This window comes from Benincasa hispida, chromosome 10, assembly GCF_009727055.1.
Source record: "Benincasa hispida cultivar B227 chromosome 10, ASM972705v1, whole genome shotgun sequence".
NCBI classification, from domain to species: Eukaryota; Viridiplantae; Streptophyta; class Magnoliopsida; order Cucurbitales; family Cucurbitaceae; genus Benincasa; species Benincasa hispida.
The window spans coordinates 62,056,464-62,128,552 of record NC_052358.1 but is presented as its reverse complement, the minus strand read 5'-3'; the positions used below and the strand labels follow the sequence as shown (position 1 = coordinate 62,128,552).

Genomic DNA, 72,089 nt, shown 5'->3' with positions numbered 1-72,089 from the left:
TTGTCTATCTTTGTAGCTAAGGCAGGAAGCGGACGCATACGTGGAAGCCGGGCTATCGCAAAAGACGACCACATGCGGAGAATTTGTCCTGTCTCTTATACACATCTAGATGTGTATAAGAGACAGAGCCAGTATTGACCCCAAGGTAGAAGGGCAATCAGTCGCATGAGCTGAAGGTAGTTCTAAGCACATGGTGGCCAACATGTGCCCAACAATTGCCGGAAGTTCCAATGGTCAGGGCGAGCCCATTAACCTAAGCAGTTGAGAGAAATCTCCTACCTGGAAGACTCCTTGCGGTGACCACTCCAATTTCTCCAGGGATGTCTTTTACTCTATCTTTACTTTGCTTTTCTTAGTTTAGTTTATTTTCATTGTTATTTTGGATATGCAGCTACTTCCTTGGTTGTGGTGCGTTTGCTCCTTGTAGGTGCAGAAATAATTCTCCTCGGTTCGCTGTACAACGGAAGAATTCCCTCCATCCTTCAATGCATGGCTTCGATCGCATGAACTCCAAAGCATGGTCGCATGCGTTATTCTACTTAAGGTTCTTTTCTTGTTATCTTTTATGCATTATCCTTTTGAAATTCTCCTTGTCCGATTGTGTTCCTTTACGATGCATCTATGATGGTATGTATAATTCACCGCATTCGCGAACTAAGCATCGCAAGACTCACCTTACTTTTAATAGCTTCTTCAAATTTTGAAACTCTTAAGTTTTATGTGCAAACCTTCGTTCAAACATTTATTACCGCATTCCTGTTGATTTTGTTTTTAGTTTTGCGGTGAGAACCCTGCCAACCTCTAAGTTTGGGGATGGCAGTGATCCCAGAGAATTGCATTCATTACATTGCGATCATTTATCAAAAAAAAATTGAGAATAACAACTTCAATGTCAACGCAATAGGGAAACTCATGTTGATAAGAGTTAAGTTGTGAAAGGCACTTACTCGGGGATAAATTGATGCAATCACAAAAGTTGAGGATATAAATTGGTAGAATTATGAAAGTTTGGAGTTTAAATTGATACAATCCCAATAGTTCAACGGTAAAAATCATATTTTTCCCTAAATTTTATCTGTTTTTCTATAATGATTCATGTTTATTTTCATTAATTATCCAATCATATACAAACAAATTTTAATAGATAAAAAGGAAGAAATAATTCTTCAAAAAAACTAATAGTAAACATGGAATATTTTATTAGTTTTCTTTTTTGATAAAAAAAAAATTAAAACCCTACAAAAATTGAGGTCAAGTAATAGAGATTTACATATAAAATAATGATTAAAGGCCTGTTAATGAAAAATGGATAAAGAAACAGGAAGGAAAAGTAGATGAGTGAAAGAAACGAGAGACACGTATCAATAAATCACTTTTTAATTAATTTCAAAGTGCAAACGAGTGGTTCGCTTTCTTAAAAATCTGTCATCGTACCTAAAAATTTATAAATCTCAAATTTATCGTTTCATATTGATCCATTTTTTTTATAAAAATTATTCTTCTTAAATTTTTATCAAATAATTTAAATTAAAAAAAATTAGTTGCATTTTATATCACATAGAATTACAAATTAATTATCCATATAAAAATAATAGATATAATAACTCTACTTTGGCTCATATAATTAAATTACACTCATTCATTATTAATTTATCACACACTACCGTTTTTCTAATTTAAATTTGAAATTCTATTTTACATTCATTTCAATTTTAAAAAATACAAATGCCACCAAATATTTAAAAAGTTATATCAATCCCAAACTAAATTGAGAGATGCACAAATAAGAAGAAAGAGGAGAAAGAGGAGAAAGTAGGGTATCATGATGAAATAATCTATCAAACATATATATTTAAAAAATGAGAAATAAAAAAAAAAAAAAAAAAAAAAAAAAAAAAAAAAAACTTTATCAAATGAACATGCACACTTTTTTTTTTTTTTAATTTTACAATTAGTCAGAGGTTATCCAATGCTTAGTACCCAACCCTTTTAAAAAGTTAGGTACATTTTTCCCATTGTTTTTAAAACAAAGTATCAATAAGTATATAAAAAGATCCCAATGAAAAGTAGGTTAAATCATGAGTATAATCTCTCAATTTTGTAATTTATGTCTATTTCTTTCTAAACTTTTGAATATGTCGAATAGATCATGATATTTTTAATTACCTAATAAGTATCTATTCAAAATAACTATTAAAAATCAATATATCGATTCAATATAAATTTAAATGTCTAATATTGTCAAAAGCTTTCAATTTTGTGTTGAGCGGATCTGGAATTTTAAAAGTATCTGATAGATCGTTAAAGACCTATTGAATACAAAATTAAAACTTTAAAATTTAATATGACATAAAATTTAAAATTCATAAATCATTAAATACTTTCAAAAATTTATATCCAAATAAACACAAGTTGAAAGTTAAAGGGATTAATTTTGTAATTAATCCTAACAAAAAAATACCATTGACTTTGAGAAGGTGCTAATCAATTTTGTCAAGTGGGCCTATCAATTAAAGTTGCCATTTATGACCATACCATGTTAAACCTGTTTTTAATGTATGGATCACATGTATGGGTTAGTATTTTTTCATCATCTTTTTAATGATTTCTTATGAGTTTTTGGTACTCAAAAAATTGTGAAATTCACGAATCCATTCTATAAAGTAGATTATTTTATTACTTTGAATTCTATTATATTTAATTAAGATCTTAGATTTTTAATCGAGTATAAGCTTAATATATAAAAACATATTCCTAGTTAATTATGATTTAATAGAAATTCTAATTGAACTAGTATATAAACAAACCTTAAGGCTGTAATTTTCAATATACCAAAAAATACATATTCGGTCTCTCTATAATCTCATCTAAGGAGAGATCCCATTTAGGTTATGTCGAGGTTTGGTTAAAGAAGACAATAGCCACCTTGTAGTTACCATTAATCTTGCAATGAAATCCGGTATGTTATTTATTATTGACAATTTAGCATGAATAATCCTAAGAATTAATCTTTTTAATATAGATTAAAAGAAATTTTATCTAACATACCATACGTAGAGTACACAAAGTTCATTAATTGATAGAGATTAGGAAAGAAAGGAGCATAAATATTTATTAAAGTTTTAATTGATAAAGATAGGACCTAAACTTCATTAATTAATAGAGATTAGGAAGGAAGGGACTATAAATTTATCAAGGTTTTAGTTGATAGAGATTAGGATCTAAACTTGTATGGATTAGGGATGAAGTTTGGTTTAAGAGTAAATGTGAACTAATTAATTTATAAGTAATAGTTTAACAGTGATATAAATCATAGGTGGCGAATATTGACCATTGACTAAAAATATATACATAAATAAATCTAAAAATGTTGAGAGATAATGGCAATACCAATAGATTCCCACCGTAGTGATAGCAAACATAAGCAACACGATAACACTTGATCTAACGTTTGCAAATTAATTATATGACCCAAAAAATAAAGATTTTAAAAATCTAAGAAAATTAAAAAGAAAATGCATTGAAATTCACGTGCCACAATTCTGATCAAACTCATCCACAATTCTATCCTATTTATTCACAAGATTAGGCATTACAAACCTTACACAAAAGGAGAAAAGTAAACCCAAAAAAAAAAAAAAGAAAAGAAACGAAATGGCTCTTCTTCACCTCTCTCTTTTAGCTTCAAAGTTGTCTATCTTCTGCCCTATCACCAACAGAAATGTTGTTATCGGAAACGTTCCTAACAACTACGGCGTTCCACCATCTCAAAATTATTATCAACCTCCTATTATTAGGGTAATTTATATGTTTAACCATTTTTTCATTTTTTCATTGCCTAAATTTTATTTAAAGTAATGATTTCAAGGTATGAAACTCTCTTTCAAGGTCAGTTAATTTGATTATTCTGGAATTAATTTGGTCACATTTTTATATAGGCTACTATGTTTAGTAGTATCGAGGTTTGAAGTTGATATATCTATTTAGTCTCATAAGTTTCAAAATGACCATTTTTGTACTTATCTTTTGAAAAATGATTGTAAATGACGAATTAGCTAGCTCAATATATAATCTTCGATAATGATGTGGCTTCCCTCACCTTTCTTTCTTCTCTCCATCATTTTCTCAAACCCTTCTCAAGTAAATATTCCCATGTGTTTTTTTCTTTTTGTCATCCCCATTACCTAGTAAAGAATGAGGATCGTCTTTCAGTTTATATATTAATAAAAACTAGAATGAAAAATTCAATTTATACCGTTCGACCTTTAGATTATATCACTTGTGAACCTCAAACTTAGTAATTGTATCAATAAAAAGTTTAAACTTGAGTGGTTTTTCATCTTCTCACCTTAGTCTAATTTTTCGTGTTTTTGTTCCAACTTAGTTAGGAAAAACATATTTATAATCCCCTCTCATGCATTTCTAACATGTATTTTAAACTTGTGACATAATATTTTTCAGTTAAAATCTGTTGGAGTTGGAGGTAGGATGTGCTTAAAAGCATCAACACGATCTGATAATGTTATTGTGAGACAGTGTGCAAATTATCATCCCCCTATGTGGAAAGATGAATTTATTCAATCATTACATAATGATTACAGGGTATGTATTTAGAGAATTTTTCTAGTGCAACGGTAATGTTATACTCTGTTTATTCATATTATAAATTTAGCTTCATAAATATTCGTGGACCCCATTTAATGCGAGTCCCACCCTATTTTAAAAAGTACATTGACATGGTATACAATAAGTAGAGCTAATATGGAAAATTGTCCATACTACTATGTATAGGAAATTTTTCTTTTCGTAATATAAGAAATTTTTCTTTCTTTCTTTTTCCTTTACATTTTAATATAACTCTTCCAATAATAATAATGATAAAAAACCATGTAAACGAAAGGAACCAAATGTTTTTGAAAAATATGTTTAGCTTAAATTGCAAAAAATATATAATTATAAACTATGAGATTGGTTTCAATTATACTTCGAATTTTGAAAAGATTTATTTTAATCGTAAATTTTATTTCAAAACAATTATGGTGAGATTTTGTTGTTTAAATTATAAGTAAAAAAAAAGTCTTATCACAATTATAAATACATACATGAAAAAGAAAAAGATAAAGGCATGCAACATTTGTGAACAATATATGTTATCCCCTTTGTCTTTTAACCTCACACCCTTAAAATAAACATACATTTTCTATATTTCGAGTATTTATTAATTAAACAGTAATCACTAAAAAGTTTTTTTCTTTGGGAAGCACTTTAAAACACTTAATAGGGGTGTTTTTCTTTCACTTACAATCTAAAATGCTTTTCAAGTAGTGTCTTCAAAGTTTTCGAAACCATTTTCCACCGTGCCATCCAATGTAATATTAACATTAGAATTTTAAAACGATTTAATATTAGTTAAAATTATATGGATGGCATTAGTTCAAAATTCTTTTAATGTTAATGTCAGGGAGAAACATATCAAAGACGGCTCAACCAACTCAAAGGACAAGTTAAGACGTTGCTCCGAGAAAGAAGAGATTCTTTGGAGCAACTAGAGCTCATTGATACCTTACAAAATCTTGGAATATCATACCACTTTGAGAGTGAAATTAAAGATATCTTAGAAAGAATAAGCAACAAGTTCTACAAAGAGGACCAGAAGACGAAGGGTCTCTATGCAACTTCACTTGAATTTAGACTCCTAAGACAACATCAATTTTATATTTCCGAAGGTCTGTATTGGAGAATATATTATATAACCAATGAAAGTAGGTTTTCATCAATATCATACATCTATTACTTTGAATAATGATTTTTTTTAATTATGGACAGAGGTTTTCAATGCCTTCAAAGATGAGATGGGAAACTTCAAAACATGCTTTTATGAAGATATAAATGGAATGTTATCATTATATGAAGCTTCATTCTTATCAATCAAAGGGGAAACTATTTTAGAGATAGCAAAATGCTTTGCAATCAACTACTTAAAGGAATACATCAAATCAAGCAAAGATGACCTCAAAGTAGAGATCGTAAAGCATGCCTTGGAGCTTCCCTTACATTGGAGGATACAAAGATTAGAGGCAAGATGGTTTATTGATATATATGAGAGAAATAGAACCATAAACCCTATTCTTCTTGAAATTGCTAAGCTTGATTTCAACATTGTGCAATCTATCTACCAAGAAGATCTTAAATATGCATCAAGGTAATTATAATAAAAAACCATTTTTTTCCAAATATTTTATAAAAAGTGAGTTTAGCTCAACGGTATTTCACATCACCTTTCCCCCTATAGCTGGTTGAAGGTTCAATCTTCATCTCCACAATTATTGTGCTTAAATAAGAAATAATATTTCTACTAATTCCCTTATTCTAATGAGGCTTTTTACCTATAAAAAGTTGGTGGAAAAACACGGAGCTTGGACAAAAGCTGAGCTTTGCAAGGGACCAGTTGATGGAAAACTTCTATTGGACAATAGGCATTGGATTTGAAGCAGAGCTTACATATTTTAGAAGAATGGGTACAAAGATTGTGTCATTGATAACAATGATTGATGATGTTTATGATGTCTATGGCACATTGGAGGAACTCAAGCTCTTTACAAATGCTATAGAGAGGTAATTAATCAATAATCAATTTGAAAAATAAAATTACAGGAAAAAAATAATGCTATAAATAATCGACATGTAGGAATTTATATGATTCATTAACAATGTGTTAGTTACATCTATGAGAAAACTATTAAAGAGAATAACTCAAATCACAGATAAAAATCTGTGATATCATTCCTATGGTTAAAAAGTTTATATAGTTAGCACATTTCTCTAAGTTCTAGGGTCAAAATCATAAATATACGAATTAATTATATATATATATATATATATTATATAATATATAAAAGGTTTTAGGTTTTTCTCTTCACAAGCAGCAGTTAAATTGCCTATATATAAATGTTTAATTATTCTTAATTGTAATTTTAGGTGGGATATTGTTGCAATGGATCAACTTCCCGAGTATATGAAACAATGTTTGCTTACTCTCTATGATTCAATAAATGAGATAGCTTCTGAAGCACTGAGCAACCATGGAGTTGATGTCATGCAATACCTTAAGAAAGTGGTATGGTCTTATAATGAAAATTTCAAATTTTCAAATTTTACATCTCCTAAACATTTTAAGGTTAAAATATCATTTTGGTTTATGTATTATGAGAATTATTCATTTTTAGTCCCTTAGACTACCAAATATCTAATTTTAGTCCTTGTACTCTAAAAAAATCTTAAATTTGATCCATCAAAGTTAGTCTTTATCGAAATTGATTAAATAAAAACAATAATTTTCATACAAGAAAACTACACTATGTGAATATGTTTCCAAAATTTATGGTGAAGATGCTAACGGATAATAAATAGATTATTAAAAAAAAAAAAAAGTCAACAACAAGCTAGCAAAAGGGACTAATTTTATGATTTTTAAAATACGTGGACTAAAATTAGACATTTGAAAGTGCTAAGACTAAAATTGGACAAAAAGTATAGACACCAAAATAGCCTTAGGCCCCCGATTTCGAATCCTTATTCAAATCCTAGGTTTGGGGCATAACATAATTTTTATATTATTGTCTAACTCAGCATGCCTAATTTGATGGTGCAGTGGGTAGATTTGTGCAAATCTTATCTAATAGAGTCAAATTGGTATCATGGTGGTTATAAACCAACATTGGAAGAATATATGAACAATGCATGGATTTCAGTAGCAGGACCAATTATGTTAGTTCATTCATATATTTTTGTATCATCTCAAATAACTGAGGAGGAATTGGAGAGATTGACACAATATGCTAACACAATTCGTTGCTCATCAACAATTATGCGACTTGCAAATGACCTACTATCACCATTGGTAAGTGAACAACGACATTATTTGATCTAAAAAAATAAAATAAACTAAATTTGGATGGATATTTTTTTATTACATTTTGACACTGATTATAAAGTTTGACACTTTGTTATGATATTTTATCGTCTAGGATGAACAAAACGTTGGTGACGTTCCAAAATCAATTCAATGTTACATGAATGAGAAAGGTACATCTGAGAAGAATGCTCGTGAATATATAAGATATTTGGTAGATGAGTTATGGAAGAAGTTAAATGAATATGATGGTGAGAAACTGGTATCCTCTCAAACCTTCATCAAGATGTCCAAGAATCTTGCGCGGATATCTCAACATATGTATCATTATGGAGATGGACATACCATAGATCGTGACAAAGTAAAAGAAACTGTAGTGTCTCTTCTTGTAATGCCTATTACCATTCATTAATATAAAAAACAATAAGCTTATTGGAATAAAATATTACAATTACATAAGGCTATGATAAACTTTTTGATGGGATTGGAATTCCAAGCAGCGAAAGTAATTGGACGCATTAATCTCTAAATTTCGTTTTACAGAACGCAGAAAATTCAAAGTGACAGAAACTGTGGAAAACATAAACCTAGCATGCTCTCTACTAAGCAAATTAGAGAGAAAGGGATTAAGAAATCACTTACCCGTTGAAGACCAATTCTTCGCATTCCTCTCCAATTCACGTCGTCTTCTCCCAATCCCACAAATATTGTAACTGGACACCACCACGGGATATTTCCCATTATTCTCAAGGACGGGAACCGTGCAGAGTTGCGGGCTTGCACATAAGTTTGGCAGAAGGGAAGAAGAAGGGAATTGAGAGAAAAAACTTCTCTGTAAACAACACAGAGAGAAGAAGAATAACCAGAGAAAGAATGAGAGGGAGAGAACTTTCTCTCTCCTTATTTGTTAAGTGCGAGAAGGAGAAATTTTATTAAATTTGAAATAATTAAATTCAAATTCTAAATTTGAATTTAAAATATATATTAGCCACTTTAATATATATTTATACTCTATGTTATATCACATATAACATATAACCTATAGTTAATTATCACATATAACATAAACTATAGTTTATTGTTCTTTCAAATAACCTAAGGCATTAATATGAATCAAATTCATTTTAGTTTTAATCTATAGTTTTTATATGAATCACATTCATATAAATAATAATTGAATCATATTCAAATTATAACACCTCTCAATAAAATATATAAATTTAATATGAATCATATTCATATTAACTTTAACATATAGTTTTATATGAATCATATTCAAACAGTTATTTCTCTCATAAAACTATATTTATTTCTATCATAAAAATGTATCAACATACATTATATTATATAATGTATCAATATACACTAGTATATCATACAATTAATTTCCTTTAATTAATTTGAACAATTCAAATCATACTTAAATTAATTTGATTTCCATCAGGCCTTGTTGAGCTAACGATGGGACCTTATGAACCTATAGATTGAAGCTCCAATAATACGAGATTAATTGATTAAACTCTTTTAATCAAATTAATCAACATTCATTAACTATCAGTCACTCCACTAAAAACCAACAGCTGAACTCTTTATACTATAGATATATTTCTATGTTCGTTGGATATAACCAATCAATAGTACGTTGACCCTTCACAAATTGCTCATAAGTACAGCTGGGTCAAGTTACTGTTTTACCCTTGTAGATACATCCAACTCCTTAAGTACCACTGATCTCTCCAATGGACAATTAGTCATGATCTAACTATGACCAAACACCTCTCAGCCTAGGAGAGGGTGAGACACCTTATTTTTCAAGCCCCAGAATCAGCCCTTAAGAGAGAAATTTATCTTCTTACCCTAACTATAAGGAAATGTGAATTTCTTCTTGTGTAGCTGTGTTCCAACTCCCCAATCAGACGAATCCCCAAAATGGTCAGCTTATTGAGTCGGTGAATCTAGCCATTCTCATCCATACAAATCAAATGATCGCCCCCATAGATAGGAGTTCACAACTCACTCAGGATCAAGGTCAAGTCATCTATGGTCATCCTAGGAAAATGTAAGTCTCTTCTAAAAACGGTGTTATAAAGAGAGACTTTCGTGGTCCGGTCTTTATACAAACTCTTTTGTATAAGATACCCCTGCTCACATGTATCCACAAGAATGATCAGAATTAGATCATTTGTAGTACTATACAACAATTGTATCAATTACAAACTGGGTCGTATCAGTAGTGTTACCAGGATAAGGCACCCAACATTGTCCATATACTACAAATCATTTAGGTTATCACTTAAACATGATCTACTTGTATGTCTCCACAAACATGTTTAAGTTACATTAGATAACCTTGGATCTTAGGTTAATAGATTGTTGCATAAGTAATATAAAATTAATCAACCATTGATTCAACTAATATAAAACTAGGAGACTTTAGGGCATACACCCCAACAATCTCACTTGCACTAAAGCTAGGGAAATATGGGCTGGTGAAACATGTATTCTAGGGCATACAATATACCCTACATGCTCTCCCACTTGCCCTAGCGCACTAAAGACATGTCTCGTAGTTCTAGATGGTCTAGGAGATTCTCTCACACTTTAGCCTAGAGAATCCTTTTATATAATACAAACAGTTGTGTCAACAAGAACCATTTGTTCACTAATGAGATGTACTCACATTTCATGTTATTCCTTCCACTAGGTGCTTACATATGGTCTCCAACCTAATCCTTGAATCACATTATCATATAAAGTGAATAGATTAAATTATATCTGAAATAATTTCCAAATATCTCAAGACACCTTGAATAGGAAAATTATTGCTTCACAAGCAAAATACTGCCTTTTAGTCCAATACACACCATCTAGGATAAAACATGTATTTCTTTAAATCCAATATGAAACAATGTAACTCGTAAAAAATTAAATCTTAAACTATATACATTGAAGTTTCATTATTAGTAAGTTTTAATTTTCAGCACTCAATAGTCATACCATAGAATTCTCGGATTAAACCAACGAATTATATATTAAATGTTAATGAAGTCTAATGTAAAATTGATATCCCTTCAACATTTGAGGTATCTTAGGAAACATTTTCCTTAGACATATCAACGTTATTGTAGATTGGTACATTACCATTCCATCTTTAGCAACTGCATCGAATATTAAACAACTACTTTGTAAATGTAAGATGCATGAGACAAATTAAACAACATGTCCTAAACATCTGTATGTAGACTTTTAATATACAAAATTAGTTCAAATCAACTATTTGAAATTGGTTGTACAGTAAAAAATTGTATATTGATTTTTACTTCATTCATAATAAGCAAATATCAATATAAAACGGATAAATATCCATGTTTCATTTTCTCATCTGTACAAGACTATCGTCACCGCTTAAAGTCATTGATTATGATAATATATCAAAAAATTTCTTGAAATTATATAGACACTTTGAACTTCTTTTCATAAAAGAAGATATTCATTTTTACACATCTCATATGCAATAATGAATGCACTAAGACTCTGGTGTAAAGCTAGATCGAAAATTAACTCGTAGTCTATTTTCAACCAACAATTCTAACGTGTGTTTTCACCTGATGCCAAGAGTCTTATTTTGAAGATCTATATCTTCAAATACTACATTTTCAAACTTTCTCATAGACTCCTGCATATCCTATGAGGTAGCCCCATCAATGAAAGTCTATAAGAAGTTGATTAGATTAAATACAGTACTTCATCTCATAATTATGACTTTAATAAATTTTGTCAACCTCTTTCAATACTTTTCATCTAGTATGACAGCTTTGACTTCCAATAAGTCATAGTGTAGGTTGAGTCACCACATGGCTCTCCCGCTACTGAAAGATTCATAAGTTCTCTCCCAATACTTAAAGATTCATAAGTTTTCATTTTATCATCTTATATAACAATAAAGAGTTTAGATAAGCCTTGATATAGAGGTCAAGTTATCTCATAACTCTCCCACTACCATGAAAACTTATTTGTTTGACAGTTAGAAATTGACGTTCAAATGAAACAAAGGGTTAATAACACCTGTTAATTATTACATGGTGTTGCTTGAAATAAATTTATCAACAAAGTCTGCACTCTTCAACTTTACAAACAAATCAGTATTTGTCACACAAATACGTCATTTTACTTTGGAAAGTCCAAAGGAATACTAAGGTATCTTTTGAACATTACTTTTAGTAAGGGCTTGTTTTGACACAAATGTCTCAACTTACCCAAAACCTGAAATGTCATAAACAAGTTGTACAACACTTCCATGATACAACAATATTTCGCAAACATATTGACAGAAATAACATTCAAAACAATTCAATCAATAGTGCATTACCTTAATGAAGTCAGACATCAGTGCAATCTAAAAACATTTGGACTTAGTTCAACAGAGAACTTAAAATGTACTAAGTTGAATAAGGTCATATTTCTCCTGCAACAAAATGTCACACAAATTATACTAAATGCTCCAAGTGAGATCTCATCTCATCTTTGTCAATTAGGCTTAGTACACCAAATATCTGGTATTATTTATGATCAGATCATAATGTCACAATACGTTTGCCTAAGTGATTTAAATTTTAGTCTAATTTCTTTTGAACATTTCAAAGAAAATAAGACATGAGTTGAATTGGAACAGAATACATTTATTTATAAATACACATCAATCATATTAAGGAATTATCTATGAAATCAGACTTATGATTTCTAACATATGACCACTTAGGTCAAAAAAAGAAAATCGAACATTGGCTAGATAACCTTATCTTATAAGGTTTAATGATACACCTGCATGAGAAACAAGGCTTTTGACAGGTAATAATAATTTAATAATAATTTAACTCTAACTCTTAGAGAAATACCCATAATTGTCATTTCTAATAACAAAAGTCATGTATCCTTCAGGAGAATAAAATTTGTCTTTACTTCCGGATTCATTAATCCTTACACTCTCATTGTTGAGTAGTAAATTTGTTAACTTTTAACACACAAAAATGTATGTATTTAATTGTGAACATATTTTCAAAACAACTTTTGTAAATAAGTCTAATTACCAAAACTATTCATACATTATGAAATATTTTAGTGATTTTTCTTGGAGAAATTAAATGTCTCTCGTGGTGATAAAAGCACCATATTCACCATATGCATTATGAAAACATGTTTAATTTTTCTTTCCGTAATATAGAAAATTTTTCGTTCTTTCTTTCTCCTTTACATTTCAAAACTCTTCCAATAATAATAATAATAACTATGTAAATGAAAGGAACCAAAAGTTTTTTTTTTAAAAAAAATATTTAGCATAAATTACAAAAATATATATTTATAAACTATGAGATTAGTTTCAATTACACTTTGAATTTTGAAAAGATTTATTTTAATTGTTGAAGTTTGAATTTTCTTTCAAAACAATCATGATGGGATTTTGTTGCTTAAATTATAAGCAAAAAAGCCTTATCACAATTCTAAATACATACATGAAAAAGAAAAGGACAAAGGCATCCAACATTTGTGAACAATATATGCTATCGCCTTCCTCTTTCAACCTCACACCATTAAAATAAACGTATATTTTCTGTGTTTCGAGTATTTATTAACTAAACAGTAATCACTAAAAAAAAAGGCATATTTACTACTAATTTTAACTTTTAAAAAAATACTTTTGTTTATTTTGGAAGCACTTTAAAATACTTGGACTTCGTTTTAGGATTGTTATAACTTTTAAAATAATTACTAGTAGTTGTTCTTTAAAAAAAGAAAAAAAAAATCAGTCGTTACAAAAAGTATTTGGTAAGTTCAAACCAGATTTGCTATAGGTTAACTTTAACATTCAAATTATACATTATTTAATTATTATCTTTTAGTATATTAAATTGTTATGAGTTATTTATTTAGAATTTTTTAAGTCTAAATTACAAACTATATTTTACCCCCAAAAAGTAACTACATCATGTTATTTTATTAAATTATATTATAAAAACTTTAAAAAAATAATTGTTGTATAAATTAATTGTAATGTACAAATGCTATTTGAATTTAATTACAAACAAAATGTGACAAAAAAAGCTACGTTATCTATTTTGTTTGCATCAAACTTGTAACAATATTGTATCTTAGAGCTTTTAATTTTTGAATGTGGAAATAAGTATTTCTATTACTCACATCAGAAACATTGATATCGTCTTCCATTTCTTCATTTAAATCATCATTATGAACATCACTCTTTTTCAAAATGACGATCACTTCAATCATATTTTCTTATATAGTTGTATAGTACCATCGTTGCAATAATATCTTCACTTGTTTTTGAAGAGGATAACTAAACATATCTCTTAAGATTTTTCATGCACTTATATAGTTGTGTAGTGCCATAGTTGCAATAATTATTTTCACTTGCTTTTGAAGAGGATAACTAGACATATCTCTTAAGATTTTTCATGCACTTATATAGTTGTGTAGTACCATAGTTGCAATAATTATCTTCACTTGCTTTTGAAAAGGATAACTAGACATATCTCTTAAGATTTTTCATGCACTTATATAGTTATATAGTGCCATAGTTGCAATAATTATCTTCACTTACTTTTAAAGAGGATAATTAGGCATATCTCATAATATTTTCCATGCATGATCATAAAACATTCTTTCAATTTGTTTGCCAACTCTAGATCTATATCTTCCTTTTGAAACTTCAGTGCATTTGGAACTTTCTGCTTTTATACAAATGCATCTATTATTAAATATCCTTAAGGTTAAAATTATTAAAAGATACTAATAGGGACAACAAACCCTCATGGCTTTGCTTTTGGTTTCACCCCAAAAGGCCCCATCTACTAATGGAGATAGTCATTCTTACTTATATACCCATGATCCTCCTCTTATCTAATCAATGTGGGACTTTGGTCGTATTCCCAACAGATACCTACCTGCAATTTTGTTGTCACCGTTGCTTGGTTGCATCTATAGTTTTCTTTTGAGGGTTCCATCCAATGCCAATGTCTTTTCCATTTAGATCTTTCCAAAATTTCTAGTCACTTTTTAGTGCATCCCACTTACTTATTTTTTAATTGTTGCCTACAATATTCTTTGTCATTGCTCTACCAAAACTTGCTACTAAGCTCTTGATAACTTGTAGAAATAGAAGTTATTGTAACCTTTTACTTAGAATAATAAGGTTAGAAAAGTAGAATATGTATTAATCTTACTAGGAATTCATGCTTAAAATGATACTTGGGTTAAGTACATTCAAAATCCATGCGGATTAATTATCGTGAGTTAACATGCGCCAAAGTCTATATTTTGAAGTTATCACAGGAGTTGATCGCATATGCTGATCCTAATGAAGAAAAGTTGATCGCATGCCTTGGGATCTCTGATACTGGCCCATTGGATATTTTGCTTTAGCTTTACAAGGTTGACCATGATGATAGTGCTGACATTCTCACCTATCTTATCAATGATGGTGACTTTCCAAGAGCAGGATTACCAAAGCAATCAGCAGATGGCTCTATATATAGAGCCTTGATGCACGAGACAAAGAATTCGGATTTTGCCTGAGTTCTCCACTTAAGACAATTTTTTGTGATTACAAACGAAGAACAAAGAGAGATTATTTTATGAGAAACTTTCATATCCACCATTCTCTCCAAGTGACGACCGAAATCTCGTCGGAGTAAAGCTTGAGATAGCCTCTCCACTTCATTCTGCCATCACATACTAGTAGCCTTGACAATCACCTATTCGAAGCAAGTGATTGCTAAAAACAGCTTCTCATTCATTTTATTTCTCATCTTTATCAGTTGTATTACATTTCGAATTAAGAAATTATTTCATTTGTAATCGACACTTCTAGCTATATATATATATATATATATATATATATATATATTTCTACACATCATGACTACACCCATTGTTTTCTTTCTTTTTACTACCTTCTCCTTTATTGTCATGAGTAACTAATTCTCTACGGGGTAAAGAGGAAGTTTGATATCATGAGCTAAGTTGAGAGTTCAAAGAGTTAATCTTATTTGCTTAGTGTGAGGCTATGAAATGATCACTCATAGAGTCAAGTAGTTATAACCAACTGTCCGAGAGGGTAAGTAGTTGTGGAACTCACTAAGCAAAGTAAGAAGTGGTTCTAGAGATAGAAATAACCTTATGACTAATACAACATCATTCATGCGTCATAGAGATTATGACAAATGTGGCTGGCCACCGAGAGATGTGCGATGAATGTATGATGCGACCTTGGATTACTCTTGACGTCAACTTAGAGACTTGATATTAGCTTCCCCTAAACCCTGTCTTCTCCATTCATTTTCACATACGTCAAAAGCTACTGGTTATCGCAGCATTTTCAGATCTAGTTTCTATCTGCTTTTAGTTTGTTTAGATAGCCATAACGTAGTCTTTATCGCATGATTTCTCCCATTTTCGTATATTGTTAGTTTCCACCACATAACATATTATTGTGCAAACCTTTCAATTATAAATTCTTTGTGTTCGACCTTGGATCATTACGAGAAACTTGTGACCTTGTTATACTTGCCAAGTCACAAGAAAATTTGTGATAGGAGCACATATGTACATACATTAACACATATTTAATTAATGCATTGTCCATTGAACTTTAAGTGTACACTCGATTGCATCATCACAGCAAGTTCAACACAACAAGATTTTGAAAAGCAATAGCTCTCCCATCCAAGTTTAGTGAAATAAGTTCCAAGGCGATGTCCTGTCTCAATTTCTACTATACATAAATCACAAAAAAGGCCAATAATATGACGATTCCAAATAGCCTTATTTCGCAAAATAGGAGTTGCACTTTCAAAGTTGTAAGTTACATGACCATATTCTTTTCCATATCTACTGACGCAAACAAAATAAATTCTAAACTTGAGTTTGTGGTTTTTTTTACTTCCAAAATGTTGTTCCTTGAAAGTTAATTAATCAGTGACACAATCATTTGGTACTATAACTTAATTGAGTGTTTAAAAGCCTATACATTTTTATTAATTTTTTTATAAAAGAAATTAGTTAGTTTATTGAATAAATTACAAATTAATCTTCACATAACAAAAAAATAGATTAATGTGATAGAAGATTTTAACCATAAACATAATCTTTCAAAATTATTTATCATTATATAGGTACACAGATATCCTAGAGTGAGTCAATAGCACAAATAATTTCTAAAAGAATCTAGCAATTAACTATGAAATTTTAAATATATTTTATAAAATATCAAGATTTATGTAAAATTTAGTCAAAGCAAAAGAAAGAATACAAAGATTACAAAGATAAATTTCCCTCTCTCAATACTAATTATGCAAACAAAAGGGAAAATAAAATTTCTCAGAATTGTTATAGTATTTGGAAGCGGTTTGTTTTTTTTTTTTTTTTCTTTTTTCCTTTGTTTTATTTTCGTTTTTCCATAGATTCAATACTTTAAATTTGCAAAAACATAAATAATTAATAAAATAAAAATTAAATCTAATCTTTTTGAACAAAACCAATAGATTCATTTGTTGAAGGATTTATATTTTTTTTCTTCATTTTCTTATTTGATGAAATCACTCACACCTCTTCTTAAAAAAGAGAGAAATCATCCACACATATTGTGCTAACACATAAACTTTATAGGCACGGTTACAACATTGGCTAATAGAAGATATTCTAGACTTCTAGATGCACAAATAATAGTAGAAAATATAAGATGGCTCACATCCCTATGATTATTAGTTGATTTTTAATATTAATATAATCAACAAATACCATAGATCTATTAATTTGTAAATCAAGAAAAGAATAAGAGGCAAGATATAAAAAAGCACGAATGCAAGTAACACCAATCATCATTAATTTTCTTTTACCCCATCTAGAATTAATGAAATCAAAATTTAAATTATGGGTTAATAAAATAACAACATGGACAGTTAAGCTAGAGAAATTGGATTAAATGACTCCTAACGATGCATGATAAGAGTTGAAAGAAATTAGATATACACAGTCAGATGATACATAAATAAAATAGATTCTAAAGAAAGATTGGTTAGTCAAATGAGATTACACAATTGAAGATATTTTTGGTTCCCATTGATTTGGGGAAAAATCTTGATATCACTAAGAAAATTATAATAAAATATATTAGTTAATAAATACATGCAATTATAGTACACCAAAAAACATGTAGATGGCAAATGGGAGAACTTATTTGAGATAATTAAAAAAAGTACTACAACTATCAATTTACTTTTTTTTAAATGAACTTTTCATTTTTGTCAAACACAATTTCAAAACAACATTATTCTTCTAATTCATCCCATTTGAGATAATTCTAGAAAATATACAACTATACTTAACATAAAAATTTTAAAATTATACAGATGATATATCACACTGTTAGCATTATTATTTTATATCTATATTGAATAGATAAAAAGATAAACCCTAAGAGATTTCATGTCAAATTGTCAAGAATATATACGTACCAGATTGATGACTACAAATTGACTCTAAATTGATAATGGCGCTAAATGGTTATTGTCTTCCCCAACCAAAACTTTGAATGCCCTAAGTGGGATCTTTTTCTTTATGGGATTCAAGAAAGATTGATTGCTTATTGTTTTGGTATATCGAGGACAGTTGCCCTAAGGTCTCTTTATATACTAGTTCAATTAGGGTTCAATTAAACCCTAATTAACTAGAAATGGCTAAACCCACCATTAAGAATTTGTGGCCTTAATTAATTAGATCACATAATATGACCAAATCTAATAAAATAACCAATGTGATAAATTATTATCCACATATATAGCCCATACTTTAATTAAATATATTATTATTTGAATTATTTAATAATCTCCTACTTGGGCTAGATCTGTGTGCCTGATATAATTAAATCACATAAACCTTAAGTGCACATAAATAGGTTATTTCAATAATAGAATTCCCCTTTAGTTCAATCTGGTCCATCTCATGTATTAGCACAGAATCAAGGCGACTTTTGTCACTACCCTCATAACTAAGCCTTCCTTCATCACCAATTCCAATACATTCAATGACATAGATCAAGTATGGATGGATAGCATGGAAACTACATGCAAAGTGATCTAGATCATGCCTGTTTCCAACCAATCCAAATTCCTTAAGTGAGACCATTCATAAAACTTTATGCTAAACAGCATGCATGATAAACAAGTTCAGATAATAAAACTTAAACTATCAACTTTATTCTATATAGAAAATAAACAAATTAAGGTCAAAGAACATCCTTAATAGCAAACTTCTACTAAACCATGGAATCAAAATAGTGATGGACACCTATGCGAGCAACATGCTCATGAAAAACTTTAGGTGGTAAACCTTTTTGTCAATGGATCTACCACCATAGAGTTTATTCCTATACGTTCTATCGAAATTTAACCATTATGAACTCTTTCTTTAACAACTTGAAACTTTAAGTCTATATGCTTTGACTTTGTATTGCTTCTGTTGTTGTTGGAATACATTACTGCCAACTTATTGTCACAAAATAATTTTAGTGGTCTTTCTATACCAACCACTATACGCAGCTTAGTGACAAAATTTTGCAACCATATTCCATGATTGGATACCTCATAACATGCTATAAACTCCACAACCATGGTATAAGATGCCATAAGTGTTTGTTTAACACTTTTTCAAGATAAAGCTCCTCCAGCCAACATGAAGATATAGCCTGAAGTAGATCGCAAAATGTCTTGGCATCCTGCATAATTGAAATCAGAATACCCAATGATCTCCAAAACTTTTGATCTCCGATAAGTGAGCAAATAATCTTTTGTTCTTTGTAAATACCTCAAAACCCGTTTGGCTACTTTCCAGTGATCCATCCCCGGGTTGCTCAAATATCTGCCTAACATTCCAACTATGAACGCAATATCCGGACGCATACATACTTGAGCATACATTAGACTTCCAATAGCCGATGCATAGGAAACCTTCAGCATCTCCTTAGTCTCGAGTGTGGTCTTGGGGCATTGACCGAAATGAAATTTAACACCTTTAGCGACCGGGGTATCCTCTGGTGCACAATCTTTCATGCCAAATCTACTCAAAATCTTTTCGATGTAGTTCTTTTGTGACAATCTCAAAATACCTTGAGAAACAATCTCGCAGTATTTCGATTCCTAATACAAAAGAAGCAATAAACCTACACCATTACTTTCTATGAGTATGTTATAAAATATAACACTAGAAAGATTGATTTACTCCGACTGAACTTGTGATATATACAATCTTCCACTATATTCACCTCAAAGCCAAAGGAGGTATGACTTTATGGAATTTTTTATACCATTGACGAGAGGCTTGCTTGAGACCGTAGATTGATTTCTTAAATTTGCACACTATAGACTTTGAATTACTAGATACAAAGTTTTCTGGTTGTACTATATACATCATCTCATCAATGTTCCCATTGAGAAATGCAGTTTTTACATCCATCTGGTGTAGCTCTAAATCAAAATGAGCTACCAGTGCGATGATTACACTAAAAGAGTCTTTTGATGAAATCGGAGAGAAGATCTCTTTGTAATCAATGTCTTCCTTTTAAGTAAAACCATTTGCAACAAGACGAGCCTTATATCTTTCAATATTGCCATGTGAATCCCTTTTGGTTTTAAATATACATTTATAACCTAGGAGTTTCACTCCTGATGGCAATTCGACAAGTTCCCAACCGTCATTGTCTTTCATGGATTTTATTTCCTCTTCCATAGAATTTATCCACTTTTGAGAGTTAGAACTTTGTAGAGCTTGTTGGAAGTTGATTGAATTATCTTCTATTATGCCCACATCATCCTGATGTTCTTGAAGAAACACAATATAATCATCTGGAATTGCACTTATTCTCTCTCTAGTAGCTTTCCTTAGTGGCACTTTTTGAGGTTGTTGAGTTTGAATCTAGGATTCAACAATGGGGACTTCAATGTCGTCTTGATCTATAATTGGTTCAATAGTGATGTCAGGAATTGGAGCTTAAACGTCATCTATAACCACATTAGGAAAAGAAACTAATTCCTCTTCAAAGACAACTTTCCTTATGTTACCTTCCACCCCCCCTCCCCCATTAAACAAAATAGCAACTAATAGTTATTGAGTCCAATTTTATGTCATTAGATCTGCAAGGCCTAGCCTCAGTTAGACAACCCCATATGTGAAAATGCTTAATACTAAGCTTCTTTCGTGTCCACAGTTCGTAAGGGGTTTTAATTATTACTTTACTAGGTACCCTATTGAGGATATATGCTGCAGTCTTTAATGCCTCACCCTAGAGAGATTCTAATAAAGAAGAATGACTAATCATACTTCTTACCATATTCTTAAGTCTTCTGTTTCACCTTTCTGCCACACCATTCATGTTGGGTTTGCCTCCCATAGTGTATTATAGGACGATTTACATTTCCCTGGGCAAAGGATCTTGGACGTTGTTCACCTGGTCAGTCATATTTATCGTAGTATTCACCACCACAATCAGATTTGACAGCCTTAAATTTCTTTCCAAGTTAAAGTTCAACTTCAACTTTGAAAGATTTGAAAACGTCCAAAGATTGTTACCCATATTTTGAATAGTTGTCTATGAACGTAATATAATATTGTTATCCATTCCAAGAAATTGTAAGGAATGGACCACAAATGTCTGTATATATTAGTTTTAAGACGTATGTGCATCTATTGGCACATAAATTTATCTCGATATCAAATGCCTTTAATTTACCTACGAGATTGGACATTTCCATAATATATTCCTTTATGTTCTTATTGCCCTTATACCTCATGGATGTTAAAGAAGTAAAAACACTACTTGCTTCCCCTTTTTTTTTCATTTTTAGCAAAATATTTCTCAATTTGAGTTAGGAACTTGTCAGCATTTTCACTTTCCGTGATAAAACCCCGAAAAGACTCCAGAATGGAGTGCTTAATGATCATCAGACACATGTGATTTGATCTAATTAATTAAGGCCCTAGGTTCCTAATTGAGTATGGACTTAATGGGTAGAAGCTCATTCCTAGTTAATTAAGATTTAATGGGAACCCTAGTTGAACTAGTATATAAAAAGACCTTAGACTATGGTCCCCAATATACCAAAACAATAAACAATCAATCTTTCTTAAATCCCATCTAGAGAAAGATCCCACTTAGGGCATTCAAAATTTTGGTTGAGGAAGACAATAGTCATTTAGAGCCATTATCAATTCAGAGTCAGTTTGGAGTCATTATCAATTTGTCAATGGAATCTGGTACGTATATATTCTTGACAATTTGGCATGAATGATCCTAAGGTTTATCTATTCAATATAGATATAAAGTAACTATGCCAACAAGTGGTATCAGAGCATGAATTTCATGTTGGATTGTTAGTTTTATGCATCTGTTCATGAGTATGTGGTAGTTATAAGAATTGCTCATGTGAAAAATAGTCGGTCCAAAGAAAGACTATTTTTTTACAGAGTTTATTGTCAGTACTTTGATTACTACGTTGAGAGTACCATTTGCAGTTGGTGTTTTGGCCCAAAAGCTGGACATTAATGTTGTGTTAGGTATCTTGTTAAAGGGACCCACCACATATGTAAAATTATTTTGTTATATTTTAATTGTGAGCATATGTTTTGTTGTTTATTGTTTCAGTTGGTCTTAGTCAAATATCTGGAAATCTGAGTTCAATCCCTAAGTTGAATGGATCGAACTTCAAGATTTGGAAGGAAAGCCTAGAGATACTTCTCGGGTGTATGGATTTAGACCTTGCATTAAGGACCAATAAACCTACTTCTACTGAGGAACAATTGAATATGACTCATATAGAAGAAGGTCAAATCACATGTGTCTAATGATCATTAGGCACTCCATTCCGAAGTCTTTTTGGGGCTCTATCACGGAAAGTGAAAATGCTAATAACTTCCTAGCTCAAATTGAGAGATATTTTGCTAAAAATGAAAAAGGGGAAGCAAGTAGTGTTTTTACTTCTTTAACTTCTATGAGGTATAAGGGCAATGGAAACATAAGGGAGTATATTATGAAAATGTCCAATCTCGTAGATAAATTAAAGGCATTTGATATCGAGATAAATTTAGGTGCCAAAAGATGCTCAGACGTCTTAGAACTAATACATACAGGCATTTGTGGTCCATTCTCTACAACTTCTTGGAATGGACAATAATATTTTATTACGTTCATAGACAACTATTCAAAACATCAGTAACAATATGGACATTTCAAATCTTTCAAAGCTGAAGTTAAACTTCAACTTGAAAAAAAAATTATAGATGTCAAATCTGATTGTGGTGGTAAATACTACGATAAATATGATGAGGATTAGGTGAATAACGTCCAAGGCCCTTTGCCAAATACCTAAAGAAATGAGGAATCATCCATAATACACTATGCGGGGAAAACCCAACATGAATGGTGTGGTAGAAAGACGAAATAGAACACTTAAAAATATGGTAAGAAGTATGATTAGTCATTCTTCTTTATCAGAATCTATCTAGGGTAAGGCACTAAAACTGCAACATGTATCCTCAATAAGGTACCTAGTAAAGCAATAGTTAAAACCCCTTACGAACCATGGACACGAAAGAAGCCTAGTATTAGGCATCTTCACATATGGGGTTGTCCGACTGAGGCTAGGCCTTACAGATCTGATGACAGAAAATTGGACTCAAGAACTATTAGCTGCTATTTTGTTGGGTATTCTGAGCGCTCTCGGAATTTTAAGTTTTATGATCTCACTTCTAGACCATTGTTTGACACAGGAAATAATACTATATTCCTTGAGGATGTTGAGTTTGGGGGGAAGGTAACTTAAGGAAAGTTGTCTTTGAAGATGAATTAGTTTCTTTTCCTAATGTGGTTATAGATGATGTTCAGGCTCCAATTCCTGACATCACTATTGAACCAATTATAGATCAAGACAACATTGAAGTCCCCGTTGTTGAACCTGAGATTCAAACTCAACAACCTCAAGAAGTGTCACTAAGGAAATCTACTAGAGTGAGAAGAAGTGCAATTCCAGATGATTATATTGTGTTTCTTCAAAAACATCAGGATGATGTGGGCATAATGGAAGATGATCCAATCAACTTCCAACAAACTCTACAAAATTCCAACTCTCAAAAGTAGATAAATACTATGGAAGAAGAAATAAAATCCATGAAAGACAATGACGTTTGGGAACTTGTCGAATTGCCATCAGGAGTTGTCATGGGAGGTGGTTGTTAGAGACCAGAATTGGTGGTCAGAGTTGTCATCGAAAGTGGTTGTCAAAGCTTGGAGTTAGTTGGAGTATGGAAGTGGTAATCGCTGACAGTGGTTGATGATTTGGAGCCATTGAATACATTGGAAGAAGAGAGAGTTAGGGTGAGTTGGTAAAATATACCAACTCAGCTCAACTCATGTTGGTGAGCCAAACACTCTCAAAGATTATAAAAATATGTAAGAGCAGAAAGGTAAGGTAAAAATTCTCTCTTCATTTCGTCATTGATATACATTATAGCCTTATCATTAATTGAAGCATTTTTAGTGTAGAGTAAACCAAAGAATGTTACGCATAAAAAGTTTTTTTTGAAAAATTGTAATCAAACACACAAGTGTTTTAATTATAAATGATTTTCTAAAAATTGTTTAAGTAAAAATGAGTCAAAAACACTTTTTTGCTTGGAAATCCAAACAAGTTCGTCTGTGAAACATATTTTATATTAAAATTTCTCTTTAATAAACTAGTAAAACACACATGACTAAAATTAAATTTGACCCTAAAATTAAAAATAATATGCTAAATTATAGAAATTACTCTTAAACTTTATATTTGTTTCAAAATATCCTGAATTTTAAAAGTTTTAATAATATCCTTAATTTTTTTAAAAAAAAGTTAAAGTACCGTTGTGATTAGTATTAAATAGAAAGTATTAGTACTTTTGGTTAATTGGGAAAATGAGATGGTTTTAAAAGTTAATTAGGGAAAATGTATGATTTTCAAACTATTTAAAAAAAAAAAGGAAGTGAAATCTTGTCTTCATTGGAATGCGTCTGTTGAACAAACGCATTCTGCAATTTTTTAATGATTTGTTAACTAGTCCGAACTGAATGCATCTCTAAGAGACGCATCATTAATTTTAAAAAAAAAAAATCTAATTGAGTGTTGCTTGAAGAGACGCATGCATCCATATTTTTTTTAAAAAAAAATTCTATTCGATTGCGTCTTTTGAGCATACACCCAACAATTTTCAATTCATCCCTAAAATTAACAATAATATTTCTAATTAATTCTTATAACATAAAATTTACAAAGAAAGTTTAATTCTTTATAAAATTAACCATCTCATTAGTCTCGTTTTTTATAGTGAAATAATATTACTCATTTTATTTGATATACACAATAATCTTAGTTTGATTAAAATTGAGGTTTTTTTGATTAATTTGATCTACTCGATATTAGTTTTAATAATGCTCAATTTGTTTAATTCCAAATCATTGGTATTGTGTTTTATATATTAAAAAAAACAATGTTCAATATTTATAAAATTTGTACTTTGTTCCAAATATTTTTTTTCATATATATACATTTTTTTAAAAATGATTATTAATATTTATGAAATTTGTACTTTGTTCCAAAAATAATCTTAAAACCTTTTAAAACTCCTACCTTTAAACAAACAAACAAATATATATATATATATATATATATATATATATATATGTATATGTATATGTATGCTGTCTCTTATACACATCTAGATGTGTATAAGAGATATGTATATGTATATGTATATGTATATGTATATGTATGTATCTCAAAGATACCTTCACCTTTTTTTTTGTTTAAAATTGTTAAAAACTTATGTAAAAACATGGATAGTAACTTTCAACCATTGCATCAATAATTTCCAAGGTTCTTTAGGATGTTGAAGGTGTTTGAGGTGTAGACTAAAATTACATTTTCTTACTTGAATTTGATTACAAGTACAATGTTCTTTATTCATGACCAGAAGAAGATCCTCTATTACGTCGAAATCAATCTTGTTGAGTCACAATAGTGTCCACGATCACTATGGCCTTTTATACTTAATGATTGGGCCTCCTTTGTAAAATATATACCTTCGTCACGATGTCGGTATGTCACGTACTGATCACGGACATCTCGACGAACATGCAATTCAATCCAATCTCCATGTATCTTAGAAATTGCTTTCTTTCTTTCGTCCCACACTTTCCAATAACTAACGGAATAACAATATGTTTTTCAAGATAATATCTTGTAATGTTTAAACATCAACAAACATATTTTTTTTAACTACGTTGCTTACCTTAGACTCAATTAGATTTGAGTCCAATTGATTGTGATCTTCGCTCAATCTTGCACACACAGGAATGAAGGTCATTATACTAGGTAATTTCAAATTTACTATGTCTTTTACGGCAGATAGGACGAAGTCTCCACGTGCAACCGTTGCATATCTTTTACACTTAATAGCCCATACTGGTTTCTTCGACTTAGTGACTTCAAAATTTTGATGCCAAATGATTGAATAGCTATTCACTGCATTTTTTTAAATCTAATTTTGAATTGAATAACATCCCCTTAAGCAAGGAATCAAACCTCATATTATTGTTTCCCTCTGTTGCCGAATTGGATACGATATTCATGTCATTGAGGTCTATCTCAGTGAAGATTTCAGGGACTTTATGAACACCATAAAATTCTCTAGGTTGTTGATCTAGATCGCTATCATCATCTATTTCAACTTCTTCGTCGTTTGTGGCAATAGTCGGATCCCAATATTCCTCCTCCACATTTTGACTTTCTAACTCAATAGTAGTTTCAATTTATCTCGTTGAGATTGGACTTGGAACGTTGGCTTGGGATATATATAATTCATCTGTATTATTTGGAGGGTATGGAGCGTTGCTCATCATGAACCATAAATCAGCTTCACTTCTTAATGAGATAGGAATATAGAAAGTAGATCCCGCTTCATAACTACCATATCTAAATATTACCTCTAATCCATCATCTCTATCTATGGATACTGCATCAGATAATCCATTGATGAATGTATTGAAGTCAACTTGACGATGCATGTTTATATGAAGAGATGGTTGTCTACCATATTCTACACCATTTGGCCTCATGCATATAACATAGAAACCCATAATGTCCATTGTAGTTTGGCCAATGCAATTTGACATTTATGAAAGACTATGTAAGTATATATTTATTTGTCCAATCTTATTAGTTTTGGTTTTTTATATGGACCTTTTACAACTTATTCCATCTATATTCTAAAAAAATCAATATAAATATTTTCTTATGTAGACATGCATTCTTATTTTTCTATCATCTTAAAATTTTAAATATAAATATTTTCTTATATAGACATGCATCCTCGTTTGATATTCTAACAAAAAAAAAAAAAAAACTCATAATAAATTTAATAAGAATCTAACAAAAAAAAAAACCCATAATATGCATGGAAATCTAACAAAAAAAAAATCAATAATTCATTAAAAAAAACTTGTAAATCTAACCAGAAAAAACTCATAACAAATTTGATATTCAAACATTCAATAATTCTAAAATAAATCAATATAAATATTCTCTTACATAGACATGCATCCTTATTTTTCCATCATCCTAAACTTTTAAATATACATTTTTGCATCTATATAGACATGCATCCTCGTTTGATAGTTCAACAAAAAAAAATTCATAATAAATTTAACAAAAATCTAACAACAAAAACTCATAATATGCATGAAAATCTAGCCAAATAAAACTCTATAATTCATAACAAAAACAACTCGTAAATCTACCAAAAAAAAACTCATAACAAATTTGATATTCAATTTTAAATAGTAGGATGAATAGTACAATTTATTATACAATTTATTAGTTAAAATTTTTAATAGATCTACAACTTATTCTAATATAATAATGCATATAACATAAAGTAAATCTAATAAAACATCCATAATAAATTTGATTCTATAATTCTAAAAAAGTCCAATGATAAATACACTATAAACATAATAATAATAATAAAAAAAAAAAAATATTGAAACATTCAATATTCAATATACATTATTTCAAATAAAAGTAAATAACTAAATACATAACATTTGAAAGATCGTATGTAGAACTTATCTCAACAATAATATCCATCATAAAGAAAATGATAATATTAAAAAAATCAGTACAAAATCATGAAAAGTTTAATTTTCCATTAAATAACAAAAATATATTAACTTACTAAGAGAAAAATGTTGCACCGAAATAGAGTAGTAATATTAAAGATAGTGGTAATATGAATAAGATGAGGAAGATAGTAAAAATTGAGATGGTTGTTGGATTTTGGAAAGAAATATGGAGAAAATGATAAAGAAATGATGGTTTGGTGGAGAAAATAGGAAGGAGATGAAAAAAAAATGATTGTCGGACGGTAAGAGAAAATGAGTGAAGAAGATGAAGGAATTAAGGGAAAAGGGGCAAAATTTAAGGGGGGATTAAAATGAAAAAAGGCAAAAATTTCACCATGGTCAACGAGGTCTGACGTCCCGTAGACCAGATCAATTTGATATTGCACAATTAACTTTTTTTTTTTATTTAATCAACTAAAAAAGACGTATTCAATTGGACCGGTCAATATATTATTAAAAAATACTATAATACATCGGTTGTAAAGACAAAATTTTGACCTTTTTACTAAATAGTTTGAAAACCACTCCCTAATTAACCTCTAAAACCACCCTTCTCTCCAATTAACCCAAAATAATATAAAGGAATTTAAAGATTAAAAGTGAAAGAAAAATGGAATCTAATTATAGAAGCTGACATGCAACAAGAGGCCACCATTCTATAGTACTCTATCATCCTTAACTTTCACTTTTACGCTGGATCACATATATTATCATTATTATTCTTTTTTTTAAAAAAAAAACACTTAGATTATATGTGTATAGATATTAAATATACAACATAATATCTATCCTAAATAATATCTATATTTACATATTAACGTTTGTATTTAGATATGCGAATAATTAATGTCTAAAATTAAATATATTTATTTATTTTATCCATTAGTATAGTGAAACTAATAGTACATAAAATAATTAATATTGTTGTGAATTTAATATATTATTATTTAATATGTTACTCAATTTTTTAATTATTTAATCAAAATAAAAATAAATGAATATTTTTTATGTTATAATGAATTAAAAAAATTAAACAACTTTACATTAATTAGAATTCTAAACATTAATAATAATTTTTTATATCAAACAATAAAGATAATATAAAATATTAACTGTAAATGCATTAGTTGTTTTAAATAGAAAAATTGTTGAAAATATTTTCAAATATAGCAAAATGTCATTCTATCAATGAAAGACAATAATAGAAACTGATAGACATCTATCAATGTCAGTGATAATCATTGTCAATGATAGACACTGATAAGACACTGATAGATGTCTATCAGTATCTATCAGTAGTAAACTGTAATTTTTTGCTATATTTATAAATAAGTTTGTTGATTTCCTATATTTGAAAACAACTCTAAGATATATATGAAATAAATAATATCACATCATGACAATAATGTACATAAATAAAAAAAAATGATATTTTTTATGAAACACAGATACTTCATGTGAGGTAAAGAATCTGTATCAGACACGTATCAAATACCAATATTTTTAGATATTTCTCAAATAAACATCTGACACGCGATTTGACGTATTTATTTTTATGCTTACCTTTTTTTAATGTAAAAAGATAAGCAACTCATCTAATTTTTTCCAATCTAAAACTAGGCAACCTATTTAAAAAGCTCACTACTCGAGACCAAAACTAAAATGAAAAGAAAAATAAAAAACAACATCCTAAATTCATCTAATCTTCATCTTCACATTTGAGTCCCCACAAGGTCCACAACAATATGAATATCGTCAACAATTCAATGAAGAAGTTATTCATTTATCTTCATACTTCTCTTTCTAATCTTCTTCTTCTTCCCTAATCAATATGGATCACTTTTCTATTGTATTTTATTCACTATTTTACTTCAACATTATCTTAGATGTTGCTTTTTGTATTGTATTATAGTGTTTGTAACGTATTTTGTACTATCGTCATTAACTTGTATGTTAAATTTATCTATATCCTAGATTTTTTTAAGAAAAAAACATATCTTCAATGTATCATTATCCTAGTTTTTTAAAAATTGGCGTATCGTCGTATCCTTTCGTATCTATATCTTATATCTGCATCTGTGTCTATGCTCTATAATTAGGACATTATCTGAATCAATAAGAAAATGCGACATTTGTATGAAAAAACAACGTGCTTAAGTCAAAAAGAAAAAAAAGAAAAAATAAATCAAGGTGGGCAAAAATTGACCATTTAACTCAAAATAAATAAATGAGTTTTGAAGATAGTAAGACATTGAAAAATAATATTTTCTCCCATATATACATTTTCTATCCGATCCCTATTCTTTATGGGTGTTAAAAAAAACTAATGACTTGAAAAAATCGATCAACCTAACCCAACTTATATAGTTTAGATTGGGTTGGAAATGAAAATTTTATAGGTTGAATTAGTTTATGGACTCACCTAAAAGAACTTAAACCAATCGAACCAACCTAAACTTATTATAAAATTTAAAATGTAAATTTTTTTACTTAAAATATAATTAGATATGCATATATTTATTGTAGTTTTATTTAATTTCATTAGTTTTTGTTGGATAATTTATTCTCCAACTATTCTTAAAAATAGGTTTTTCTAACACTTTGGAAAGAGATTTTATATTATATAAATTGAAATTGAGTTGCTAATCTTAAATTAATAAATGAAAATAATTGAATAAAACTTTTACATATTAACATTTTACGTTCTTTTAGAACAAAAGTTTAAATAAATGACCCGAGTAATCCAAACCAACCTAACCCAAATGTTTCATGGTTGTGTTGGGTTGAATTCATTGTTTTAATGAGGGTTATTTAGGTTTAAGAAATTTACAACCCAAACAATTGGGATAAATCTAAAAAATCCTTCAATCCAACCCAACTCAGTCCATGAACATTCCCAAGTATTCTTTATAAGCATTTCTAAAGAAAATTAATCTAAAAAATAAAAATTAGTTTACACCTAAACTTTTTCAAGGATGAATAAATTATATTTAGCTTCCATATATACATTGTCTGTCTAAACCAAAATGAGCACAACTCATCTGCCATACGAATGTGTTATTGATCATGAACTTTGTAATTCGAATCCTCAAACCTTCTATTAAATTTTAAAAATTATAATTCTAAACTAATGACGAAATCTATTAAAATCATAATCTTTAAAAGTGAATCAATTTAAACATTGAATTGAATTTCTATTTAGTAATTGCTCACACTCAAGGGTGAGACTTTTAAATACCGTAATTAATACGAGATTAGAAAGAAACTATGGTAATTATTTTGTTTTTTGTTTTTGTTTTCGAAAATTAAGCCTATATCATCTATATTTCTTACCATAATTTTCATCTTTGTTAAGTACAATGGTTGAATTTTTAGCCAAATTCCAAAACCAAATACAACTTTTTTAAAGCTATTTTTTTTAGTTCTCAAAATTTGGCTTAATTTTTAAATCATCGGTAAAAAGTAGATAACAAAGGAATAAATCTGAAGGTAGAAGTAGTATCTATAGACTTAATTTTTGAAAAAAAAAATGGTCACCAAACGGCGCCTAAATAATGGGTATTAACAGTTTTCATTGACAAGGAATTTTCGTCTTTCCCTTTCTTGTTTTATTTCTTTTTCCCTATTATTTTGAAAAAAAAAAAAAGAATTGTGTAATTTTCTTTTACTACTTTGGTTCAAATAATTTTGGACTCTTTATGATTTTTGGAAGTGAGTCTCATTAAAAGAAAAATTAGGTTTAGTGGCATTATGGTAATAATAGATAAATGGCAATTTTGTAAATAAATCCATCTACTATTCTTTAGGGCTGAAAATCATGAAACGCCTTTGGAGAAGAGTGAGAGAGGATCGGAGCGACGATTTATGTCACACCCCCTCCCAGATTACCCTTCTTAATTCATAAGCGAATGTGACGATAATAGTTATCAACCCTTTTGTGGCACTTACTGTCTAACTTACATCCGTGACCTGCTTAGATCCCTGGAATACATATATAACATTCACCAAACTAATGAAACTTTAAAAATAACCTCAAAACATCAGGGATCAACAACAACATAACTACATTATATTAACAGGTATAGAATTCAGTGGATCCCAACATACTTTACTAGTCTCTAATATGAGCAACACATATGTACAAACATTTACAAGATAAACCCCTAAAACTGCTCTTTAAACTTTGGACTTTTAATTGGAGTCCTTGAGTGGCAGAGTAAGATGACAGCTAACCACTAGGGAGATAACCACTATCTGGGAAAAGAAAAACATTTGAAAGAATGAGCTACTCGCCCAGTGAATAAAAACATAAATCTCATGCTTAAACTAAAAGCTAGAAAACAGAATACTTGAACCAAAACATGCCAAGCAAACGTGTACATAAAACATTTAAAACCATTGTATCTGAAAAAATAACTGAACTGATTCCCACTTGAGAGAGAACCATTTTGCTCAATCTCTCAAACATAAGCCTGGGCTGGGGTGAGAACCTTTTTGCTCAACACCTTTCAGCCAATGCTAGGAAAGAACCCTCGTGGTTCAATCCTACTGAACTGATTAACTGTCATACATGCACGTAGAGCAAACTGGATCTTGACGTCAAGGATCATAACTGAAGTAGGATACCACTACTTATTACTGAACTGAGTGAATTATTCTAATACCTTCTTTAAGTACTTAAGTATCAGATTCATAACATAACTGAAACCAAGTAATACAGCTCAGATACCTTCTCCTTGTACTTCAGAATTGAGCTGAAAATACCTTATAGGAAAACATTTTCATAAAACAAGCTTACTGAAACCTTGATCTCATAAAACATAGTTTTCATAAGAATATCATTTGCTAACACATGCTCAATAACATTAAGAGTACATATGCTTTAAAACATAATACAAATAATTGTAACTTAAACATGTCATAGAATCTTCTTTTGAGAACTACCATGGTTCAACTATTGTACTAAAGCATATTTCATAAACTTTGTAACTAGTATGCGTTTATAAACTTTAGGGAAATGCATTGCTTGGAACTTCTTGTAAAATAACTAGCATAAAAGTAACTTTCAATAAAGCATGGATTATTAAAATATTTATAAACCATTTATAAATCATTTATAGTCACCCACAGGTCCTTCAAGTTTGCTTCCTTAAGGCTTGATAGGCTTCTTCAATGGGCGTTGAACCTACACGTATAAGCATACTACTTAGTTTTTACATTAGCCTTCCTTTTAGGCCTACTCAATAAATCAAGCTCACATGTCAAACCATCACATTGTGCCTCCTACCAAAACTTATAGGGTCAGACACTTAGCCAATTTGGAGGTTTTAAGTGCCAAAAGAATGCGCCCTTTAATCGCCCACACTCCCCACACTTAGAAAGATTGTAGAGCATCAAACTCCAGATTCAATTTCAATAATTCATAACTAACTTTCCAGAACTCATCTTAAGGAATTTCCCTCTACAAACTTGCTTAGAATCAAGTTAGCAACATTATCATAAAATTTCAGCTCAAAATTCCCCATCGTTTGATCTGGAAATTCAAACCTTCATCTTTGACCCCAATTCAAGTAGCTACCTACTTGTTGAACAATTTCCAGTTCAAACTTCAAAAATATATAACTCGAATTCCAGGCCTCATCTTAAAAAGTTTCATTCTATAAAGTTGTTTATTAATAATATTACCTCAAATTTTTAGCTCAAAAATCTTCGTGAGTCGTCCTGGAGCTTTAATTCTTCACTGATGGCCTAGATTCACCCGAGAAATGAACCCTTCGTCGTTTTTTTCTCCTCTAGCCTTATTCCAGAGAGTTTTCCCTCCAACAGCATAGCCACAGAAAATAGACACATAGAGCTTTCGAATGCCACTGAAATTACAGAAATAGCCCAAATAATCTATCCAAACTGTTCAAATAAATTTTGCCTTCCTTCCTATGTTACCACCAAACTACTTGCATGAAATCTCCTGGGGCCACTTAGCCTACTAATGAAGATTAAGGGCTGAAATTCTAAAAAATTTTCATTTAAATTTTATATCCTAATGTAGTATTTAATAATTTACTTGATGGGTATAACATTTTCCTTTTAAAAGAAGAAATTCTTAATTTTCTACTTTCTCTATTTTGGGAATTCCAACAAATTTTGTTTTACATTTTAACTAACCTTTCTCCTTAGTATAGTTAACCCACATTCAAAATTCCTCATCAACTCATGTTTGATTCTTCATCTCCAAGCCCATTACGTGAGCTCCATCCTTAGGCAACATTTAGTGAAATTCAGACGATCAATTCACACTTCATTCACTTTGCCACCTAGGTCATCTACCACATCATGGCTTCCTTTGCCACCTAGGTTGCTGCAATCTATAAGATGTTGGGCCAACTCGTTCCACAATCTCATAAGGCCCTATGTATCGAGGACATAACTTACCTTTTCTTCCAAACCTGAGAATTCCTTTCCACGGAGCTAATCAAAGAAATACCTAATCTCCGACCTCGATTTCTAGTTCTCTTCTTCATTTATTAGCATAAATTTTCTGTCTATATCAAGCGACTTTTAGGTTATCCCTAATAAGCTTTACATTCTCAGAGGTCTGCTGAACTAACTTTAGACCCAATAACTTCCGTTCATCAACTTCATTCTAACATAAAGGAGTCCTGTAAGGCCAACCGTTCAACACTTCATATAGAGCCATTCCGATGCTTGAATGAGAATTGTTATTGTATGCGAATTCAATCAATAACAACTGCGTACCTTTGAACTGCAACACACATGCTCTTAACATATCTTCCAGTGTCTGAATCATCCTCTCTGACTGTCCATCCGTTTGCGGATGAAAAATCGTACTAAATTGTAACTTAGTACCCATAGCATTCTGCAGGCTAGGTCAGAACTCGAAGTAAACCTTGGGTCTCGATTTAACATTATCGACACTGGGACTCCATATTGACTGACTATTCTGTCTACATAAATCTTAGCTAGACGGTCCAACGTAAAGGTAACTTTTACTTGTACAAACTTGGCCGTCTTGGTCAGTCTATCGACTATCACCCAAATGTCATCATATCCTGAGGACTTTCTAGGCAGTCCAAATAAGAAAGTCTATCGTCACGTGCTCCCACTTCCACTCAAGTACCAGAAGTGGATTGAACAATCCTGCTGGCCTCTGCCTTTTATGTTTCACTTGTTGACAAACCAAACATCGGTCTACATACTCAGCTATGCCTTTCTTTATTACAGGCTACCAATACGATCTCTTCAAGGTTCTGTACATCTTGGTGCTTTTTGGATGCATGGCGTAAGCAAAACTGTGCGCCTATTCTCGAATAGCTTGCTTAAGCTTCAACACGTTAGGCACATACATTCTTCCTTCCTTTACTAACATTCCATTTATTCCTAACTGAAAATCAGTTCTTACTCCCTTGCTCACTTCTTCTGCAAGCTTTTGGAGATCAGGATCCTTCAAATATTCATGCTTAAGATCTTCCATTAAAGTAGGTCTTACCTGAAATGTAGCGATCAATCCTCCTGACTGACCTATTGATAGAGTGGCCCTAGAACTCCTGAACTCCTGGAGTAACATTCCTGATATCAATCCAAGGACTACTTTGGATCCCGAGGACTTCTTGCTTAATGCATCAGTTACAACATTCGCCTTACCAAGGTGGTACTTGATTGAGTAGTTACAATCTTTGATCAGTTCAATCCATCTTCTTTACCGCAGATTCAGTTCCTTCCGATCAAAGATGTACTTCAGATGCATTGGTGGGTCTCTCCCAGTTCACTATAGCTTCAATCTTTTATAGATCCATACTCACTCCTACTGCTGAAACCACATGACCAAGAAATACAACTTGGTCTAACCAGAAATTACATTTCCTGAACGTGGCATACAACTGCTTCTCTCACAGCGTCTGCAAAACTATCCTCATATGCTTTATGTGATCTTCCCTACTGCTTGAATACACCAATATGTCATTGATGAAGATTATCACGAACCGATCTAAGTAGGGATGAAATATCCTATTCATCAAGTCCATAAATAATGCAGGGGCATTCGTTAGTCCAAACGGCATTACTAAGAACTCGTAATGTCCATACTTCGTCCTAAATGCAGTTTTTGGAACATCCGCCTTCTTTACCTTCGATTGGTGGTAACCTGATCTCAAATCTATCTTAGAGAAAATCATGATTCCCTTTAACTGATCAAAGAGATCATCTATACGAGGCAATGGGTACCTGTTCCTGATCGTCAACTTGTTCAACTGCCTATAATCTATACATAACTTGAGAGTATCGTCTTTCTTCTTAACAAAAAGACCGGCGCTTCCCAAGGTGACACATTGGGTCTGATGTAACCTTTATCTACTAGTTCCTGCAATTAAACTTTCAACTCCTTCAGTTCTTTTGGCGCCATCCTATATGATGCCTGGGAAATAGGTGTTGTACCTGGAATTAAATCGACAATAAACTCAACTTCCCTGTTAGATTGTAAATCTGATAACTCTTCAGGGAAAACATCCAAAACTCTTGTACAACTGACACATCCTCAGGTTTCAGCTTCTCGTCTTGCGAAACCGTACATGGGCTAAATAGGCTTCACATCTTTTACTCAGCAGCTTCCTAGTCTTCACTGTTGATATTAAGCTTACTGGAAGTATTCTTTTGCTTCCTACACATACTATCTCTTGCCTACCTAATCTCTCGAACATTATCTATTCTTAAAACAATCCATACAGTCGTAATATTTAATCTAGAAATCCATGCTCTAGGGTGACATCAATTCCAGAAAATCTAATGGAATCACTTTATAAACTATAATTAACCCTAAGGCCTATAAAACTCTTATACTATTACAACCTCTCCCACAACGTAATAATAACTACTTAGGGACATGCTTTCTACAATCTTTCCTACATGCAATGTAACATGCTAGATAAAATAAAGGTATAGCACCATAAGCAACTATTTCATAAATATACTGGTACATAAAGTTACTTTATCATTCACAACATCAGGAGACTCCTCTGCCTCCTAGTGGGTCACTTCGTAAAACATGCCCTGTCGCTGAGTTCGTCCTGCTCCCTTTCTCGTTTTTCTTCTCTTGAATCATTTCCTCAACTCCTAAGCCATACAGTCTGTAAAGTCATTCTGTGTTCTGTCTGAACTTCTTGACCTAGCTGGGGGCATTCCTTCTTGAAATGTCCTGCCTGTCCGCACTGGAAACATACATTTTTTTCCCCCTATAACATGTCCCTTGATGATGCTTGCCACAATTCTTACATAAGGGTTTCTTACCTGTACTAGCTACTAGCTCGATGGGATGCCAAAACCTTGATCTATCACCCATATTAACCATAGGTCTTGGCTTTTTCCTTCCTACAATATGCTGACTTTTAACTCTGTCTCTTCCCAACTGTCTGACAAGAAAATGGAGGTCTAGAACTCTCACCTCTCGACTTTACTGAAGCTCGTTGTCATTCTTCCTTTGCTTCCTATCCTTTATCAATATCTATTAGGTCTTTCTCAATACTGTGCTTCCTTTCCAAATCCGCCAGAATGGACTCGACACTTTCCACCAACCTCTTGGCAATCATGTTAAATATTTTATCTCCTAACTGAGGATCTATTCCTGTCTGCGGAATCCTTGACTCCCTTTCTGAAGTCGTTTCTTGATTTACCGGGTCTTTACCTTTCCGTTCACTAGAATCTGGATTCCCTCGAATCTCGAAACTTCTAAAGGTAAGGTTAGGGTCCCCATCTACTGTCTGACTGCTCTGCATGCCACTTCTTCTCACCATTCTTTCCTAATTATGTAGTACACATGTTAGGAACGTATGTTAAGGGACCTAGACTCATGCATGAACTCTCTATTTTTCCCAAAATCTTATGCTCTGATACCAACTTGTCACACCCCTCCCAGATTACCCTTCTTAATCAAGAAGTGAATGTGATGACAGTAGTTACCAACCCTTTTGTGGCACTTACTGTCTAACTTACATCCTTAACCTGCTTAAATCCTTGGAATACATTTATAACATTCACCAAACTAATGAAACTTTAAAAATAACCTCAGAACACCAGGTATCAACAACCACATACCTACATTATATTAACAGGTACAGAATTCAGTGGGTCCCAACATACTTTACTAATCCCTAATATGAGCAACACATATGTACATACATTTACAAGATAAACCCCTAAAACTACTCTTTAGACTTTGGACTTTTAACTGGAGTCCTTGAATGGCAGAGCAGGATGACAGCTAACCTCTGGGGAGATAACCACTACTTGGGAAAAGAAAAACATTTGAAAGAATGAGCTACTCACCTAATGAGTGACTTAATAAAAACATAAATTTCATGCTTAAACTGAAAGCTAGAAAACAGCTTACTGGAACTAAAACATGCCAAGCAAACGTGTACATAAAACCTTTAAAACCATTGTATCTGAAAAAAAATAATTGAACTGGTTCCTAGTTGAGAGAGAACCCTTTTGCTCAATCTCTCAAACATAAGCCTGGGCTGGGGTGAGAACCCTTTTGTTCAGTACCTTTCAGCCAATGTTGGGATAGAACCCTCATGGTTCAATTCTACTAAACTGATTAGTTGTCATACGTGCACGTAGAGCAAACTGGATCCTGATGTCAAGGATCATAACTGAAGCAGGGTACCACTACTTATTACTGAACTGACTAAATTATTTTGATACCTTATTTAAGTACTTCAGTATCAGATTCATAACAAAACTGAAATCAGGTAGTACAACTCAGATACCTTCTCCTTATACTTTAGCATTGAGCTGAAAATACCTTATAGGAAAACATTTTCATAAAATAAGCTTACTAAAACCTTGATCTGATAAAACATAGTTTTCATAAGAATATCATTTGCTAACGCATCCTCAACAACATTAAGAGCACATATGCTTTAAAACATAATACAAATACTTGTAACTTAAACATGTCATAGAATCTTCTTTTGAGAACTACCATGGTTCAACCATTGTACCAAAGAATATTTCATAAACTTTGTAACTAGCATGTGTTTATAAACTTTAGGGAAATGCATTGCTTGGAACTTCTTGTAAAATAACTAGCATAAAAGTAATTGTCAATAAAGCATGGATTATTAAAATATTTATAAACCATTTATAAATCATTTATAGTCACTACAGGTCCTTCAAGTTTGCTTCCTTGAGGCTTGATAGGCTTCTCCATTGGGCGTTGGACCTGTACGTATAAGTATACTACTTAGTGTTTATATTAGCCTTCCTTTTAGGCCTACCCAATAAATCAGGCTCACATGTCAAACTATCACATTGTGCCTCTTACCATTCAGTTATAGGGTCGAGACACTTAACCAATTTGGAGGGTTTGAGTGCCAAAAGAATGCACCCTTTAATCGCCCACACTTCCCACACTTAGAAAAATTTTAAGCATCAAACTCCAGATTCAATTTCAACAATTCATGACTAACTTTCCAGAACTCATCTCAAGGAATTTTCTTTTACAAACTTGCTTAAGAATCAAGTTAGCAATATTACCTTAAAATTTCAGCTCAAAATTTTTCATCGTTTGATCTGGAGATTCAAACTTTCATCATTGGCCCCAATTCAAGCAGCTGCCTGCTTGTTCAATAATTTTCAGTTCAAACTTCAAAAATATATAACTCGAATTCCAAGCCTCATCTTAAAAAGTTTTATTCTACAAAGTTGTTTATAATTGAGTTAACAATATTACCTAAAATGTTTAGCTCAAAAATCTTCGTGAGTCGTCCTGGAGCTTTAATTCTTCACCAATGGCCTAGATTCATTCGAGAATCGAACCCTTCGTTGTTATTTTGCTCCTTCAGCCTTATTCTAGCGAGTTTTCTCTCTAACGGCACAACCACAAAAAATAGACACACAAAGCTTTTGAATACCACTAGAATTACACTAATAGCCAAATAATCTGTCCAAACCGTTCAAATGAATTTGGCCTTCCTTCCTATGCTATCGTCAAACTACTTGCATGAAATCTCTTTTGGCCACTTAGCCCACTAATGAAGATTAAGGGCTGAAATTCAACAAATTTTTCCTTTAAATTTTATATCCTAATGTAGTATTTAATAATTTACTTTATGGGTATGACATTTTTCTTTTAAAAGAAGAAATTTTTAATTTCCTACTTTTTCTATTTTGGGAATTCCAACAAATTTTGTTTTACATTTTAATTAACCTCTCTCCATAGTATAGTTAACCTACATTCAAAATTCCTCACCAACTCGTGTTTGATTCCTCATCTCCAAGCCCATTACGTGAGCTCCATCCTTAGGCAATATTTAATGAAATTCAGTCGATCAATTCACTCTTCATGCACTTTGCCACCTAGGTCATCTACCACATCATGGCTTCCTTCTTTCTTCTATAATTCCTAAGACATGATTTCATCATAGTTCATTAGTAAGACATCACATTACCTACTCTTACTTAAAGTAATTAGGGTTCAGGTTTTACAATTTACTTCGGTCGCGTGGGTTTCTCCGGCAGCGTGTAGGCAAGGCAACCGGCGTGGGTTCGCCAATCGAGGCTTTTGTCGGTTGATGTTTGCGTCCGACGAGGTGGCAGTTCGTTTTCGTCGTGGAGGCTTCGTCCGGTAGTGGTTGGTTTGGGTCGTCAGTCAGTAACGCGAGCGCGAGCAGATCCGCTTGTTCTTTGGGTGTTTTCGTCGTCCGTTCGTTCCGTTGTGTATTCTGTTTGCCATCTAAGTTAGGTTCAAAATGCTCACAACTACATCTCTTGATACTTGTAACTTCTAACATGTAACTGAGGTTGATGGAGATTTTACAAGAAAAAACGTCAAGAAAAAAATTAAAGTTGATAGAAATTTTTTATTTTTTTCATGCAAAAATAAAATTTGACATTTTTAAAACATCAAAATTTGTATTATAATTTATTTTCCACATTTTATATATCAAGAATAATTTAGTTTAATTAAATTAGACTTCTAAATATGACATAACATCAATGATAGACTTTTATCACATAATAAACTTTTAACTGTCGATAATAGTGATAGAAGTCTATCACGGATAAACTTTAATAATTTTTTGAGTGTGCGACCAATTAAAACTTAAAATACAATTTAATGGAGGGGCATTTTTTGGACTTTTTACATGAGGGCGACCTATTAAAACTTAAAATATAATATAATGAAGGGAGATTTTTAAAAATAGAAAAATAAGGGAAAGTATTTACACAAAATAATAATATTTTAATATTTTTTTATAGAAGCTGATAAAGGTTGATAGAAGTCTATAGTGTCTATCAGTAATAGAAACTGATAGAAGTCTGTCAATATTTTCTTTTATTATTTCTATAAATAGTTTGATATTTTTTCTATTTACGAAAATTTCTCTATAATGAAATTAGATATTTTAGAAAACAAAAATGATAAATCATTAAAGATTAGGATTTAAATTTAATTTTTCCCTCAAATTTAAATTAATATATTTTACAAATAAAGACTAGAAGGGTAAACATTCTCCCGTCGTTGTCCTGATGAGGCCTCCAATAAAATAAACGTTGAGTTATATGAAATATCCTTTAAATACAAATTTGGCCAAAAATTGATACTATATTGGCTATAAATTCATATTAGCTGAAAAAAAAGAGTGGCTAAGTAAACGAAATGCTTAAAATGTGATACAAATGCCTAGGTGGATCTCATGTTCATGGAAATTGATAAACATTAAATGTTCATGAATATTTTTGAATTTTTTTAAAAACAAGAAGTTCAAAAAGCATAGATAAACATTCTACGGTTTTAAAATAACCTAAAAATATTTTTTACAATATTATATTTAGTTTTTGTTATTTTTTAGTAATTATTTTAAAATATAAAAATGCTAAAAATATTTTTAAATATAGCCGAATTTGTGAGGATCTTACCAAAAAAAAAAAAAGTAAAGAATAAGAAAAAGTTAAAGAAACAAAAAAAGGGAAAAAAAGGAAATTGTGGTGGTGGGTACCCAACTCTTGGCATCCATAACATTGCAAATATCTGGGTAGATTAATAATTCAATAAAAAGAAATGAGTAGTATTGGATAATTGATGCATCCTTCTCATCCTTCACATAAAAAATAATTATAATATTTTAAAAAAGAAATAAAAAGAATTTACCGTATGATAAATTATGATTTGATAATTTAGTGCAATGCACAAAAATAAGTATCGTTGGAATGTATCTAAATATTTTCAAAAAAAATATTAATTTTATTCTTTTTTATGAGAAAGACATGTTGATTTAGACCTGCCACCATTCATTTGTTAATGGTGTATAAAGAAGTGATGAAATAATAATTATTGACAATATTGAACCAAAACATTGCTAATAGATATCAAAATGAACATAGTTCAACTGACACTAAACATACTGACAACCTTGAGGGATTAGAGGTTCGATCTTTTACTCCATATATTATTAAAAAAAAAAACTTCAGATAGAAATTAAGAAAGATTATCAATATATTAAAATAATTTCACTAAACGAGAAATTTGAACTAATCTATATTTTGTTTATGATAAAGGTGGTTAAATATTCACCAAAGTCCTAAACCACATAAATAAATGGAAAAAAAAAAAAGAAGCTTGGAGTTTTATGTTTGTGTTTGGGATGGTAGAGAGAGAGTTCTTCGATAAATGTGAAAAGTAAAAAAAGAAAGAAACATGAAATTTCTCATTAAATATGTAAACTTAAATAGTGTTTATTACTAAAATTGAATTGTTTAATCAACTTAAGAAGTTGGTGATAGTTGTCGGCTCCCTAAATATTCAGGTGGAGAATAAATTTCAATTACAGCAAAGTGCAAAATCTATGATAAGAGGTGGTTTTGGTACAAAAATGAGAAAGGGAAATCCAATAAAAGAAATGAAAAAAACATGCTAAAATATTTCATAAACTTATCTATATGAGAGCCAAACACTTGACAAAATGAAAGGACATTAAGTAAAGACAACCCTAGAGACAAGAAAGGAAAGAGAAAAGCAGACTAAGTTTCCAAATCTTCAATGGCAATTCTCCATCTCACTCTTCCTTCTACCTTCTCTCTTCTTCCTCCTCTGGCCCATGGAGCTCCTCCAAGATCTGCAAACTATCAACCTTCTTCTTTAATGGTAATATTTTTATGAGTTTATTATTCTCTATGCTTTATTTGTACAATTTTATAATTATTTTTAGTTTTTAATTTAAGTGTTTTTCGAACTACTATTTAGCTTCATATTATTTTTCTTTTTAGTTCAACTATATGTATGAGTGAAAGTATTAAATGCGCTTTCAATCTTTTGTTCGATGACATATGTCAATATACGTTAACTGTGCCTCAAATCGCTTGAATTGAATTACGAGAACTAAAGTTTTGTTTGATAACTATTAGGACCCTATTTGGTAATAATTTTAATTTTAGTTTTTTTTTTAAATTAAATGTATTTTCTCTCAATTTCTTATCATATTTTAAGTAAAAGAGTTGAATTCTTAGTCAAATTCTTAAAACAAAAATCAATATGTTATAATGATTTTTTTTAAAAAAAATTAAAACATGGGTTGACTTGTTTTTTTTTTTAAAACACTCATAAAAAGTAGCCATAGAGTTGAAAATGGTCTCTCTCCTCTCTCCTAGTAAATTTGTAACTTTTCCAAATTACCCATTAATTCTATTTTTCACTCCCTTGCCAAATAGAACATTGGATCTGCTCCATTTATCGACATATAATTAGGAAGGTCTATAATAACCATTTCTTGTTATAGTAAATATTATTTTGTAGTCTCCAATTAATTATCATCAACACTATTTCAAAACTCTCATTTGCTACAATATTAGTATTTGCTACCCTTTTTACTAATTTTACATTCATTATTTTTTTATTCTTTACTACAAGGTTTACTATGTCATTTTAAAACTAAAATAGTTTACATCTCAAACACATGCTATTATAACCTACACTAAAATAATCTACACTCCACGCACAAACTACTATAACCCAACTATAATAACCAACTTTTTACCCCAAACGTCCAGTAAGTGGTTAGTTTCTCTCCTTTTAAAAACCTAATATAGAGTTGGTGTCTTTTCAACCCCTACTATGGTGTTGGCCCAATTGTATCTATGTATTTCATGTGGTCAGGTGTAGAGTATGCATAAATGTAAAATGTTTATTTTATATATATATTTATATTTACTAGATTCCTATGATTATGGGAACAATTATCTAAGTTGGATCTTCTTTTTACTTCAATAACAAGTATGATGGAATATTCGAAAAATCAGACGAGTTATGTTTGTCTTAAATTAGATTTCAGGATAGTTATATAACTAAACTCGTTTGTTACAATTTCTAATTTTTCATTTTTCATATTTGCATTATTTTTTTTTCTTTTTTTTTTTTTTTTAAGATAAACATATTTGCTATTTGGATGTGTAGTTTGATAATGTTTTTTTTTTAACCTTTTCATATTATATTTCGAAGTTTTTTTTTTTTTATGAGTATTTAGTCTAAATGCATTTCTAATATAATATTGGTGAGTCAATAGTATACCAATATTCATTCAAAATGTAATTCAAGTATATATATATATATAAGTAATGTATCCGTAATATATCAATATCCATTCAAAATGCATATCAAGTATATTTCGAGTGTATCACTAGCTTACTAATTCTAATTTAAAATTTATTTAAAATATAAAATTAATGTATTTTGCTCATTAAAAATAATTTTAAGTATATCATTGAGAGTACGTACATTTTATTTAAGAAATTGGGAGTACATTTTTGCGTTATTATTTATTTCCATATTCAAAATTGGTTGCATAATCATTTTTTCTTTTGAGAAAATTTCAGTTAAAATGTGTTGTGGTTGAACGTGGGATGTGCACAAAAGCTTCAATACAAAGTGGCGTTGTCATTGAGAGACAGTGTGCAAATTACCAACCTTCTATCTGGAAAGATGAATTTATTCAATCATTACATAATGATTTCTGGGTATGTAAACATAAATATATATATAAATTTTTTGTCATTTTCATTTCAATATATCCTTAGTATGGAGGACTATAATAATAGTAAAGGGCATCATCAAACTTAAAATATTCGTAGATATAACATAATGTAAAAAAATTTGTAGATATAACAAAATTTAGTTTTTGCTTTCGAAATCTTACAGTGATAGATCACATCGCTAGTAAGGGTCTATCAGTAATATAGTTTATCACTGATAGATTTTGCTAGGAAGCAGCTGCAAATATAGCAATCAAGCCTAAAGTATTAGTAGATATAACATAACGTAAAAGAATTTGCAAATATAATAAAATTTAGATTCAACTTTTAAAAATTTATTAGGAGTGGCCTTAAGATTTTCAAAACTTTTTTTTTTTTTTTTTATCTTGTTGAAAAATATTAAATTGTAATAGAATGAAGTAAACCTCACAGTTTGATATTAAGGCACAATCAAAACACAAGAGAAGAACAAGTGAGGAAAAAAACAAACCAGATACATAGAAAAGCGCACACAACTGAAGCCACAATCAATAATTCTTTGTAATGTGATCAGATATTACTGAAGTTTTAAAGTCATTTGAATTAGTTAAAACTCTCTTTTAAACTCTATAATAAAATCATGGTCAAATATAATTTTGATATTAAAGTATTTTTTGGGTTTCAAAGTACTTCATTTAAAATAAATCATATACTAATAGATAAATTTATGTCATCTCTTCATGTCAATGTTTAGGGAGAAGCATATCAAAGACGGTTCAATCAACTCAAAGGACAAGTTAAGAAATTACTAAGAGAAGGAAGAGACTCTTTGGAGCAACTCGAACTCATTGATGTCTTACAAAGACTTGGAATATCATATCACTTTGAGAGTGAAATTAAAGATATATTAGAAAGAATAAGCAATAAGTTTTACAAAGAAGGCAAGAAGAAAAATAGCCTCTATGCAACATCTCTTGAATTTAGACTCCTAAGACAATATCAATTTGATATTTCGGAAGGTTCGTATTAGAACCTATATTATACAATACAAGTAGGTTTTCATCAAATAACATATATTTTACTTTGAATAATTTTAACAATATTATTTTTTCCAAATTATGGACAGAGGTTTTCAATGCCTTCAAAGATGAGAGGGGAGATTTCAAAACATGCTTTTATGGAGATACTAATGGAATGTTATCTTTATATGAAGCTTCATTCTTATCAACCAAAGGGGAAACTATTTTAGAGGCAGCAAAATGCTTTGCAATCAACCATCTAAAGGAATACATCAAATCAAACAAAGATGACCTCGAAGTGGAGATTGTAAAGCATGCCTTGAAGCTTCCCTTACATTGGAGGACACAAAGATTAGAGGCAAGATGGTTTATTGAAATATATGAGAGAAAACGAACTCTAAACCCTATTCTTCTTGAGATTGCTAAGCTTGATTTCAACATGGTTCAATCTATCTATCAAGAAGATCTTAAATATGCATCAAGGTAAGAGTGATAAAAATTATTTTTTTTCCAATTAGTTTATACAAAGTGAGCATATCTCAACAATATCTTGCATGGCCTTCTACCATTGAGCTCAGTTCAATGGTATTTCGATTTGAGGTTCAATCTCCATTCTTACCGTTGTTATACTTAAGAAAAGAAAAAGTATTTCTATTAATTTCATTATTCTAATACTTTTTATATATATATAAAGTTGGTGGAGAAACACAGAACTTGGACAAAAGTTGAGCTTTGCAAGAGATCAGCTGATGGAAAACTTCTTTTGGACAATAGGCATTGGATTTGAACCAGAACTTGGATACTTTAGAAGAATGGGTACAAAGATTGTGACATTGATTACAATGATCGATGATGTTTATGATGTCTATGGCACATTGGATGAGCTCAAACTCTTTACAAACACTATAGAAAGGTTAGTAATCAATGATTCAAGAAAAATGTTATATTCAAAGATTACAAAACTCTATTTTCTCTCCCCTATAGGCACTTGTTTTTCACCATTCACAATAATAATGATATTATTGATTCATTGTTAAAAAATATAATTAATTCATTGTAGCTTTTTGTTTTTTTGGAAAAGTAACTTCATAAAGGCCCAAGTCTAAGGGATAACCGTGAAACAAGGTTTTTTCTAGGATAATTATAGTGGATAGCATTTTTAAGGCAAATAATTAAGTGTATAGTAATTTTTTAAAAAATGGTATATATAGAAAATCTATATCATCTTATCGTTCAAAAAAATTTCTACTAATGATAATATTTATTGTTGATAGACTTCTATTTAGTGATATAGCCCATCACTGATTTTGTTATATTTACAAATTCTTTTGCATTGAGTTATATCTTCCAATACTTTAAACTTGATTGCTATATTAAAAAGTGCCCTTCATTATCAAAGCGTTATAGCTTTTTTTTTTTTTTTTCCTCAAACGTTAGTTAATCAATTGATATATAATGTTTTATTAGCCGTCCACTTTGAAATACAATTGATATCCAATTCTCTTCTTAATGGTAATTTTAGGTGGGATATTGCAGCGATGGACCAACTTCCGGAGTATATGAAACAATGTTTTTTTACTCTCTACAATTCAATAAATGAGATAGCTTTTGAAGCACTAAGAAACCATGGAGTTGATGTCATGCAATACCTTAAGAAAGTGGTATGGACACTTATAATGAAAATTTGAAAATTTTCAAATGAATCAAATTTTTTTACATTATTCACTAACTTACCATTTTTCAATTATATCTATGGATGCAGTGGGTAGATTTGTGCAAATCTTATCTAATAGAGTCAAATTGGTATCATGGTGGTTATAAACCAACATTGGAAGAATATATGAACAATGCATGGATTTCAGTAGCAGGACCAATTATGTTAGTTCATTCATATATTTTTGTATCATCTCAAATAACTGAGGAGGAATTGGAGAGATTGACACAATATGCTAACACAATTCGTTGCTCATCAACAATTATGCGACTTGCAAATGACCTACTATCACCATTGGTAAGTGAACAACGACATTATTTGATCTAAAAAAATAAAATAAACTAAATTTGGATGGATATTTTTTTATTACATTTTGACACTGATTATAAAGTTTGACACTTTGTTATGATATTTTATCGTCTAGGATGAACAAAACGTTGGTGATGTTCCAAAATCAATTCAATGTTACATGAATGAGAAAGGTACATCTGAGAAAAATGCTCGTGAATATATAAGATATTTGATAGACGAGTTATGGAAGAAGTTAAATGAATATGATGATGAGAAATTGGTATCCTCTCAAGCTTTTGTCAAGATGTCTAAGAATTTAGTGCGGATATCTCAATGTATGTATCAATATGGAGATCATGGACATACCATAGATCGCGACAAAATAAATGAAAGTGTAGTGTCTCTTCTTGTAACGCCTATTATTATTCATTAATATAACAAACAATAAATTTATTTGAATCATATATTGATTACAAAAGGATGCTATATTGTTTTTAGGGACAATTGCATTATGAAAATTTAACACAAAATATAGCAAATTGAGCACAATTGCAAATATATATAACAAAATATTAGCTACGTACCTGTAACTAATGTTTATCACTAATAGACTTATTTATGAGTGAGAAAAAACACAAAATTGTTTGTGTTGTTATGAAATTGACAAATATTGAGAACATAGATTATAATTCTATATTTTTCAAGGGTTAACCCTGATATAAACTCATGCAAACACCATCTATAGGGGACGCATCAAAGAAGTCTGAAGGTCAAACATGAATCTCACGTTGTCAACTAATGATGGAGACCGTGGGATGTGTTGACACACGTCACTCTTCCACTTACTATAAATACTTTATCTAATTCATCCTGATATTGACCCATGCAAACATCTTCTGTAAGGAGATACTCCTATGGACGTCACGAAGTCAAACATGAATCTTATGGTGTAAATTATCCGAGAATGTAGGAGAATTAGACATATCATATATATCATTTTTTCCTCCCACTAAGTATCTTTCAATTGAAGGTTCTAAATCTGGCTAAAAAGATTTACCCAAGTGTTGTTAAATTTGCCCAATATAACACTTATATTATATAGTTTAACAATGTATGATTATCATTTATTAAACACTTAAAAAAATTCTAATAATCTATTGTATGTTTATAAAATATTTGACTAATTTACCTTCCAGACCGGTTTCAGGTAGAGGTGTTCTGTTTCGATCAACTTAAATATCTCAACTTAGTCAAAACGTTCCTTAGACAAAGGTCCCGTATAGGCAAATATTTTATAAATTTAATATTTTATTTTCTCATTTTAATCCTAATAAAAGAAAAATAAAAAGATTATTTTAAATCTAATCTCATTAGAAATAAAATTTGAAGATTAATTAAAAAAATTTAAACCATTTAAAATAAATTAATGGACTTTATCATTATCGCATCAGGCTAGCATGTAATTGTGAAAATGGAACTCGTTGTTTGAAAAAGAGAAAATGAGAGATTAAAAAATAAAAATTTCCTCTTATTTTGCCATGTCAACCATACAATCATTTTTGTGATTAAGTTTAATAACAATGTTAAGTAGAGAGACTTTTTAAATATATTTTACAAAGTACAGGGACTTAAAATGTCTGTTTTAGAAACATAAAAGACCAAAGTGATAAAAAAAATTCAAAGACTAAAAAGGTAATTTTGATGTTAAGTTTGGTTTGAAAAGGATAAGAAATGGAAAACAAATGGATGAAACCTAACCATCACCTCTTCTCGTGAAACGCCAGTGTTGGTCGCGTGTTTCCCAACCAATGTCTTCTTCGTTCGCGAGCTTCAACCCACGGACGGCGGGGAGGCAACACTTGTAACGGCCACAAGCAGCATCCATCCGGCGGCGCCTGCACGCGACGACGATTCGAGCTTCGACGAACGGTACCCAAAAACCAAACCCAAGTAGCCTCTTCGACGATTCCCACCTCGAGAGTCCTACGCCGTTTCACGACTTCAGCGACTTCGTTTCTTCAACCCACGCGGTCCAAACACCAGCGTTTTTCTCTCTTTCCTCAGGTTCGACACTTATACCCACTCATATTAGCCCTAGATTTGAGTTATCCGTTTCTTAAGGGCTATGTAGGATTAAACATATTCGGACACATTCTATCAAGGATTTAAGTCCATTTGGATAAGTTTATGCGGGGAGATACTCTAAATTTCCTTTTGAGACTAGTTTAAGGTTCTTTAAATTGTCTCTCTAATCGTTGAAAGCTCTATTTTGTAGATTCTGATTAGTTTTGGAACTACTAAAACACTTTTCATTAAAGACCCAAGTTGTTTTCGGTAAGAATTAGGTGGGAAATACCTATTTGGACCTTTTTGAAGCCATTTTAAATGCTGTAAATTAGTCTATAATTCTTGAAAATTATCTATTTGTAATTCGGACTTGTTTCAAAATGTTCCACTAATGCTTCAGTTTTTTTTTTTTGGGGTAAGAACATATCTTCTGAACATTCCTTAGAACTCTAAATAAGGTTTTGGACTGAGTTTTGACTTTAGAGCCTTGGTCTTATTGCTTAGGGGCCTTCCGGATTGCTGTAGGAGCACTTTATTTAAGTGGGATTCTATTTGAAGGGTCTGTTTGCTGATTGATAGCTTGATGCGGTAGTTTACTTGTGTTATATCTATTATCTATGTTGTAAATGCTTTATATTCTTGAATTATATGTGTTTTTGGCATTTAATCATGTTGTAATGCCGTGTTAATATTCATGTTGATGTGCTATTATGTGACCCTATGTTTATGAATATAATCTGTTGCTATGCATATGATTTATGGTGAGAGCATGTTATCATTCTATGTATTTTGGCAGAGTATTGCTTAGAAAAGCATGTTATAGGTCTCATGCATTATGGTGAGTTTGTATGCGAAAAAGGTTAGAGTACCTGTGTATTTATAGAGGGAAGTTGGGTGAATATAAGTTTGTCTCGAATAATGATCAAGGGGTGACATCTCAATGTTGGATTTAGAGGATTATCAATGCTTTGCATAAATGGCCAAGGGTTGGTGTGATGAGTCTAGAATGAGTATGGAGGCCAATCATCGGATGCTTTTTGAATGAAAATTATCACGGGGAAATCGGAGTTCAAGGACTTGGATAAAAATGACCAAGGGTCACCCCCGTATTTTGTAGTTCAAAGGTCCATATAACGAATTCAAGGCATTCCAACAAATCTCCACTTGGACTTGAATTCTCTCCTAGATAACAGATGTACCAGATGCAACATAAACAACATTGCCAGACGTAGCTAGATGTCTCCCTCATGCTTTAATGTGTCCCATAAGGGACCACTAACAATTCAAAACATTCAGCAAGTCCAAACAATGTTGGAACTTGTCTTGTGGAATCGATTTAGTGAATATATCAGTAGGGTTATAAATAGTACCAATTTTCATCATTTTAACTCTCTGCTCACTTCTTAAAAAGTGATATCTTACATCAATATGCTTAGTTCTCTCATGATGAACTTGATCCTTGGCTAGGCATATTGCTCAAACTATCACAATATACAATAACTTGACCCATGAACCTGCTGACAACACTAACAACATGGGTATCAGGCCTAGTGTAGGCCATAGTGTGCATCAAACTTCCCACTTCACTAGCATAAGGATCTTGAGACATATACTCCTTCTCAGCTTCAGACTGTGGTGAAAGCATAGATGACAAACGACCATTTGTAGCACTGGGAGTATCTATGGCTTAGCTATTGACATACCAAACCTGGATAATATTTTTTGAATATAGCCTTTCTGTGATAGGAATAAACTTATTTTTATCTGTCCCTATAGATCTCGGTATCTAATTTTTTCTGAGCAACACCCAAATCCTTCATATCAAACTCAGCATTGAGAAGGTTCTTCAACTTCTGAATGTTAGGCTTTGACTTTGCAGCTATGAGCATATTATCTACATATAAAAGTAGATAAACCATCGAACCATCTTCAACTTTTTTGTTATATACACAACAATCATATGCACTCTGGTTATAACCAAGTCCAACCACATAACTACCAAATCGCTTGTACCACTATCTTGGAGACTGCTTTAGCTCATACAAAGACCTCAACTTGCAAACATAATCTTCTTTGCCTGGCCATTGGAACCTATCTGGCTGGGTTATAAATCTCTTCTTCCAACTCTCCATGTAAGAAAGCTATCTTCACATCTAGTTGCTGAAGTTTCAAATTCTACCATACTCCATAGTTAGTAGCACTTTGATAGAAGTATATCTGACTACTGGTGAGAAGATTTTATTATAATCAACTCCTTCTCTTTGTATGAACCCTAAAGCAATGACTCAAGCTTTATATTTAATACCCTCTGAAGATTATATTCCTTCCTTTTTCTTGAAGACCTATTTACAAGTGATAATCTTCCTCTCCTTAAGCCATTTAACTAATTTCCAAATATGATTTTTATCAAGGGATTCCATCACATTTCCTATAGCAGTTAGCCATTAAGCAGACTCACTACATGACACAACTTCTTTATAGGTGGATGACTCATAAGGATCCATCTCTTCAGCAACCTATAGTGCAAAATTAATCATATCTTCAATACCATACTTTTTAGGAGGTCCAACACCAACACTTCTAGCTCTGTCATGAGCTATACTTGGTCGATCTGTTTGTCAATTAGAATTATCAAGCACAACATTTTCTGAAATTTCAATCACCCCAGTTTTTGGCAGCACGGCAGTTTATATAGTAACGTATTGATCTTCTCCACCTTGGTGTTGTAATTCATTCACAGTTGAAGTGAATTTCATCTTCACCTGTTTATTAACACTACTACTCTTTCCCACATCAGTAGACATTACAACAGACTTCACATTTGAGTTAAGCATGGAATTCTCATAAAAAATCACATTCCTACTAAGTATAACTCTACTCTCAGAAGGCGACCAAACTCTATATCCCTTAACTCTATCCCCAAAACCCACAAATATATCCTTGTTAGCTCTTGGTTTTAATTTACCATCATTAACATGATAGTAGATAGTACAACCAAAAACTCTTAATAAAGAATAATTTGCAAGCTTACCAGACCACACCTCATTAGGTGTTTTACAATCAATGTCTATGTTAGGTCCACGGTTGATCAGATAACATGTTGTATTTACTGCTTCTGCCTAAAACCTTCTAGTCAACCCTGCATTAGAGAGCATGCACCTCGCTCTCTCGAACAATGTCTGATTCATACACTCTGCAATCTTATTTTGCTGTGGAGTATTCCTGACAGTGTGATGACAAACAATTCCCTCAATTTTGCAGAACTCATTGAACTCAGACCCATAGAATTCTAGACCATTATCAATTCGCAACGTTTTGGTTTTCTTCCTAGTTTGAATTTCAATCAAAATCTTCAACTGCTTGAAATTCTTGAAGGCTTTACTTTTATGCTTCATCATAAATACTCAAGTCATTCTCGAGTAATCATCAATTATAGACATAAAGTACCAACTTTCTTCATTAGACTCCACTCTCAGAGGTCCTCAACAATCTGAATGGATGTAGTCAAGTGTCTGTTTTGTACGATGAACACCTCTTGGAAACTTACAGTGATGAAGCTTCCCAAATACACAATGTTCACAGAATTCAAGATCCTGCTCCTTGTGCCCACATACAAGATCCCTCTTTGACATAATTTGCATCCCTTTTTCACTCATATGACCAAGTCTCATATGCCACAACTTAGTCATATCATCCTTGTGAAGACAGACGATGCAACAACAACATAACCTGTTATCGTGGAACCTGATAGAAAATATAATGTTTCACGTTTTATGTCTCTTAGAACTACCTCAGAACCCTTGTAGACATACATTGCTCCTAATTTACCTTTAAAACTATAAGCCTTACTATCAAGTACACTAAAGGATATCAAACTCTTTGTCATTAGTGGAACATGTCTAACCTCGTCCAAAATGTAGAAGACACTATTATGTGTTCGTATCTTGATTGAGCCAATTCCAACTATCTTGTACATAGCACCGTTAGCCATACTAACATTTCCTCCATTTATTTGCTGATACGTTGGAAATCACTCTTTATTTGAGCACATATGATAAGATGTCCTAGAATAAAAAACCCACTCATCATCAGAATGTCAATTGATCTCAACTTCTTCAGGATTAATAACTAAAGCTAGATCTCCTTCAGAATTGATCTCAACCCATTCATAACTAAAGCTAGATCTCCTTCAGAATTGATCTCAACTTCTTCAGAATTAATCTCAATTTGTATAACAAGGGAAGAGACTTCTTTTTTGTCACTCTTTTCCTTCTTTTCCCGACACCTTTTTAGTTTAGGACATTTGGTTTTCCAATGCTCATTTTCTTTACAATAGTGACAACCATCTTTTGACTTAGAACACTTGGACTTCGGAGATTTATTTTTTTGGTTCGACTTTTGCTTATCAGAATTTTTATGCCCCTTGCTCCCTACAGTAGCTAATCCAGATGCCTGACTTTTTGTACCTGAACTTACTGCATTCTGACGGTTCTCTCTCGTAAGCAACGTGGACTTTGTATATTCAAGGTCAAAGTTTCTTCCCTCCAATATATGAGTCAACGAAAGTCCCATACGATGGGGGTAAAGATATCAACAAAATTAAGGTAGCATCCTTATTATCAACCTTAATCTCTACGTTACGCAGATCAAATAAGATTTTATTTAATTGATCAAGATGGTCTCGAAGAGATGTAGCTTCCTGCATACGTGGATGATACAGACATTTCTTCATAGACAACTTTTTGGTTAAAGATTTCGTCATGTAAAGACTTTCCAACTTCAACCAAAGACTAGCGACAGTATCTTCATCAGCGACCTCGATGATGACGTCATCAGCCAAACATAACATGATCGTCAAATGAGCCTTCTCCTCTAGAGTCTTCCATTCTTCGTCATCCGCAGTTGCCTTCTTTGACTCACCAGTCAGCGGTGCCCATAACCCCATTGCTTTAGCTGGGATCGCATGTTAATTTTCCATAAATTGAAACTGTTCCTCCTGGCGATTTTGTTGATTTTTACATTTACGCCAGACATTCTTAATTGTCGAACAAATGCGGAATTTCGAAACCCTAACTAATAGGTCCTGATGCCAGTTTGTTACGAAATTGACAAGTAAATAATACAAAAAAGAAAACATGAGGGAAGATCGACACACATACATGGTTCACTAACAGTATGTTAGCTATGTCTACGGGGCAAAAAGAGAACAATATTATTAGAAAGAATGTTTTCAGAATACAAAACAATGCCACTAGGGTTAGAGAGTTTATATATTGCACTTTTCTAAGCCCTAGGGTCATAATCGTAAATAACCATAAATTATTAAATATGCTAACTATAAATTTTGAATAGGTTTCAGGGGCATTGCTCCCAAACCCACGCCTTAGACCTCGGCTCGCTGACCGGACAACGAGATCCCGTACTTGGTTGTTCGAAGCGCCACATAACAAATTCAAGGCACTCCAACAGTTATTGATTATCAGGTTGATAGTTTGATTCTTACACCTGCAATTGTTGAACTCAAAGAGGCATTGTTAAGTTTAGAAAGAAAAAATAAAAATTGACAACATAAAGTGCATCTTTGTAAATTGCTGTTCGTTTAAAGGCCCTCGCAAATGTACAGTTTCTATAATTTCTGCATGGAAAATAGCATTCGACCTGTAACCAAATTTAGCCGTTTTTGGAGCCAAATGGAAACCACTCTTGTCATATTGGTGGGCGCATGGAATTCTAGATTTTCACTTATTTCTCTTTGTTATCGATGACAATTGTTTATAGTTTAGTCATTGTACTTCCATTTTTTTGACAATGTCAAGTTCAGGTTCAGGGCCACAGAGTTCTAGATTGTCATTTCATTTTCCCTTGTTATCGGTTATATTGTCATAGTTTGTAGTTTAGTCATTGTACCCTTTTTTATTTTTCTTTTTTTGACAATGTTAATTCTTGGTTTAAGACCATAGCATTCTAGATTTCCATTTCATTTCCTCTCACTATTGGTTATATTGCCGTCGTTTGTAGTTTAGTTACTTTACTTCCATTTTTCCAGCCATGCCAGTCAGTGAGCTTCGGTTTTCGTCTCAGTCTCCAACGACGGTGGTGGAGTCTACTATGAACAACGATGAGACATGGCTATGGGGGCAGATTAAAGCAGAGGCACGGCGAGACGCCGAGTCAGAGCCTGCATTGGCTAGCTATCTTTACTCGACGATTTTGTCGCATTCATCGCTCGAGAGATCACTTTCGTTTCATTTGGGGAACAAACTTTGCTCCTCCACACTTCTTTCTACTCTCCTTTATGATCTTTTCCTCAACGCTTTCTCCACTGATTACTGTCTACGATCAGCCGCTGTCGCTGATTTGCGAGCGGCTCGTGAACGCGACCCAGCTTGTGTTTCATTCTCACATTGCCTCCTCAATTACAAAGGATTCTTAGCCTGCCAGGTGAGAGATTGTAAATTGCAATTTTCTTCTGAATTTGGTGAAATGGCGTTTTTCTTGGGGTTCATTTTGATGAGTTGAAAATTGATGTGTTCTTAGATTTGATCAGTCTGTTCATTGTTCTATTTACTGCTTCAAAGATTGTGATTTTATAAGTTGACTGGGGACATTTTTTTTTTTTTTTTTTTTGCATCTAAAGCACAAGCAGAAATACAAAAGGTAATGATATATAGAACAAAGAATAAGGACTTTTCACATGCTGATTCTTTATTGGATACATACATGTCTTAGGAAAAGTTACCAAATGTAGATTTGTGTCTCTTGTTTTGAATATTTTATGAACTATATGGAATATTTCTCTTGTTTTGAATATTTTATGAACTATATGGAATATTTGGTTTTACTAATACAGTAGTCATTTCTCATTTAGACTCATCGTGTGGCTCTAAATGTAAAAGCATCTTTTATGTTTAAATGCTTTGTGTAGTCCAAGGACATTTTTGTGTAATTGTGTCTCTTGTTTTGAATATTTTATGAACTATATGGTCTATTTGGTTTTACTAATACTGTAAGTCATTTCTCGTTTAGGCCCATCGTGTGGCTCACAAGCTGTGGAATCAATCACGTAGGCCACTAGCACTGGCACTTCAATCTCGCATTGCTGATGTCTTTGCCGTCGACATTCACCCCGCAGCAAGAATTGGGAAAGGCATTCTGTTCGATCATGCTACTGGTGTAGTGGTGGGTGAGACGGCAGTGATAGGCAACAATGTCTCAATTCTTCATCATGTCACTCTTGGAGGAACAGGAAAGATGTGCGGAGACAGGCATCCAAAGATTGGGGATGGAGTTTTAATTGGCGCTGGAGCCACCATTCTCGGCAATGTGAAGATTGGAGAAGGAGCTAAAATCGGGGCAGGATCGGTGGTGCTAATTGATGTGCCACCACGAACGACTGCTGTGGGCAATCCCGCAAGACTGGTGGGGGGAAAGGAGAAGCCATCACAGCTTGAGGATATTCCTGGAGAGTCCATGGACCATACTTCTTTCATATCCGAATGGTCAGATTACATAATTTGATAGCATTTTATACAATGAGTGTTCTACGTTTTCATCTATCTGGCATTGCAATGGTGGATTTTACTTTCCATTATGCCCTTGTCATTACAGTAGCCATTAGAGCAGGATACGATACATCAACAATCTTTTTGGTTTCCCCTGTAGTATATTCACACACTTCTGCCACTGCTTTCCAGACTCAACTTTTTGGCAAATAAATAAAATGCAGTAACTTCAAAACTAGCTCGGATGATCCTCCATTTTTTTTTTGTCCCTTTTGTTATGAATCTATGATTCACATTCATCTTTTCTCAGCAATACTCTGGTGTCTCTAAATTGAGAAGTGATAATGGAAATAGTGGGGATGTATTGAATGATAGAAAAGATAAAAAGGTATCCCAGTTTGCAGATTATTGCCACCACCATCATTGGAGGATTGTTTCGTCTTGACTCTGAGTTTCTTGTTTATCATTTGACTTGATAACTGTGTTTTCCATTAATTTTACTTTGGACCTGTTTGGAGGAATGGAATATAAATACAAGTGATTCTTAAGGTGGTATTTTCATAGATACTCAGGCACTCAACAGACGTGTCCTCGTTTATTTTGGCTTTTCAATTACGCTCACTAAACAATCTAGTTTAAAGGAATGAATCACTAACTTGTAAATTCGATTATAGGAACTCTAGTTTAAGTAATCTCAAGTAGACGACCTACTTGATGCAGAAAAGCTGGATCAAGTGCCTAAATTTATAGACAAATATTTTTACACCTTAATTAAGTTAATCATCATAGGTTGGTCTAGTGGTAAAAAAAAGTCTTAATAAATGACTAAAAGGTCAAGGGTTCGGTGGTCACCTACCTAGAAATTATCTTTAGTTTTTCAAACAATAATACCCCACAATCCTTGTTGGTTTAATAAAGATTGCATCTAGATCTGCCATAGGTAATAAAAGTGTCTCTAGTGAATTTAATCGATCTTTATGTTCAAACCATACATCTTGAAGAAAACAACAAATATATTTATGTGATTCACTAATGGTGTATTAGCTATATCTATGGACATATGTTCAAACCATACATCTTGAAGAAAACAACAAATATATTTATGTGATTCACTAATGGTGTATTAGCTATATCTATGGACAGAAGAAAAATCAGTTTTATTATCTTCGAGAAGATGATTGAACTGAAACAAAAAACTATAGGATCCGATTATTTTCCAACTCCTTTTAGAAGTGAGAACATATTCCTATTCCATGCCTTCTCTGTTCCTTTTAGATGGGGAGGTAACATATTTAAGTCATCTCAATACACTTAGAAGAAGTAATTTTTATATATACATAAAAATTTATACCAAGTCTACGAATCTTTGTGCATAAATCTAGACATACCTTAATTTTTTTGTTTATATATTTAAATGGAAGTCCATTACTTTACAATAGGCCCTTTTTCCATATGTCTAAAGAGGAGCTTTTCCTTTCTCCTTAATTAAAACTAGTTTCTAACTACCATTTGACTCTCTGCACATTAATCCAACAAAAAATACAATATTTGAAGTTTGTATGTCTGAATCTAAGCAGGCTCGATAAATAAAGATAATACACGATCCATGGTCTCATAATCTTCAACAGTGTGACCATCTCTATGTTGATAGACTGTGTGAGAAACTCTAGCTAGATTTAAGGCTATTTCAATGAAACCCTTTGAGAATAATGGTGAAGAATTCAAAGTTTGAACTTCTTCATTCATTTTCTTCCATGATTCCATAATAAAATCCTTTATACATCGTCGTGCTTCTTGTTCTGAAGCACCTGTGTCATTCATGTAGCATTGAATAGATTTAGTGACTTCTCCTCTCTTTGCTTCCTCCTATTTAGAAAAATTTCGTTATCAATATTAAGAAATATTTAATAGCATATACAAGTAGGATTAAGGATATTATTTTAGAAGAAATACCGATGATGAAGCTAAGTCGTTGGCAAGACAAAAGATGACGGATGAATGTTGAATAATATGAGGATAATCTTGCAAGCATTCCAAAGCTTCTATTGTAATTGAGTTTGTGGCAAAGACATAAGCATGAAGGAGAAGAAGAGATCCTGATACTGAGATCCATGCATTGTCCAAATACTCTTGGAATGTTGGTTTATAATTGGTGTAATACCACTTTGCCTCTACCAAGAATGCTTTTTTGCATAAATCTATCCACTACAATATTTAATGCTGAGTTGCTAAGAATGATTTTGTGTAATGAAAAACAGAAGTTTCCGATAAGAATGAAAGTTACCATTTTTTTAAAATATTGAATGACATTAACTCCATGATCTTTGGCTGCATGGAAAGTCATATCGTTGATGGTGTTGTGGAGAGCAATAAAGCATATTTTCATGTAATTTGGTAATGAATCAATTGCAGCAATATCCCATCTGTAAGTACAACATAACATGCAAGATTATTTTATTAGAAGGAGAAAACAAAACATAATAAAAGATTCCAATTAAATAATTTGTTCGATAAGAAAATGGGTTTCTCCATAGCTGCGAACCCATCAAGCTCAATGAGCCTATCACACTACCCACATTCTCTTCCTCTACACATACTATTGCGTCCTCGATGTCACCTCTAGTTGCATCTTCATCTAGATGAATTGACTAGATTGGCGGCACCGGAGGGTGTGTTTTCATAGAAGAAGGAACAACTTTATGGGTAGTGGGATCGACTCACTATAAGAATTTTACTCTCTACCGACGCAGAAAAGTGTCGCCGTATTTTTTAAAAAGCGTTGGCAGAAGTTGATTGCTAGAACTTCTGCCAACACAAAATAAAAAGCGTTGGTAGAAATTCACTTTTGGCCACGCAAGCTATATTGACAAAAAGTTGTTTCTGCCGACGCAACTACAACTGTAGGCAGAAGTGTGATATCTACTCATGCACCATACGTCGGTACAAAAACTTTCTGTCGACGAATAGAAAAACGTGGATAGAAATGTGATTTCTATATGCATGGTATATGGATAGAAATAACTTTTTGCCGATGCAACGGAAAAACGTGAGTAGTAGTGCAATTGTTGCCCAAACATGATATGTCGGCAGAAAGTAGAAATGGCGGAAGCTCATTTTTGTCCACGCACGAGGCATCGACGTAGAGTGAAAAGAAATATTTAATTTTTTTGTTCACGTTAATATGCGTTGGAAGAAAGATATTTTCTAAAAAATATTTTAATTTTCTATAACAAACTATATCCAAAATTGTAACAACAAATTCACATAATAAAAGGAAATATATTCGAACTTAATTCCTTAACCAAAATAATTCCTTAACCAAAATATATCAACAAAACAACAAGTTTTTATTGTTTGTTTGTTTGCTTCACTAAGCTAAAAGAGTTCTTGTACACAGAAATGAACGAAAAAGATAAATTACCTCTCAACGACGTCGGTAAAGAGTTCGAGTTCGTCCAAAGTTCCATAGACATCATAAACATCATCAATAATTGTTATTAATGAAGCAATTTTTGTGGACATTGTTCTAAGATATCCAAGATGAGGTTCACATCCCATTCCCACAGACCAAAAGAAATTAGCCATCAATCTATCCCTTGCAAACTCAAGTTTTTCTCCAAGCCCTGTGCTCTTCCACCACCTTCATACACAACAAAACAGCCACTACAATATGTTAATAAAGAGATATGAGAATGAATAAATGGAAGAATATTATAGGTACGAAACTTAATATCGATTTGAAATGACTTTTTAAACTACTCGAAAATAATTAATTTCTGAGTTATTTTAACGCTTAGAACATCTTCCATATAGACTCTTATTAATTACCTAGATACATCTTTTAGGTCATCAAGATGTATGGATTGGATAACGTTGAAGTCTAGTTTAGCTAATTCCAACAACATCGAATTTGCTTCGGGTTTTTTTTGGTACACATCGATAAACCATCTAGCCTCCAATCTTGGCATTCTCCAATGAAGTGGGAGTTCAAGAGCATGGCTTATCATAGTACAAATTATTTCATCATTATTGTTGGATTTAAGGTATTTTGAAAGATGTCGGACGGCAAATTGTCTGGCTTCATCCATAAAGCTTTCATCTTCCATTGCCAAGAAGGAAGCTTCGTAAAATGATAACATTCCTTTAGCTTTCTCTTCACAAATACTATCCAAATTTTCTAGTTCATCCCTAAACCTGTTGAATACCTCTACATGTAATCAATGAAAATGACTTAATCATTTAATTTTGTTAATGTAGACATGAAAATAAATAAATAAATAAAAATGACGCCATCCATCTTTCAAATCCATTATTATTTACCTATTTCTTAGAGCTCAAAAGGAAAAAAATACATTTTAAAATTTTAGAAAGAACATGAACCCTTTTTAAAGGAAAAAACTTTAATGCAGTTGGGTTACACTCATCTCTTGTGCCGTCCTTGTTGCACCTAATTAAAATCTGACATTCGCCAATTTTTTTTAAAAAAATATTAAAGAAATATATATATATATTTAAAGTGAAAAAAGAAAGAGATACCTCCAACAAAGTTCTAGCTAAAAGGAAAAAGCTACCTTTAACAAATTTTTATAGGAANTTTTTTTTTGTTTGAGAAAAGGGTGCGTGAAACTTAAATTGAATAAAAATGTAATTTTATTTAAAAATTTTATAGTTGACTAAAAAAGGTCTTAACTAATTAGATTTCTTTTTTGCTTGTGTTTTTGTTACATAATTCAAATATTAAAAAAATACACATTAAAAATTGGAAAATAATGCTAATTTTCAAGTAAATGAAAAAAAAAATTCAAATTATTATTTAATAAGTGGCTTTATTTTTTATTTTTAAAGGCTAAAAAGCAAAGGTAGATTTAATAATTTGTTTGATAACTATTTTAATTTTAGTTTCTTATTTTTTTTAAAAAAAAAATTATACATGTTTTCTCTCAAATGATTTACTAAATTATATGGAGCAAAACAAAAGTCTACCTAGAGGGATGTGATAGCCGTGTTGCCTTGAAATTCTAAAATGAAGAGATGTAGCATATAAGCTTTTGTTTTTCCATTCTAAACCCTCTCCTCCATTTTGGAATTTTTCATTCATACTCTCTAATATTTGATTTATTTCCATTTGAAAGTGATATGACAATCCCAACCTTTTCAATTCATCAACAACCTCCAATCCTTTCAAACTATCACCAATCAATAATTCTTTGTTGAGCATCATTTTCAATCTTCTTATTAGCATATTCCTTTTATTGAAACACCTCTCCTCCTGAAATTAAAACAAGTATATTTTATCAACTTGTTTTATTGGCTCATCAAATCTAATTTAGTACTTTTAATATCATGTTGTCAAAACATCTATCCTCATTTCAGAAGTCGATGATTCAATATTCCCACTAAAATACGCTCAAAATTATAATTTTAGGGTAAGTTTTTTTTTAAAGAAAAAAACTTTAAAATACTTTTGTAGCCTCTAAATTCAAAATTTATATATGAAGCATCACATGTCCATAAGTCACGTCATATATAAATTACAGGTAAGTTGAGAATAAACCATGGAGCAATTTGGACTCTAACTTAATTCAATTGGATATAATGAGTCATTATAGCTAACTCAGTATTTGGACTTCTAATTATAATACCATTGACTTCCAATTATAATAGTAGATTTATGTTTCCAACTATTATAACTCACAATTAATTACAATATTGGTATTTCAAATCCCTCTTTTATTACTGTGTTTATTATTTTGCTATCTATTCTCTCTCGTCCTCATTAACTCATACTAAAATAATCTGCATCCAAAATATAAATTATTATAATCCACGAAATATAATAACTATTGACCATAATAATCAATTCAATTCTTGAAATGTCCCCTAAGATTCTATGTACAAAACAAATCATAAAATAATGTGGTTGCTTTTAATTTTTAAGATATGGATAGACCATATAAATATTTAGGACTAAATTAAAATATTTTTTGAAAGCTTAAAGGCATATTACATATTCGGACAGACATAATATCAAAAGTTCAAAAGTTAATTTTAAAAAAAATTATAAAAAATCTTCTAAACTTTACATTTTGTGTAAAAAATGTTCATGATATTTCAAAAGTTTCAAAAATATTCTTAAACTTTCAAAATGAGTTAAAAAATACACTTGCCATTAGTTTTAGATGGAAACCATTAAAGTTTTGTTTAAAAAATGCCCCTAAATTTTCAAAATGTTTCAAAAATACCCTTAACTTAATAGGAGTTAAAAAATATCTCCACCATTAGTATTTGAACAATCTCCACCATTAGTATTTGAACAAAAACGGTTAATTCCTTGTGATAAAAATATCTTTAATAATTAAAAAATAAATAAAAAATGTTCTTACAGATCAATATGTTTGAAGTTTTCTTAAGTTCGAAAAGAATCAATTTTAAATTAAATTATATAGATATCCTCATCTTTTTAATATAGTTACTCTCATATTTCTCCTAATTTTTCAATTCTGAGCTTACACCAATTTTTTCAACAACCCAAATATTTTTTTTAAGTTAATATATAAAATACCACAAAATTTCACAAAATTCCAAAATCAAAATCTTCACTTGAAAATATCAAAACAATAAACAGTCAAATGAAAAATGTATCAGCCTAAATCTATTGGTTCTTAGAAATTTAATATTTATTTTAGTTCATAGATAAATTATCAAGCAAAAGAAGCTGTTGGGACATTTCAGATGCAATTTGGATTTAAATGGAGCAATTAACAAGCAATGGGAGGTAAAACGGTAAAATTGAGCAAGGGGAGGCATGACATTGCGCAAGTGCTACAACATTTGTGCCCCGCACCATTCACAGAGATAGTCTACTAAGCAAGCGTTGCGTCGCTGCCTTGCGACCTACAACACTCTCGATTTGATATGTACGCATGAAGAGGCACTTTTTGCAATTTGCTCTCCAAGACACTTTATGATGGGGTCTTTAGCGTCGCAGTGTTTGGTATGTTTTGGTTCTTGAGAAAATTGGTGCAAGCTAAGAAATAGAAAATTAAGATAAATATGAGAGTACCTATATGTACGATAAATAGTCAAAGACTTTTTTTATTTGACTATTTATTATTTTGGTATATTTTAGAGGAGATTTTAATTTTGTGAAATTGTGTGAAATTTTATGGTATTTTATGTTTTAACTTAAATTTTGGTTATTGAGAAAACTGATGTAAGCTAAAAATTAGAAAATTAAGAGAAATATGAAAATACCCTATATGAAAACAACAAGGATATCTATATAACTTATTTGAAAGTTGGTTCTTTTCGAACTTAAGAAAACTTCAAACAAATTGATCAGTGGGAGCATTTTTAAATTTTTTTCTTTTAATTTTTAAAGTCATTTTTGTCACGATAAATTAACAGTTTTTGTTCAAATACTAATGTTAGAGGTATTTCTGTACTCTTATGAAGTTAAGGGTATTTTTGAAACGTTTTTAAAGTTCAAGAGTATTTTTTAAACAAAACTTTAACGGTTTTTGTCTAAAACTAACAAGGGTATTTTTGAACTCTTTTTTGAAAGTTTAAAGATATTTTTGAAATTTCAAAGACATTTTTGGCACAAAATATAAAGTTCATGAGCATTTTTTATAATTTAACCTTTAAAAAAGAAAAAAGAAAAAAGAACAAACTTGAAAATTGATCAACTCAAATAGGCTTTAAACATATGTACGTTTTCAATACAATGGTAGTGGTTCCTGAACTTTCGAATGATAGATAGATACTATGAACTATGAAGCAAATGACACAAAAGAAGGAAATTGAATTTTTATAGTTATTATGAAGCATATGGTTATAGTGTGACTAAAAATGTGTAGAATAACAAGAAAAAATTTATGGGAAGAATTACCATGAATTCACTCTTCAAGGATTGAATAAACTCATGCTTCCAAATAGGAGGTCGGTAATTTGCAGATCGTCGAACAATAAAATTATGAGAAACTTTTCTAATGAGGACCATGGATGTCTTATCCATTTGGCAAAGAACATAGAAGTTAGGAGAAGAAGGAAGATTACTTTGTGTGGAGGTAAGATGAGAGATGGGAGGATAAAGAGGAAGGGGAAGATGGAGAATGCTCATTCTCATATATTCACAAAGCAAAATTAAGTCCACTGATTTTATATATCAAATGTTGTTGAAAAAAACATAAGCAGAAAAATAATTGATAAGTTTAAAATTGAAACATTAGAAGAAACATAAGTATTTATGTAGAAAACTAGAAAAAGGGAAGAGAAAAACCAAAATCCTCTATAAAAGGGGTAGATGAAAAAATAGAAAAAAGAAAAAAGAAAAAAGAAACATTCTAGAAATGCTAAGTTTAGCCATGTGTGGCTCCCTAAATTTGTTTGGTATTTTATTTCACCATTTTTTTTTCATTCACTAGTGATCTTTTCAAGATAAACTAAACACAGGCAATAGAAATCTACGCTCCAAATGATTTCAAAGCTCCCTCGAATAAATTCGAAGACATTTTGATTCCCAAATTTCGATTTCGAACTCGCACGTCAAATATTCCCTTAAATAAAAATAAAACATGTCAAATATTTCTCAATAATACTTTCCAACAAAAAAAAAAAGAAGAGAAATTTCATAATAAATGATTGAAATCATTACAATTTCTTTATAATTAAACATAATCATAAATTTAATAAAATTTCATAATATTTAGTTAAAAAAGAATAATTTTGTAAAATAACAACCTATTGAGAACTATTCAGATTGTAAATTGTTCCAATTCTTGTTTGGCCTAAAATAAATTGAATCAAAGTTTAAGTGGTTATTCAAAAAATTATAAAGTAATTATTTTAAATAATAAATCTGTTATAAATATTTTTAGATATAACAAATATCATTGTTATATAACTATATTTATAGACATTTAATTAATTAGATTTTTATCCCGACATTTTATTATATTTATAAATAGGTTTGACTCATTTTCTATATCTGAATATAATTTCGAAATTATAAGTGGTCTATTAAAAATATTTTATTTTCAAGATTCGAAGTTCTCCTTTGTCTTGTTTCTAAGTCCAATGGCTTTTGTGGTTTTAATTCATTCAATAATTATGTCTTCTCCGTCCACATAAATCATTATTCTTTTTTAAACCTCCACATTATCATTCTCTTTCTTCATTTAATATCACGTCAACATCATCTTTTTTTTTTTTTTTTGTTGGTTCTAATCTTTTTTTCCTTTCCCAATCATTTTTCTTCTTTGATCACCTATGTAAAGTAATAACTAATATTTAAAACATTGATATGAACCCTTAGGCCTCGTTTGATAACTATTTTTATTTTTTACATTAAGTCTATGAACACTAGTTTCACGTCTAAATTTCTTCTTTTGTTATCTACTTTTCACCAATGGTTTAAAAAACTAAGCCAAATTTTGAGAAATAAACAAAGTAGCTTTAAAAAAGTTGTTTTTCTTTTTAGAATTTGACTAAGAATTCAATAATTTTATTTAAGAAAGATGCAAAATCACTGTAAGAAATATAGACGATATAGGCTCAAAAAGAAAAATTCAAATGATTATCAAACAATTTTCAAAAGTTGGCCCAATTTTTTAGACCATTTGTTAAAAGTAGATGAAATAAATGGTAAATCACAATGATGTCACAAGCTAGGAAAGATGTCACAGACAAAGGTAAAAACAATAGGAAGAGAGATAAGAGAGAAAGAACACAGAAAATTGTTAAACACCCAGTTCGGTATAACTACAACTACGTCGGTATAACTCCACCTAGTTGAAAAGAAATCCACTAGTATGTAATTTAGTTTTACAACATACACTTCAACTAAAATTATATTAAATCGTTTTATACATAACTGAATTACTAATGAGTAAGTTAGGCTCCCCTTAACACGACTTCTGCTTTAAATGAGTCTACAGATTTAGGGGGAGCCTAAATCTCTTACTGCAACAATGACCTCACCTTCTTTTCACCTGCCAGATGAATAACCACTCACTGGTGTTTTGAACAACTCTACTAACAAACTGCTTGAACAAATCAAGCTTCACAGAGAATCACCATTCTTCTTCACGAAGAATCTTCATTTAAAATATTTTTTCGAAAAGAAAAAAAAAACTCTGATCAAGGCAAAAGACGGCTTGCCCTAGAAACACCAAAACTAACCAATAAATACACACCATACAAGGGAAAAAGACCAACACCAGCGACATGAATAAAAGGAAAAGATCTCCCCAACAAATCTATCACTGATAAAGAACATGAGTTTCCTAAAAAATCTTGTAGTTGAGATTAAGAAGCTTAGAAGCGAGGTCGGGAGCATCATTCGGGCCAAGGATAATTGGGCACTGAGGCAAGGGAATTTAAGAGAAAAGCTTCGGAAGACTGTTTGGCAACTTAATTGCAAAAGAGGCAACATGCTTAAGAAGCTGGTTATACACAAATACTCAAAAATTGAAAGTACACATAGTACCTATTTGATACAAAATATTTGCTAAAGAAGGAGAGAGGCTAGAACCATGCATTGAAGGACACCAATTTGCAATGCCTATGCGAAACAGAATAGCATATTTCACACTAAACACAGCTAACTGACAAGACTCAGGCCACTTAGATCGAGTGCCACTTGTAAGCCCAACAACGAGCTTCTCAGTGGGAGGATGGGAATCACCCAAAGGAGGAGATTCTTCACGCCCAAGATAAGCCATTAATAGTGGCAAGAGAAATGAAGAAGCAGATACCATGAATGTGAACCTTCTTATAGTCTGGGCTGCTAAGATCATCATGTTGGGGTTCATGCGCTGAATCTCATGAGTTTTATAGTTTTTAGATGTAATGTACAAATATTTTATTTATTTAATAAAATATTAGATGTTTTATTCGACATTTAGTAGCATTAACCCACAAAACTAATAAACTAACATCCAAGGTCATGTTTAAGTGATAGCTTAAATGGTCTGTAGTAGATGGATAAGGTTGGGTACCTTATTTTGGTGACATTACGAATACGACCCACTTTGTAGATGTTACAATTGTTGTAAAGTACTACAAATGATCTGATCCTGATCATTCACGTAAAGACATGTGAGCGGGGGTGTTCTATACTAAAAGAGTTTGTATAAGACCGAACCACAAAATGACTAGTCTTATTATATAACACCGTTCATAATAGAGACTTACATTTCACCAAGATGACCATATGTGAGATGACTTGAATTTTGAATGAGTTGTGAACTCCTATCTATGAAAATGGTCATTTGATTTGTATGGGTGACCAGATCGCCGACTCAATAAGCCTACCATTTTGGGGATTCGTCTGATTGGGGAGTTGAGAATACAACTACATAAGACAGAATTCACTCTTTCCCTAACGTTTGGGTAAGTAGATAAATTGTTCCCTTAAGGTTTAATTATAAGGCTTGAACAATGTGGCGTCACACTCTCTCTTGGCCCAAGAAGGGTTTGGTCAATGTTGGATTTAGCTCTCAAAAGAGCTAAGTTTATAACCTTAACTTTACTATTTTTGGGTGATTCTTGTGTCTATTTGTCTTATTTTGTAGGAAAATTGATCTTATGGAGCAATTACGTTGTAAACTTAATGAATTAAGCAAAAAGGATAGAAGGTCGGGAGTCGAGCGCACCTAAACAAAGCTGAGATGACAAAAGACTAAATTGCCCTGATTCAGTGTCGCAACGCTCATCAATAGCCTAAGTCCAACGCTCACTCGATGTTTGAAGGCAGTAGGCTCGGGTGCAGGGCAGCATCACAACACCACTCCAAGCATTGTAACGCTCCAAAGATTGACAACACCACCGTCGCAACATCAGCCCAACGCCTTTGTTCAATGCTATAAGGCATAATAGGTAGCGTTACAATGCTTCTCTTTAGCGTTGCGACACTACGGACTGTGAAAAACTTCCCCCTTCGTGCACACAACTGAGCATCAGGCCAGCATCGTGCCGTTTCCTCAACACTTTGCATGTTGCTGCCACAGCGTTGCAATGCTCCTATTCAACGTTGCGAAGCTGTAGCAAACTTATAAATATGGCATTTGGGTTCCAGCTGAAGGTATGAAGAAAATTTAAGAGTTAGTCCGTTTTTTGGGAGCAATTTTAGTCAAATTGTTGTGCAATTTTTCATATAGTCAGTCTCGTTTCTCCATTATTCATTGTAATTCCGTTGTGCCGATGTGAGGCTAGGTAAATTATCTAGGGATTAGTAGTATACTTTGATTCTTGAAGGTCCACTAGTTGATGTATTTAATTGTTGTGAACCCTTTGGGAAGATTTAATTGATTCTTAATAGAATTTCTACAAAATTGATTTGACAAATTAATTTATCGAAACTCTTAATTGCAAAATCATCATAGCCTATACATATATTGATTGATTAAGTTGCGCATATTAGGATTGCATATTTAGGGCGTAGCCTTTTTTCTGGCCAAACTCGTGTATGCCCTAATATAATCTTCCCAATTAATCATACAATAATATATGGCTTCTCCAGCTTGTAGTATGTCTCAGAAATTGAACCTTTTCGTAAAGCAATTCAATTTTTACATATATGTCGCTAAGAAGGAAGAGTCTTAAATTGAATTAGTGTTAGTTTTATTTTTTTTTTAATCAAATTTGGCTAATTGAGCTATTAAATTCTCTAATCGGTTAAGGGGTTCACGAAATTAGTACCATTAACTAGTGCTTGATAATAGAAATAAAAAGAATGCATACTAATCCCAAGGTTTTTCGATTGATTGAATTTAATCACTTTTTCACACTCATTCTAGTTTTCTTTTATTGTTTGTTAATTGATTTACAAATCCAACAAACCTCTTTTTACCTGGAATTCTTAGATTATTCTATCTAATCAATAGTCTCTTTGTGGATTCAACCTCGATCTTATCGATTTACGGTGTTTTGAAGAAAATCGTGCACGAGGATTTCCATAAGTAGCGGAAAGATCATTCCAAATTACAATCATATATAAACTTTATAATTACAGTCATAAATTTAAATATACGGTTATACAATCATTATACAAATTACAACATGATATATAAATAATCAAGAAAAAATGCTACACATGTTTGTAGACTCATCGCCAAGCTCCTTGATCACGAACGCTTGAACACAGCAACACTCGAATGCTTGTCCAACATGATCGCTACACAGCACGAACACCGCGCACTCGAACTCAGCAATCGCCTCGATCACGAACACCAACAGGACAAATAGCCTCCATAAAACCTCGATGGTGTCGAGTTGAGTATGACATCACCAAGAAGAATACCTTGGTATTCTCGGTGTGAGAATCAAGAGGATGGACTCTGTGTGAACTTGGTTTGAGGCAGAAGACGAAGGATACAACAATCGTGTAAACGATTGAGCAAGTAGGAGAAGGCTGAACCTATCATATAGGTTGATGCCCAATCGCTTAGTAAAAGCTAAGCGATCGTCTAGCAAAAGCTAAACGATCGTTTAGCTCATCGCTTAGTTGCATGTCTGTCGCCTACAAACACTACATGATCGTTTAGCTTGCTCTAAGTTGTAGCTTAGTAAATCCTATTTACTTGACAACTTCCGTGAGATTAGTTTCCGAGAGAGAAAAATCTCAAATTCTTAAAATTTTAACATTACTAAAATTAGGAAAACATTTTTCTTTTTATCTCACGGTTACCATAAAACCACCAATAACCTCACACTCAATTGGTTATTAGAGAAAAAGAATTAATTATCCAATAAATAATATTATTATAAATATAAATGACAACCAACTTATCATGCTATATTTATAACCTATAGTTTTAATATTTCATCTCATGAAAGATATAAACCATAACTTTTTTTTTTCTATTCAATGGCGCTTAATATAAATCTCATTTACATTATTCCTCCACTTGTATCTCATACATCATATCGATCATATCATATATAATCGAATTACCTCTTGTCAATTTGAACATTTCAAATCAACACCAAGAACTGATCCTCAACTGAATCCATTAAGCTACTAGGGGACCTTATGGACCTGTAGCTCGAAGCTCCAACGGTATATGAATAACTGAGTAAACTCTTTAGTCACGGGATCCACCATTCGTTAACTGTTAGGCACTCCACTAAAGATTGACAGCTAAACTCTCCTTACTACAGATATATTCTGTGTCCATCTTAACCAATTAGCAGTGCGACAACCCTTCACAGATCGCTTGTAAGTATAGCTCGGCCGATAACCGTTATGCCCTGTAGTTACATCTAACTCTTTAAGTACCACTAATCCCTC

At 31.5% G+C, this 72,089-nt stretch overlaps 4 protein-coding genes across 13 annotated transcripts; 3 read left to right on the top strand and 1 right to left on the bottom strand.

The window, feature by feature from the left end:
• The first annotated feature begins 3,609 nt into the window (after positions 1-3,609).
• LOC120088003 (terpene synthase 10-like) lies at positions 3,610-8,436 on the top strand. Its single transcript, XM_039045029.1, has 8 exons — positions 3,610-3,798; positions 4,462-4,602; positions 5,462-5,726; positions 5,827-6,202; positions 6,397-6,615; positions 6,979-7,117; positions 7,652-7,900; positions 8,028-8,436. The coding sequence occupies exons 1-8, from the start codon at positions 3,655-3,657 to the stop codon at positions 8,322-8,324; spliced, it is 1,830 nt and encodes a 609-aa protein (XP_038900957.1). The 5' UTR covers positions 3,610-3,654; the 3' UTR covers positions 8,325-8,436.
• Positions 8,437-43,142: 34,706 nt separating this feature from the next.
• On the top strand, positions 43,143-48,700 carry LOC120088104 (terpene synthase 10-like). 2 transcript variants are annotated; one of them, XM_039045164.1, is made up of 8 exons: positions 43,143-43,344; positions 45,069-45,209; positions 45,958-46,222; positions 46,417-46,705; positions 46,917-47,135; positions 47,745-47,883; positions 47,985-48,233; positions 48,361-48,700. In XM_039045164.1, the coding sequence occupies exons 1-8, from the start codon at positions 43,240-43,242 to the stop codon at positions 48,658-48,660; spliced, it is 1,707 nt and encodes a 568-aa protein (XP_038901092.1). In that variant the 5' UTR covers positions 43,143-43,239; the 3' UTR covers positions 48,661-48,700. The 2 variants fall into 2 exon arrangements, with proteins under 2 accessions (XP_038901092.1, XP_038901091.1); XM_039045163.1 differs by having other exon boundaries at positions 43,144-43,344; positions 46,330-46,705.
• Positions 48,701-49,985: 1,285 nt separating this feature from the next.
• On the top strand, positions 49,986-58,034 carry LOC120088105 (serine acetyltransferase 5). 8 transcript variants are annotated; one of them, XM_039045168.1, is made up of 5 exons: positions 49,986-50,291; positions 50,799-50,882; positions 55,654-55,777; positions 56,341-56,735; positions 57,321-58,034. In XM_039045168.1, the coding sequence occupies exons 4-5, from the start codon at positions 56,343-56,345 to the stop codon at positions 57,810-57,812; spliced, it is 885 nt and encodes a 294-aa protein (XP_038901096.1). In that variant the 5' UTR covers positions 49,986-50,291; positions 50,799-50,882; positions 55,654-55,777; positions 56,341-56,342; the 3' UTR covers positions 57,813-58,034. The 8 variants fall into 8 exon arrangements, with proteins under 8 accessions (XP_038901096.1, XP_038901095.1, XP_038901097.1 ...); XM_039045167.1 differs by having other exon boundaries at positions 55,647-55,777; XM_039045169.1 differs by lacking the exon at positions 50,799-50,882 and having other exon boundaries at positions 55,647-55,777.
• A 1,127-nt stretch (positions 58,035-59,161) lies between these two features.
• Positions 59,162-66,084, bottom strand: LOC120087917 (terpene synthase 10-like). 2 transcript variants are annotated; one of them, XM_039044929.1, is made up of 7 exons: positions 65,688-66,084; positions 62,780-63,065; positions 61,625-62,003; positions 61,218-61,436; positions 60,081-60,219; positions 59,750-60,001; positions 59,162-59,662 (listed from the first exon to the last, which is right to left on the bottom strand). In XM_039044929.1, the coding sequence occupies exons 1-7, from the start codon at positions 65,922-65,924 to the stop codon at positions 59,366-59,368; spliced, it is 1,809 nt and encodes a 602-aa protein (XP_038900857.1). In that variant the 5' UTR covers positions 65,925-66,084; the 3' UTR covers positions 59,162-59,365. The 2 variants fall into 2 exon arrangements, with proteins under 2 accessions (XP_038900857.1, XP_038900858.1); XM_039044930.1 differs by lacking the exon at positions 61,625-62,003 and having other exon boundaries at positions 62,947-63,065; positions 65,688-66,019.
• Positions 66,085-72,089: the final 6,005 nt, after the last annotated feature.

Excerpts from the sequence above, each read along its gene's own strand:
- LOC120088003 (XM_039045029.1), top strand. The coding sequence starts at position 3,655 with ATGGCTCTTCTTCACCTCTCTCTTTTAGCTTCAAAGTTGTCTATCTTC. Across the intron at positions 4,603-5,461 it reads CATTACATAATGATTACAGG|GGAGAAACATATCAAAGACG; the intron begins GTATGTATTTAG and ends TGTTAATGTCAG. Across the intron at positions 6,616-6,978 it reads TTTACAAATGCTATAGAGAG|GTGGGATATTGTTGCAATGG; the intron begins GTAATTAATCAA and ends TTGTAATTTTAG.
- LOC120088104 (XM_039045163.1), top strand. The coding sequence starts at position 43,240 with ATGGCAATTCTCCATCTCACTCTTCCTTCTACCTTCTCTCTTCTTCCT. Across the intron at positions 47,136-47,744 it reads TTTACAAACACTATAGAAAG|GTGGGATATTGCAGCGATGG; the intron begins GTTAGTAATCAA and ends TGGTAATTTTAG. Across the intron at positions 48,234-48,360 it reads ATGACCTACTATCACCATTG|GATGAACAAAACGTTGGTGA; the intron begins GTAAGTGAACAA and ends TTTATCGTCTAG.
- LOC120088105 (XM_039045165.1), top strand. The coding sequence starts at position 56,343 with ATGCCAGTCAGTGAGCTTCGGTTTTCGTCTCAGTCTCCAACGACGGTG. Across the intron at positions 56,736-57,320 it reads AAGGATTCTTAGCCTGCCAG|GCCCATCGTGTGGCTCACAA; the intron begins GTGAGAGATTGT and ends TTTCTCGTTTAG.
- LOC120087917 (XM_039044929.1), bottom strand. The coding sequence starts at position 65,924 with ATGAGAATGAGCATTCTCCATCTTCCCCTTCCTCTTTATCCTCCCATC. Across the intron at positions 61,437-61,624 it reads GACCTAAAAGATGTATCTAG|GTGGTGGAAGAGCACAGGGC; the intron begins GTAATTAATAAG and ends TTGTGTATGAAG. Across the intron at positions 60,002-60,080 it reads TTCAATATTTTAAAAAAATG|TGGATAGATTTATGCAAAAA; the intron begins GTAACTTTCATT and ends TAAATATTGTAG.